The sequence below is a fragment of the Ostrea edulis genome, chromosome 7, assembly GCF_947568905.1.
Source record: "Ostrea edulis chromosome 7, xbOstEdul1.1, whole genome shotgun sequence".
Taxonomy (NCBI): Eukaryota; Metazoa; Mollusca; class Bivalvia; order Ostreida; family Ostreidae; genus Ostrea; species Ostrea edulis.
In genome coordinates this window covers 63,395,266-63,467,354 of record NC_079170.1, presented here as the reverse complement: position 1 = coordinate 63,467,354, position 72,089 = coordinate 63,395,266, and the positions used below count along the sequence as shown (strand labels likewise).

At 35.4% G+C, this 72,089-nt stretch overlaps 1 protein-coding gene and 1 pseudogene across 2 annotated transcripts; both read left to right on the top strand.

Annotated features, from left to right (window-relative positions):
• The first annotated feature begins 43,423 nt into the window (after positions 1–43,423).
• LOC125666545 (uncharacterized) lies at positions 43,424–45,632 on the top strand (annotated as a pseudogene).
• Positions 45,633–51,818: 6,186 nt separating this feature from the next.
• LOC130048374 (uncharacterized) lies at positions 51,819–71,372 on the top strand. Of its 2 annotated transcripts, XM_056145026.1 has the most exons (10): positions 51,827–52,249; positions 57,647–57,686; positions 58,244–58,450; positions 59,713–59,834; positions 59,947–60,082; positions 60,777–60,943; positions 62,855–62,926; positions 64,896–64,995; positions 68,947–69,093; positions 69,326–71,372. In XM_056145026.1, the coding sequence occupies exons 1-10, from the start codon at positions 52,154–52,156 to the stop codon at positions 69,697–69,699; spliced, it is 1,461 nt and encodes a 486-aa protein (XP_056001001.1). In that variant the 5' UTR covers positions 51,827–52,153; the 3' UTR covers positions 69,700–71,372. The 2 variants fall into 2 exon arrangements, with proteins under 2 accessions (XP_056001002.1, XP_056001001.1); XM_056145027.1 differs by lacking the exons at positions 68,947–69,093; positions 69,326–71,372 and adding an exon at positions 67,671–68,939 and having other exon boundaries at positions 51,819–52,249.
• Positions 71,373–72,089: the final 717 nt, after the last annotated feature.

The following is a 72,089-nucleotide window of genomic DNA, read 5'->3' as shown; positions in this document are numbered from 1 at the left end:
TAACGGACATGAAATGGAAAATATGATATAACGCCAAAAATTACTATTATTTTTTTTTTAAATTACACACAGATTGAATTCTTATTCATTTGATATAAGAAAAAAGTTTATTTATATAATTTGTGTGACCTCTACGTACACGTACGTCTATTAAACTTTGTTCACATAAACTTCCTTTAAAAGCTTTTACAGTTCTATATCAACTATAAAACGAAGTATAGAATTTGCATATTTGAATGTACGATAAATAACTTTACCTTAATCACGAAAAACTTGACGCTGATCGCGTTTTAACATTCCAAAAATTCTACCCTAATCTGTAGCAAATCTTCTAGGCGGGTTTTCTTGTTAAATACGCCCAATTGAAATAAAAGTTCCAGATAGCCATTTAGAACTAACACTACCTATTTAATTCGTACAAAATGAATTTAAAACTCAAGACAGAAAACATCAATATTTTAAAGAGAAAAGTGGAAGCGTATTTGCCTGTCGTCATTTTGGACTAGGGTAACGTACTTTACCCTAGTCCGTTTCTACACAGTGACAAGAGAGCATCACAAAAATCAGAAGACATGTTCTTATAGTTTGTACACATGAATACAATTAACAAAACCAACTTATTCCGAGTTTTCTAATCCAGGAAAAGGTGAAGATAACGAATAGTGATTATATGTGTTTTATTGGAAAGATAAGTGATGTGTTCCAGTCCTTATGCATAATGCAGTAAAATGATAAAGTTATCTTGCATGTAAAAGAGCTAAATTGCAAACTAGGGTTGCATTTATCATTGATGATACATGTAATTTGGAAACAAAACACCTAATACATGTTTATTTGGGCGTCATACGTAAGTCAAATTTGATGCTGACGTCTGAATATTGGTGAAAGATTCTCTTGTAACAAAGGATAATCATTCATTTGCTAAATGCCACGAAGATCTGTTTTGTATCTTACTTTCTAAAGAGATTCGCACTTCAGTTTTGTAGACTTATTTCTAATGTTTAGATTGAATTCAAATCCCATTCGAATATACAGAAGGTCAGATTGTTTATTATTGAACTACACTGCATTCAAAATAGCCTTTCAATATTCAATATTTCCATACACAGTACAGTTAAAGTGGTCAATGGAATTCCTCCGAAAAACATAATTTATTAGGAAGAGTGGAACATTTTGGAACTTTACCCATATTATATCAAAATATTGACTAAAAATACGTTTTCAACAGGACAATTCTATTCTATATTTAGACTGATTACACAATTCGGTGTCACGTGCTTTTAACAAATATACCTACAGTATTGAGGTCATCAATAAATATCGTTATTGCAAAGACATAATAAGGTTGAAATTCAACCTTTAATTCATGAATTTCTTCAACAAACTCTCTAGTGTTTGAAAAACGCCGCGGAGTTTACATATTTCCATTCATAATTGTTAGAATCATATTTCATTGCGTTTTGAATTTCTTACAGGTCAACTGCATTTTTTATTTGAAATATATTTCCTTCTAAGATATCATCAGGTAGGCAGTACTTTTTCAAATACATTAACATTTCTTTAATTCACGTTAAAAACCAATTATGATGCATTGAGGATAGTCTCTTGCAATAAATCGATTTTTAAGATCCATCAATCTCAACCCTTATAAATAAAGCATTGATACTTTCTTAAGGGATAAATATAAACTATTTAGTGATTTAATAAGGTAGGTATTGTTCTCAAATTAATAGTCTTTAAAATATCTGCAAACATTTTTTTTTCATTTAATCTAAAATATATTTTTCATTAAGAAAAAAAAAGTTGAGCTGCCACTTACTGCTAATGAAATGCGTCAGCCTGTGGTTGGGTCCGGTGCTGTCTGGCGTGTTTCGTGCCAATTGTTGAACTGTTCTTGGCGCACTGATTTTGGCTACAGGTGGATCCGTTTGCCTGATCGGGGTGTGGGGCTCACGGCGGGTGTGCCCGGTCGGCGGGGGATGCTTTCTTCTCCTAGGCGTCTGATCCCACCTCTGGTGTATCCAGGGTTCCGGGTTTGCCCAACTCTACATTTTGTATTGCTAACAGGAGTTATGAGATTGATCACTGTTCGTTATCTTCACCTTTCACTATAATCATGGCAACATGATGACAAGTGCATCGCGATCAATTTTCCTAAGGTGTCAGTATACATTAACGACACAAACGATTTTGTGTAGTGCTATACTTCAGTGCATTTTAGAAACTATAATCATTTTATTTTGTGATATTTTAAAGGGTTGTGATTTTCTTTTGTTCTTTTTTGTGTCATGTCATCATATGCATTCCTGTATATATTAGGACAATTCTCCTTAACTTTGCAACGTAACATTGTTTATTTTTCTCTTGGTGTCAATATAATATAAGTAAGAAAGATTTGCAATTACATTGGATAAAACTACAATGATGTTTCTGATAATATAGATGCATAAACAAACCATATTCATTGGAAAGGTTAATATTGTAAGACCATTCTTAACACACTCATTTTGACTGCGCACTATTCCGTTTACCTGATCAAAGTAAATATAAGATAACGAACAGTGGTCAATCTTAGAGATCCTATAAGGAATACAGAATTAAATGTTGGACAAACACGGGCCCCTGGATATATCAGAGGTGGGATCAGGTGCCTAGGGAGAATAAGCCTCCCCTGTAAACCTGTCATATCCGTCGTGGTCTCTATATCTTGAACAAATAAACGGAGTAATCCGCTGTCAAAATCAGTGTACAAAGAAATGCCTTACAGTTGGTGAAACACGCTAGACAGTATTATGACCCTATGACAGGTTGCATTGATCCAGTTGTAACGACCATATAATTTTCAAATGCTGACTTTAAACGAGGTTGTTGACACCCCTGTAACATCAGCTTGTTTGGCAATAGTCAGTCTCGATTCAAAACTGATCATATACAGAACAAGATCTTGCCTATCGAATCATTTGGGATACATAAAAACCATATGCAGGTGAAAATGGAATATTGCTACATAAATATGAGATGCTGACGATGGGGAAGCTAAACTTACCCCGTTTATCATAAAGATGAGTTGTTAGTTTGCCGTTAGCATCTATGTTTAACAAAATATCTAAGTAGGGAACAGGTATGGAAGACTATGTGGTGTCTTTTTTTTCAAGTTCACTGGGATACTAGTATATCGATTCGACATATGAATGAAAATGATTATTGTTAATAGATAAAACCTCGATGGTATATCTAAATGTCGAGTTGAAGGTCATAGCGAAAGAGCCTTCTTCTCATGTATAAGCATGAGAATACAAAAGGGATACCTTAAAAATGAGCACAATTCGTGATCAGGGGAAATCCAACAGACTGTTCGAAGACCTGATCACCAAAGACTACGATGGTATTATCAATGAGGAACTCTAACATAGAATTTGCACGCTTTCAAACATCATTATTGTGCCATTTCTTTTAAAAAGCTATTTATGTAATACCCGTTTAATGTTGATCACAGACACGTGTTGCTCTGACCCCAACAGTAAGACAGACAACATTACTTGTGTGAATTGTCATTTATTGTGATGACAATGTAAAAAGGGGAGATCACCCAGAATGATATACATTGGTACTACTTAAAATTGCGTAGTGATTTCCCCTGATTTAAAACAAATTAATGTAAAATAAAAATGACACTGTAAAAAGCGGAGATCACCCAGAAATATATCATACATTGTTGCTAATGAAAGTTGCCTAATGATCTCCCCTGATATAAAACAAAATACTGTAAAATTTAAAAACAGAGAACAAAGTGTAAAAACATATATACAATACAACCGAAAAGTTGGCGTTCAAAAACAAAATGCCTACAAAAAGCAAACAAACGTTTGCAAGCAAAAAAAAAACAACCAAAAAACCAGAACATCTTTTAAAAAGCTATTTCTGTCATTTGACGAACAAAGAGGAATTTGACGTGATGGACAAAATCCACTTCATCATAAAAATTGCATCAGCATTATAAAATGTACAATATTTCCTTTTATTTAAAAATTGGGGTATACTTTTAATGGGACCTTTTTATGACAAACACAAACCAATGCGTGACAAAACAAGTGATTCACGGAATTCAAGATGTCCAAATACTGGCAATAGTTGTTTACTCTGTACATTGATTCTTGTGCTTTTCTAAATTCTTGAAAAACGAATATAAGAATTAACGACTATTATGTCAAGCAAATGAACAAACCAACGTTCTACCAATGATATTGTGTTCAAGCATTGGATGCGTATTTATTTGTAAACAAGTTTGAAGGATCACATTTACTGTAATCATTGGCAACTACAAACTGTACAACTTTTTTTTGTTCAAAGTTAATATAGATTTCATAATGCATTCGCAAACAGTTGTACGTGAGCCCTGGTGTAATGGTGACGTAAACGTAACTACTTTATAATCTTTCCATCGCACAAATACCAAATTCATCACCTAGCTCATCTATAGTTTACCGATATATTTCTGTGCACCAAAACGAAAAAATTTCCTAGCCAGCATTGTGTTTTGTCAAGAGTTATATAGGTATAAAACCAATCAGTACACAATCTATATGATTGATCCAAAAAGAGGTTTACACGATGTACATGTAACAGTGACATTGAATCCAATACCATTTTACCACGATAGACAAAAACGCTGTAAATATAGCCAGACATATGACAGGCAACAATCCAAATCCTTATTCCAAAGCGAACAAGTTTTTCTTTTATGACCTGACAATTACCCGAGAACTTATGCTTGGAGGCGATCATTCTCTCATCTACTGTCATTTCTGTGTGAGGCTGGTGTGATTTGGTTTCTTCCAAACATGATCAATCAATGACTGTATGCGTGTTAACTTCTCAGCTGATGAAAATAAAACGTATAACTATGATATGTGTTTTACTATACAAGGAATGATATAAACGATGAATATCAAAGATTGTATTAATTAGTTGTTTCTTGTTTAACGTCTCTTTCGAGAATTTTTCACTCATATGGAGATGTTACCAAGACCGGCGAAGGGCTTCAAATTTAGGCCTATGTTCGGTGCTCACGGCCATAGAGCAGTGAAGGTTCTTTAGCGTGCCACACCTATATCCGTTTTTGAGGTCGTCTCCGAGGACCCATGATATAAACACCTGATGCCGAGCGTTTGGCGATGTAACTGCCATGACTTGTTTAAACAGCTTGGGTCTGTCGCGGCCGGGATTCTAACCCGGGCCTTCCCCATACGGGGTGAATACTCTACCTCTAGACCACCGCGACGTTCTATATTAAAGATAAAAATGCATGAAAGGTACATGTGTGTGAGATCCGATCCATTCGGATAGCGGATAGCGGGAAAGTTAAAGTCACAAAGTAAACACAATTTGAACAAATGGAAACTTCTTGCCACAAAAGTACACATATAAAATGATATTGTTACTCATTTAAAACAAGTATCCATTGTTAAAGTTTTTACTCAACAAACAGATAGGCTGACAGACCAAAACTATATGCCATAAAAAGTTTGTTTCCATACAGTTTTGGAATTAAAAATTAGAAATCATACGTATGCCGTTTAGTCTTGTGCATGAATTACACAGTAGATTATCAGGTACATTCCATTGATTAGCGTTGTAATGGGGGTTATAATGTGCATCACTGCTACATAGGATATGTAAAGGAAATTAATCCAATGCTCTAAAATTCACAAATAATCCTCACATGCAAATAAAATAACTGAACATTTAATACAATGTGCAATAAAAACAGTAATAGAAACTGTTCTTGTTATAAGCTGGTGGAGTTACACGTAAGAAGGACATAGCCGAAATACATTTCTATACATAATTCCTGATATTGGGTTGTTGCGCTAAAGGGAATACATGTACCAATATATGTATATCGACTGGAAATGTACGATAAACATATAATGTATATAACTTAATATCCAAAAAAAATAAACAAAATGTATTTCTTACGAATAACAGTTTTCTTAGCACCAAACTAAATGTATAGTCAGAGCTTTTGAATACTCAATTGGCTCTAAATATTTCCTATAGTTAAGGCTTTCTGAAAATTAGGCATTTATAAACTTTTGCTATTCTATCAGAGGTAATTGCAGATGTACAACCAGATTCATTTTCGTATAGGTAATCTTATTGTAATGCAAATCATTATCTGTTTAAAATCATTTGCAGTCGTCACTGTTGTTTACTTTTTTGTCGTTGTCGCCGTTGTTGCTACAACGTAACCATGTATACGATGTTTAACACTTTTGTTAGAATAGTAACAATGCTGAGAACTTTTATGATACCCCAATGCTTTATTTCAAGAGTACATGTAGTGAGGTACAGGTGCCATATTCTTTTTGTACGGTCTACGAGAGATAACTCTTTTTTCCCCGAAATTGTATATCCAAATGCATATGTTAATATTGTATGCAAAATTGCTTGACTTCATATATTCCACATTTTCTTGCAGTTGAGTCATATGATGAGATTTCCTGTCATAGCAGAAATGTTGATTACATCAAGTTAGTATGATGTTTTACTCTACACAACATTATATATATATGTATTTGCTAGAATCTTTAATATTAATTAGCAAATAAGAACTATGAAATTCTTCTTTATTATAGCTCAAGTCATTTTGGTAGTAGGCATTATTGATCCGGAAATTGTTATCAATGTTAGTTTAAGAATTAGTGTGCGCTTTTGGTTTCCGGTTAGACGTAATTTAAGCCCCTTTCACACATTCACGGATGAGACGCCGGATTATCAATCCGTGGTGGTCCGCGACAATCCGCCATCACCGTGTACAAACCGTGTATGCATTCGGCGGCGTCCAGGACAATCCGGCTTGGCCAAGCCAAACCGTGAAAAAAATTAAACATGTTTAATTTTTACCCCGGATCGTCCCGGAAGAAAATCCCACGTATAGATCCGTGTAGGTACCGTGTATCAACCGAAAGGTCCGTGTATTAACCCAGAAAGTCCGTGTATCAACCGAGAAGTCCGTGTAGCCACCGAAGTAACCGTGTAAAATCCGGGGTCAAAACTTTTCTGTTGAAGAACACGGATGTCTACGGTCTGTACACGGATTGTTCCCGGCAACTACACGATAAACGCAGGGAAGAAAGACCGTGATAATCCGTGAAACAATCGTGGATGGACCGGCAGAACCGTGATCTTCCGTACGCTCCGTGATCATGCCGGCACCGACCAGGATTTCCCCCCGGGATATACTGGTAGCTACCGTGCTTATCCGTAGAGAAACTGACGTTTTCCGTGTCTGCATCGTGATAAGACCGTGTTGACACCGGCATTACGATGTCACAGAACCCAAAAGCGCCGGATCACCCCGGATGGCTAGAATTTTGCATCCGGCGTCGACCGGCTCCTGATCCGTGAATGTGTGAAAGGGGCTTAAATATTCCAAAGTTATGTTTTCTTCAGAAATTTAATTTTCGATACTTTTTGATAATTAAATGATAATATCAATCACAATTATATTGCTGATTTAAATCCAGTTATGCTTTGGTATTCAAATGTATAGTTGATATTATTTCAAAATTACATTATCAAATAGTATGCCGTGTTGCTGCGTCAATGATGTATGACTAAATCATACACGTTGGACAAGGTATGGATGCCCCATGACGCAAATATCAGACCTGAGTGATTGCCATTGAAATTCATTCTGTTTGGAGTTACATACATGTATACATGTATGTATCTAAAATATGAAGATCTTAACACTATTGACCCCCCCCCCCCCCCTCCTCCCTTAATCTTAATATAAAGTGTAAAAAACATTGATTAAGCTCATATTGTTAATATATCTATTTGGTAACATTATTCCACTGAGGGAAATACAAATCATTACTAAATAAATGATGGTTTAGATAGATAAAATATTTCCATGATTAAAAGAAAAACCACATGGCTAGCTGATCAACCACAGAACCAGTGTAATGATTCCGGATATTTGTGGTACGACCATGCGGAGTTCTCAATTAGTCACTGTTTACATAACGTGATCTTATTTTGAGTATAAATACGGAGACTCTGCAGTCGTCTGGGTTATTCTGATAGAAGAAACAGTTAAATAGAGAAGACGAGAGTAAGTGCACTAATAAAGCATTCATGGTAAACAATTCCTCGCCTGTTATTACAGTTAGAGAGTGAATTTCGAGGGCCATCAGAAGTCTGGCCTGCCACAAAGAGGTTGACCTCCAGTAAAGAGGCTAGCCATAGTTTGTTTTTGGTGTCGTCTGCATTGGCTGAACAGACCGTCGTCCAGGCCGCTATACTCATTGTCCGTCTTGAATAAGGCATCCTACAGTGAGTATGGTGGTTGAAGGGCTACCACATATACTGTCCGTCCTGAATAAGGCGTCCTACAGCACTAACAAAACCCTATGCAACTTTTGCTCTTGCATAATGAGGTAAACATATTGCGTAAAATCCAAAGCCGGAACGGGATTTCACTAAATCCCGTATTATGATTGGATCGCTATATCTGTTCGCTTTTAACTAAATATAGAAAAGGGAAACACCTGGTGAACATGCGCAGTGGTTGGAAATTGAATTTCCTGTCACGTAGCTAGTTCGTGAAGAAGAAATGGTGAAAATTCGGTAAATAGAAGCCGAAATATTAGTTTTTGAAGTAGTGGTGTGTTTAGGACTTAAAATGACATGCTAACTTTGAAAATTCATTAATAAAAAGCTGATTTATGTACAAGAAAGAGGTATTTTGGTATGAATAAAATCAATATTCTACTTTCGTTTCATTGTTGACATGTCGGGAGTCTTTATTCAGAATTTAGGGTCATGTTTACTTAACCCAAGCGGTTGAGCAAGGTCTTGTCGGACATTTTGTCAGCCATTTGTAAATCACTCAGCTCGCGCTCGTATTGCTGCATGCTGTGTTCAGAATTGTGCAATGTGAATATTGTGTATTTCTTTGTTTAGCCTGCGCCTAGTTGGAATAAATATGGATGCACATTTTGGTAAATATGGTGCACATTTGCAGGGTTTGTGGATTAAAGTGTAATAAAAAATCATATCCGTTGAAACCATACGAGGATGAAGTCTTGGAACTTTTCAGGATTGATATTTCAAATGATTTGACAAAGTTCCAAAATAAACAAAAGTTTTATTTAATCTATTTTATTTACCAAAGCGCCAAAGCAATCAATCAACAGTAACATTGCATTAACTATTTCCAACCCGGCTCAGGCGGTCAGCTAGCAGCTGATTGCATACTGTGTTGTCGTTATTGTGTTTGTAAACAAATACGTCATTTGGGGCATGCGCGCGGGGGTAGAAATCAATACTTCCGGGAGTTGCATAGAATGTACAGAGCGGTTTTGTTAGTGTACAGTATATGGGGTAATCCGAGGGCGACTGGGCTCTACATTTTGTTACGTTAGCACTACCAGTTTATCGTTGCTTGCCTCTGATTGATATAGTGATTCTCTGTTTGATTATAATTAACCTAGATGAGGTTAGGACATATTTGTATATTTTGACAGTCCACTAAAGTCATACCAATTAATTTCAATTAGTTATTGTTGAATACCCCAAACCCTGGAATTGACCAGGTCCGATCCCAGAATTTAATGTAAATACGTTACATAAGTCTTCTGATATCGATGCCGAGTGAACTGACCTTTTCTATGAATTTTCACAGTTGTAAATTCAGACACTTTTTAATTTAAAATCATATCTCTGATGTAATACATGTATGTAAGCCTCCTTCTACTTTTGCGGACGCGCTCCTTTTCATTTTGTCCTCGTTATAAAGATCAATCTTTTCAATTTATAGATCAGAATGAACGCTGAACGAACGGTGAATACACGGTGACTTAAAATCTTCAACGATGATTAGAATACGATGCCTACAAACTAGTATGAAGGTCAAGTAACTCCGATAACCTTGGCTTTTGATAGTAATACTTCTATATCTACAAAATTGTAGTGATAGAGACATAAGATCTAAATCAACAATGATTGGATGATAAAGCGACTCCAGTGATGAAGCGTATACCAGCTTTTATTAGCGAAGTTAAACGTCAAGGTCATTTGATTTTCATACCCATTGATAGGTCTCATCACCCAATCACCATTGTTGCAAATCCATGTATCAATCTGCACAACTATGTACATTGAACTATCATATCTTTGAGTAATAAATACTTTCCTCAACAAGATATGGAGAACAGCTAAGGACATATCAGAACGCAGAAACTGTATTGAAAATTCAAAAGAAAGTCCAAACTGATTCCTTGTTGATGAATGTGACGGATGCGTGCAATCTACTAAATATGAATCTTATCACCGACGTTGTGAGGTGACGGCTGTGCACAATGAAGGACTCTCGACCTTTAATCTTCCTATTTTCCTCTCTTTTACACACTATTACCATAGTCAAATTCATCAGTTCTGAGCTTTCCCATTCTTATTTACATCCTTATTTCTTGTCCTGTTTCAACTATTCTTGTTCACGCGTTGAATAATCCTATCGGGTGCATACATGTAATCATATCCATGTAGTAAATCTATAGGACTTGTATACAAAATAATGGAATCGTCAATACAGCGCTCTTCATCGACCCCCGAGCCGAGTGATCTACCAATTCGAGTTGTCAAAGATGCCAAATTCGGCCGGTGTCGGCACATTTTTGCCTTGCTATGAAAATCGATCCTTTGACTTTGGTGTTCCGAATGACAGTGAACGGTGAATGCTTTGTGAACGGTGAGCGCAAAACTGTAAATGGAGAGCGCACGGTGAACGCACAGAGAGCGCACGGTGAACGCACGGAGAGCGAACGGTGAGCACACGGTGAGCGAACGGAAAAATGCTAAAGTAGAACGTTTCAGGGACTAGCCTTGGGGTGAAGGCCGTTACATTTCAATTTTGAAACCAAAGTCCAACTTTCGAACCATGTCAAACCTAACAATTCAATACTGGAGATTGGGAAATAAACACGGCGTTTTTTTTATGTTATATATTTCCCCACGAAATTAAACCCATAGTGAATTAAAGAAAGCAGAGGTAAGCAAGCTCACATACCCCACGCTCCAACATTGCTTGACAATGCCTCACATAAATAATGGTAATGCTATGCATTACTGCAAGAACAGGACAGACGGGCTCAAAATTATAAGTTCAATAGGGACATAAATCCCACATGAATTATTGAATCAGAATTTCCTGGGAATATGCACATCTACACAATGTGTCCTTATTAATTGCAAAGATTCATGACATTCTGTTGAGCGGTCTCAGATGAGTTGCACTGAAAAGAACAGGACAGACAGCCTCAAGATTATAAGTAACACAGTTTTATCAGTTACTTCTGTCCTCTATTCATTTATGAGTACTAATGATAATGATATAAATCAATAAAATATATACAAGTATAGAGATATATACAAACTATATATCGCAAGCGGGGTAAACAGATAATTGTAAGTTGCAGCGGCGGTAATGTCTTCTTGAAAGCAATCCAAATATAAATTAGATTTGATGAAACACTAATTTTCAAACACAATATATACCTGTTTTACTTTATCAACCAATATTTAATCACCCATTCTTTTTCCCGTTTTGTACTCAAATCTGTGCGACAGACGTCTTGGACCAAAAAAGAGTGTTTTGATTCCATTTTGTGTCAAGTGAATGAAATTATACTTTTATAAGAAGAATTAAGATATATTTCCCCTAAACAGTCTGTTGAGGTTGTCCAGTGGTAGTGTGCCAAGCTCGTAACAGGGAGGACGTGAGTTTGAGTCCCGTTCATGCTATGGCCGTTGCATACCTACACCATGTAAGAAGAAAACATACATGTAGGTAATGCTCCTTCACCAAACTTTGGCATTTATAAGTGAGAAACGCGGGTCGTATGAACACCATCTTAAAAACGAGGGTTCATCGTCGCAGCATTTGTTGATACGTTAAAGAACCCTCACTACTACGACCTTGAGTGCTAAGCATACGTCTAAATCTGTGGGAATTCACCAACAGTTTTTAATGTCGCAAAATGAGTGAAAAATCCCCCAAAAGACATGAAATACCCAATCTATTCCCTCCACCTATACTTCTTCAAGTTTTATATCAAGTCATAGGTCACTGAACAACATCACTTTTCTAGTTCTGACTTTCAGTATTTCTGTCTTATTGACTACGGATTACTCAAGACATAGGGCTCACGGCAGGTATGGCTGGTCGACAGGAAATGCTTACACCTCCTTGGCACCCGACCGATCTCTGGTGTGTCAGGGGGTTCGTGTTTGCCCAACTCTTAATTGTGCATCCCTTGTAAGAGTTATGATTGATTGATTGAATATTGTTTAACGTCCCTCTCGAGAATATTTCACTCTTATGGAGACACACTGCCGGTGAAGGGCTGCACAATTGTTGTCTATGCTCGGCGCTTACGACCTTTGAGCAGAGAGAGATCGTTATCGTGCCACACCTGCTGTGACACGGGACCTCGGTTTTGCTGTCTCATCTGAAGAACCGCCCCATTAAGTCGCCTTCTACGACAAGCAAGGGGTACTGAGGACCTATTCTAACCCGGTTCCCCATGGGACTGTAAGAGTTATGAGATTGATCACTGTTCGTTATCTTCAGCTATTTCCATCACCCTTCAAATATCGATATTTCTGAGACCATGACTTTTACGTCTTATTTTCTAACCATTGAATCTTGGATTGATGAAAGGCTGCCTGAAATAGATTGAAGTTGGTATTGTGACTACATTGGGAACGGGTGTGGTTGTCATTTTTTCTTAGATCTTTTATTAAACACAATTATCCTAGTTTCTGACAAACGCAGTTGCCGATATTTAACAAAGCTGAACTTACTTAGTATTTGATATCAATCTTTATGATCCCAATTTCCCTCAAATCCAACAGTGAAAATTATTCAAAGAGTGGGACTCTTGTTTATTACAATGCCGTTATCTTATGGATATGTATGAATCAAGGAACAAGGTTAGTCATTCGTGGCTACCTTTGCCTATATACATGTAGCACAAATGTAACTGAAAAGGCTTAAAAGCTGGAGATTTGTGCGGATTCCAGAACTAAATGCATTTAGGATTTCAAAATCTAAAGAAATAAGTATTGGTATACAAAGCTCCCTCTGTATATTGCCAACTTCTGTGCAAAGTGGGGTGACAATATGACGAATTCACCATTACAGACAATTCTCTGAGCAGTCAAAAGAAATTCAATTCTGTAAATTCATATGGGTTCCATTCTATATATAGACTTATATAACCTTTGGTTTAATTCCGCAATTATTTGTCGTAATTAACCTGATCACCTGAATTTTTTGTCCAGACTTTGTCTAAAGAACAGATTTCTCCCCACGTTAGGACCTCGTTATATAATGCCAACCCCATATAATGCGATATGCCACCGATTTTAGCAAACAAATGGTGAAATTGTATAGGGTTTATCCTCAATGATAATACCAGTTACCTAACACCCACCACTAATCATACCTTTATGTGAGAGCAGTGTTGTTAAGTGTGACACTTAACAACACTGCTCTCACATAAAGGTATGATTAGTGGTGGGTGTTAGGTAACTGGTATTATCATTGAGGATAAACCCTATACAATTTCACCATTTGTTTGCTAAAATCAGTGGCATATCGCATTATATGGGGTTGGCATTATATAACGAGGTCCTAACGTGGGGAGAAATCTGTTCTTTAGAATTTTCAGGCAATAAGCGGGGGTGGCATTATAAAGGGTGCAATATATCGAGGGAGAACCGTATTTTCATTTGACACGTAATATATCTACTCTGAAAATGAAAGACATGTTAAAGCTTATTTGACAGAAATTTGAAATTGTACAATACCTGCGCCTTTACTTGGTAATGAAATAATATTCGATATAAACATGATATTGCAAAAGTGACAGGTAAATCTGTTGGTATATATATAACTGCCCGTTACACCTTTACAGCTAGTCATTATTTGTGACACATCCATGCTATACCTATAATGGTGAATATAACTAACACATACGAGACATTTGTTGATCCATTTGGAGGAGAAAAATCATTTGTTTACCCACTTATAAGTTTCATCATGGGAAGTGCCATCATCCTCAATATCATTGGTATGTTCTTTATGTTCAAGGACAAGGAAAATAGAAGGCATACGCAATGTACCATTTTCACGACAATTTCAGTGAATGAAATTTTCCTTGACTGCATGTACATATTTCTGGTGTTTTGGAGAGGTAACACTGAATACATATGTTTTGTGGGAAGTTTGTTATTCTTGGTTGGTCGACACAACAATTTTACTCATCTTATCTACGTATGCGTTGAAAGATTTTGTGCACTCAAGCTATCTCGTAAAAAAATATTTTCAAAGATGACAATGATGAAATTTCGGATGATATTCCTTGGATCTTCGATCGCGTTTTCTTTTATTCTCTTCATGCCGCCATATGTTTTATATTGTAAGAGGCAAACCATGTCGTGTAGTGTAGAAACGATATTTTATCCGAATACACGTGCAGTTCTCAGTTACATGAGAACGATATTTTGTATTGAGATTTTAGTGATATGTTTTATTTACGTATGCATAGCAAAGGAAATGCGAGCTCTTATCAACACGACTGATAACTCACGTCATCAACAGGAAGAAACACATATTTGCACCCAACCTTTATCTAAAGAAACTTCTTGTCCAGTAAACACATTTACAACTGCTCAAGGGGTGTCGAGCAATGTTGTTGATTCTGAAGAAAAAGTTGAGGCTGGTAATCAAATCAAAGGGCATCGCCAACAACTATCACGAAGAATCTATCAATGGTGAAAAAAGAAAGAATACAAATATCACAAAGTGGAACGCGAATCAATGCTGGTTCAAAGTGGAAACTTAGAGCATTCAAAATGGTGAAATACGCCATACTGAGTACTATCATTCCCTCCACCCCCATGATTGTCACACAGATTGTCGGATACATTAAACCGGACTTACTAAACGAAACGGTAGATATGGTGATTTCCCTATGTAATGTTGTCCATGCAATTCTATTTCCCTTGATGTTTATTATGACCGTAAAAAACTAAGGTGTCGTGAAAAAGCTTTATTATCTAGTAGAAGAAATGTTGATGCGACAAAAATACTTCTATAAAGTTTTGAGAATAGAGAACATTGTGGAAGATAATGATATGGAGCACCTTCGTTGTCCAGACTCAAATGCAACAAACCAGTAGTGCAGAGACAGACTCCTGTGATTTAGTCAAATAAAGGACTGGGAAAATAACCTAGTTTGTGATGATTTTTGAATGGTATGGGATAATGAAAGAATGGAACACCATTCCAAATTATCTATTTATCTATCTATATATTTATATATCTCTATATCTATCTATCTATATACAGTCGTATCTATCTATTTATCTATCTATATATTTATATATCTCTATATCTATCAATCTATCTATATACAGTCGTATCTATCTATTTATCTATCTATATATCTATCTATATATTTATATATCTCTATATCTATCTATCTATATACAGTCGTATCTATCTATCTATCTATTTACCTATCTATCTATCAAAATGCAGTCACGGAATAGACGTAAACAGATGACCCAAAACGAAGTCTCATTAGACATATGCATGCAAGGAGGGAGGCAGAGTTTAATCAGAAAATATGGGCGAAGTTAAACTGTCAATCAAATGTTACGAATTTGATGGTTCAGTCGGCGATATAAAAATGTGTGAATCGCAATTAATCCGTTAGAGATAAAATTAAATTCAAACTTATATTTGATGACGTTTTCAATGTGTAATAAAGGTAGTTCATGATTTAGGAATGGTTTATCTAGCTTTTATCTCTATGAATTCATCATCAATATTGAACAAGAAAACAAAAAGTGTTCATGTAAGTCACTGGATCGTCGATGGGTATTGTTCATTATGTGGTTTCTGTTGTAAAAATTCATTATGAGAACAATGTTGTCTTTGGATCGTCGGCGGTATTGTTTTGAAGTATGCAAACATCCATGTTCATATGATCAAGTGCCTAGGAGGAGTAAGCATCCCTATTAACTGGTCACATCCACTGTGATTCCTCTATCTTGTTTAGGTAAACGGAGTGATCTGTAGTCAAAATCTATCTCATTAAAACATGTCTATATCATTGCACGATCTTTTTAAAGCATATTTGTACTGTGATATATTTAGATTCTTTACAAAAATTATTAATAGTAATGCTGGAAGATAAAATAATGAAAATCAATGCTTCTAACGTGGAATACAAATTACAGGAAATCACAGATTTGAAATTCAATATTATCATTAATACGTTTCACGGTGTGACCGTTGAGACGAGCGAAGATCCATGATAGCTTGCAACACAACTTTATGCATTTTTAAAATCCTCCTATTCATTTAACGCGGGAAATATGGTCGATGTAAACAGTGCGTTGTGACGTCATATTGGCTGCAATTTTTTTCTCTTTCTTTCAAACCAATCGACAACTAAACGTACGAAGGTATGAGAAAGATTGTCTGGAATTTAAAAACGTTTGTGGTACTCTCCAAACTGTTTATTTGTTTTATTTACGGGGTTGTCCATGAAGTACATCTTAGTGACGGCGACATATTGCAGAGGCATTACCGGTAATACTCATAATTTTTCAGCTGATGAAGAGCAAATCACGTTACTCAAATGTGTATTCATTGGAACGAGCTCGTCGCGTCGCTTCGCTCGCTATAGATGGAGGTTGTGAAATGCATATAAAAAGTAATGTAAAAGATGAAATGCTACAACGATTGATATAACCCCAAGAGGAAGAATGTGTTCCTGGATCATTGTTAGATAGAAACAGTATTCAGACATAATCTAAGATATGCGTCGAAAGATATAAAAAAAAAATTAGTTGTAAAATGTATTGGACCTTCATCTTTTCGGTGGAGGAACACTTTATTCCTTCTTTTAAAAAAATATAGTCCTACCTCAGTCTCACAATAAAATCACACGGAAATATTTTCAAATAAATGAGAAAAATATTTTCTTTTACAACCAATTTAGTCATTTATTCTACTGTAGGCCTACAAATGAATATTTTCATTATTATACAGTACTACAAATATACTTTTATACATAAATACATTTCACAGAGTCAAATTATTCAGCGCGCGGTTACATTAAGGCAGGTTATGAAAATTTTGCTGGAATAAAATCCGTGAAACGACTTGACGTCAAAAAAGAGATTCTATTTAGCATGACGGCCCAATTTTACCTCTGCTATCCACCGATATTAAACCGCAAAAGTATAACACTACGCCACATACTTTTATAGCGATAGGATTTTATCAGCACTTTTGAAACTTTGGGTATTTAAACTTTATCGTCGCCAGTTAGATCAATGTTCAAACACTTGGGTAGTGTTATATTTTTTTCCCCATTTATACTTCTAGCGTCCCTGTAATGACGTCATACCGAAACGTATATATATATATGTCATGTTATGCCACAAAAGCGTCCAAAATAGCCCTAAAACGTCAGTAGCTTCATCCCTTTGTGTAGGGCTGATTTTAAAGACTGTGCAATTTTCGTGCCTTAATGGAGTATGGCCTGCCTTAACATACCCACGTGTTTTCTACTCTATGAAAAAGTGAAGATAACGAATAATTATTTTATCGGGAAAAAATGTATAGTAAAATGTTGAGAAAAATATTTTGTCTTACGACCATGCAGTATTAAAATTAAGTTATTCATCATGCTGTAGGGCAACATATGAATAGTTTCATCATTATACAGTACTACAAAAGTACACCAAGAACGCCAAAATGCATGTGCTATGTTCTAGCCATTAAATGTAACGTAATAAAAGGTTAGATAGAGCTGTCTTGCACACAAAAGACTAGGGTTGCATTTATGATAGCCAATGATTTGGAAACAACATACGTTATACATGTACATGTGGGTGTCATGCATACGTCAAAATTGATGCTGACGTCTGAATATTGGTGAAAGATTCTCTTGTTACAAAGAATCATCTTTTTACAGTGGTCTCTATCATCTGACAATTTGTAATTTCTGCCTTACAGTTATCAAACATACAAATGAAACTATGCTTGTCCACACGCATGCCTTACATACGCTTAAATAGTACATGGTCATATAGTAAATCTACATGAATTGCATATAAAATAACGAAATCCTCTAGAAGCCAGTTTTGTGGAGTTATTGCTGTCGTCTATACATTCAGGACTACTAATGATCACGATATAAATCTAGTAATGACACGGGCAACGTTTCTCAGCAAAAATGCGGGGAAAATGTTTAATTTTAAGTTGCAGTGGCGGCATCATTTGAATCCCCCCTCCTTTTTATCCCACCAATTGTATATGAACTATCACAAATTTAGACCCATGCTTATTTCTCATAGCCATAGCAGTGAAGGTTCATTAACGTACCAACGCCCACGTCGCGACACGGGACCTCCGTTGTTAAAGCCATATCCCAAACACCAGCAACAATCACTTTGAAAGGCAACAAGTGTAACGAAGGAACAATAGATACTTATATATACGTCTCACATGTGAGTTTGATGTAACCATGACAGAAAGTCAACTTCAAGTCATTCTCGAAAGGGACGTTAAACAATATGCAATCAATCCAGTTTACGACATCACGGTTATGGAGCGAATGATCTACTACTAAGCTACCGCGACCGGTTGGTATACAATAATGGGGTATTACATACAATCTTAAAAGGCAATTGTAAAATACAAATTGCAACAAAAAAAAAACCAATTACACCTTTGATATTATCATTACAAATGAAAATGAGGGAATTACAAACACTACATTTGCAAATATGATACCATATTTCCTAACATTTTTTTTTTCTAAAATCAGTGCAGAATATAAAGTTTAAAAGATATGCATTAAATGTACATACCCGGTATATTTGGTATAGTTGTAAAATATGTTTGGGTTATGGAACAAAGGTTTCGTTCTCGTGAACAATTACATCACCAAACATGACAAGGGAGAAAAAGAAAATTGACGTATCAGGGAAATTAAATATCTTTTCAACGGAATCTTTTTCATAGTACTACAGGTATGCATAACTAGAGTCATAATAAACTTTCCTTTACCTCTCGCGCAAAAAGCCAATTGACAGATTGAACGGCGTTCTAATAAACGTATAGGAATGAACAGAGCTATCTGATCTAGTGTTTTAATATACTAAACAGCACAATCCTAGACGTGTGCATCACGAATGCCCAAAGACGTTTCCTTATACCACTTGCGCAAAAAAGCTGATCGAAAGAACTCTTGATATACGTATTGTATCTGAATAAACAAAGTCTTCATGTCAATAGTACAATGTTAAAAACAATTACAAGGGTACGGTTAAACCTGTGATACCTGAGAAACTGGAAACGTAATACCTGATAAATGTATATTGAGAATCATGAGTACATATAAATTAAAATTGACACTGGCGTCTAAATATGGGTGACACCTTCTCTAATGACATTGAATCGACAGGTTTTTGTATTAAATTTATCAGTAACTATACGAAAAATCTGTTTCGCGGATGTAAGACATTAAATTGAAATGTAGACCTGTTTGCAACAATATTCAAAAAGGTTTACAGATGAGTTTTGCAAATCTGCCAATGCTTTTTGGGAGTATATTTATAAGGTTTACAGTTGAAAGGGAATCATTTAGGAAATGAAGAAAAATAGGGTTCGTGGTGCTTATGATTTAGCCTCAGAGTGTTAATCAGAGTACTATGATATTCTTAGATATATTTCGTTTGTCTATAGGTGCCATTGCAATGCAAACAAGAAAAAGCAATCATTACATTGAATTAATGAACATTCATGTCTTCTGATCACAGTGTAGCTACTAAATATTTTAATGCTAGTAGATTGAAAATAATGACATTTTGCAAATCCTAATATTCATCATCGAGAAAATGATAGTCATTAGTCATTGTGTTGTATACTGTTTAACGTCCCACTCGAGAATCTTTCACTCATATGGAGACGTTGCCAGTGAAGGGATGCAAACTTTAGGCCTATGCTCGGCGCTTATGGCCGTTGAGCAGGGATATATTTTTATTTGTCCACACCTGCTGTAACACGGGGCCTAGGTTTCTGCAGTTTCATCCAAAGGACAGCTCCATTTCTCGGCCTCTTACGACAAGCAAGGTTTGAGGGACTATTCTAACCCTAATCCCCAAAGGACAAAATAACAGTTAAAAGAGCATTTTGATAGTATTGTCAGTGTTAAGCCTGTACATCAGAACTTTGTAATGCTTTGTCTCACACCTTATGAAGGATAATAAAAAGTAAGGATTATAGATCGAAGCTTTCATTTGTTTTGGGGTTTTTTTTATTATTATTATTATTCCTTTTTAACCAATTTCTAAATTTGAGTCGACATAAATTCATAAAGGTAAAAATCAATTAAGTAAACAGAAACGTTCAATTAAAAAAATTGAAGTTGAAAGATGTCTTCGTTTAGATACATGACGCAATGTTTTATCGTAGGTCATCTTCCCTACAATATGATTTTTGTTTTTAAATTTCCCCTATGAATGCAGTATGTTTTATATTTTTGTAAAGCATATATCTCCTGATTTCAAAACATATATAAAAATCATTTCCAGTGGCATTACAATGTTATAAAAAATAGCAGTTTCTTGCATGTATCCGTTTTCTTGTGCTTTATTCTAAATATTTAAATAGATCGGCGTTTTATCTATATTTATATGTGGAAATAGGGGGAAAATCACCCTGTAAAAGTAGAGTAAATTTCATTTTTGATGAGCTCTTGTCTGTTTTAAAATTCATGGTAGTTTTATTTTTAAGATAAATTGAAATTGAGACCAGGCCCCACGACCATAAACTGAGAATAGACTTAAGTTAAAATGTTGATTACTTTTATCTTATGATATGATTTATCTAGTATAGATGATTAAAAGACTGCAAGTATATTAAAAAAAAAACTCAAATGCAAACATATATTAAAAAACTTTATTTGTTTCTGAAAATTATTTCAATAGTTAGCTGCATTTGAAATTTAGATTTAAGAATATTCTCAGTTTATGATCTTAAGGCTTGCTCTGCGATTTGCTTTGAAATTAGTTGATAAAATATCATAGCTGAAACCGATCGATGTGCGTCGCACAGTAAAATAGTAAGAAATATGTGTATTTGTCAACTAATATGGTATAAATGCTTTCTGATATACAAAAACAAAAATCAGCCTGATAGTCTCTACATTTAAAAAAAAAACCCATGAAACTTTAAATGATAAAACATTTATACAAATCATTGTATGACTTGGCCTATGTGTAAATTCATAACACACATGTTGGGAATACTATAAGTACATCGTTAGAATAAATTCATAGCAAAAAAAAAATATTAAAAAGCCATAAAATGCTTCAAATTATGTAATTATTTGTTTTGCCAATATATATTTTTTATCGCGGGATTTTCTGAAAGTGTGAACAAAAACCGACAAGATATCGTCAGATAAAAATGAAGCCCTGGATCTCCTGCTACAGGATGCATATGATGATTAAATAACATGTAGTAGCTGTTTTAACAACTAGAGAAAAATATGGCCGAAAACCCATTTGTGGTTTTGTCATGTTATTAAAAAGTCACAATTTGATGCCATAATTTGCCGTTTCATGAAAGGAAATATCTATAATAGTACATGGTATCTAAACAAAAGTGTATAACACCCTATTGTTTATTAAGCGCTGCACGTGTCTGACATCGAATAGATTCACATGTAATCTACATTCACGTGTACTTTCACGGCCGCTGGTGCAGAGGCTTTTCTATATCTATTACAAACCTATCTTTCTATATAAAGATTACACAAATTGTTAGGAAAACATACCATTATCGTAACAATATGGTTTATTATCATAATTTGAGGTTTTCTCTCCATTGAAGCAAAATGAAAACGAAATGTTTGTTTGGGGGGGGGGGGGGGGTAACATCAATCAAAGTCGGGTATGACAGGTTAATGAAATATGCTTTACTTTTATCTAATTGCTTGTATTTAGTACGCATGTTGTAATACCCCTATCACACTAGGCCACGTTCGCACTACGACCATGTAAAAATTGATGATCGTAGTGCGATCGGGTACGTCGTAGTAAGGTCGTAGTAAGAACGTAGTAAGGTCTTTATGATCGTGATGGTCGTGGAGCAACTTTGAACATGCTCAAAACAAACGTAGTGCGGTCGTGGTCAAATTTGATCGTAGTGGAAGCGTAGTAAGGTCGTATTTAGATCCACATGGTCGCAGTAGCATCGTAATGGGATCGTGATGCAGAAGAAAACGACTGCACTGCGATTCCACTACGCTCTCTATACGACCATCCCGTTTTCACTACGTTCTCATTACGATCATCCCGTTTGCACTTCTGCTACGATCACAGCGTGTCCATACTATGTTGTTGAATACTGTAGTACGTTTCTACCAAGCTCACCCCGTCCATAATACGTCCTCACTACGATTTCACTGCGCGCAGGCCACGACCAAATCACGTTCTGTTCTCCCCCACACACTGGTATAAAAACTGAACAAAGTGTGAATATGACCATTGCTTCTTTGGAATCATGGAAAGGCCAGACCAAGAAATATTGATGGAGATGTTGATGCAAATTCAGTATATGGCCTTAACGACCAAGCTGCTATATTGTTACTTAGGCGAAGGAGGAGGAGAATCGTAAGACAGCGTAGATCTTGCTGGGTACGACCTTGGCTTTTTGTTGAAAGAAGACTTCAGTTTGGCCATTATGATCAACTGATGAATAAATTGAGGATGTAGGATCAAAAGTCCTTCTTCAACTTTTTGAGGATGCCTCCAGAGATGTTTGATGAATTATTGAATAGAGTTGGACCCCGAATTCAGAGGAAAAATACCGCATTCAGAAAAGCTCTATTACCCGATCTAAAACTGGCTATAACCATAAGACATTTGGCATCGGGTGATCGATATTCAACAGTAGTATTGCTGGTCGATGATTTAGTGAGCGTTTCACTGGCACCTCTCCCTTTCCCTTCACGTCCTCTTTCAGTTTTTGGCGGCATGCTTTTACAATAGAAATATTGGTGCAAATGGATGACAAGAAGGTTCTGAGCTGTATTTATACTGAATCTGGATCTGATTCAGCTGCTGCAAAGCGTGGCGACAGCGGCGCGGAAACGTGGTAGAACCGTAGTAAGATCGTGGTAGAATCGTAGTAAGATCGTGGTACAATCGTGGCAGAAGCGTAGGAAACTCGTGTTGCAGTCTTGATGAACGTAGTGAGAACGTGGTGAAATCGTAGCAAGGCCGTAGTTTAATCGTAGTAGAGTCGTGATAAGAGCGTAGTGAGGACGCAGTAACATCGTGAAGACAGACAAAATTACAAATTCATGCCGTTCGCACTACGATCTCACCACGATCTAAAAAAAAATGATAGAACGTAGTGAGATCGCGATGGTCGTGATGTAGTGTGACAGGGCCATAAGTAAATCGTGACGGTCGCTATGAATTACGTGTGATCCACTTATGCTGGTGTGCTATGTGCTGTCAAGCATATGCCCCCACTTGCCTAGATTTTCTCCAATTTCGACTAAATTCACATCCCATCCGAGAACCATCCGTGCAAGGGCAATTGAACACTGAGCGCATAGAAGATTGATTATTGCCTTGCCTTTCTGGTCCGATGAAGCCAAAAGAAAAAGGCATTCATACAACATGCTGAAATCAATCTTCCCATGAAATCTGCACACGCACATTAAGTCCCGTTTACAGTCCTTTCCATGCAAAAAAGAATTTAAGAAACTCAAGACCAATATCTTTTTATTTTGAAATCAATCGATTCATGCTGGACTCTTATAACACGAAGTGGGGTAACACAAATGTCAAATGGTTTAATTAGCGTCAGGCTTGTCCTTGGAATTTGTGAGTGGTTTTTTAATACGTTAATGTGGAATTAAATATGCATTGATTTTATCACTGCACTAATCCTGTCCATCATCCTGTTCGGTTGTTATTTTAAGAAAATTATACCGGTCTGTCCACTCTGTCGATTACAGTGGAGCCTCGTTAATCCGGACACTTTGGTTCCCGGCAAAATCGTCTGGATAAATGAAGCGTCCGGATAATTGAATCACATATTTTTTATACCCCCGCAACAAGTTGTGGGGGGGGGGGGTATACTGGAATCGGGTTGTCCTTCTGTCCGTCCGTCCGTCCGTCCGTCCGTCTGTAGACGCAATGGTTTCCGGGCTCTAAAGCATTATCCTTTCCACCTACCATCAACATATCATATATATGGACTACCCATGGGATGAAGATGTTCCCTATCGATTTCGGGGTCAAAGGTCAAGCGCACTGGACATTGAAGTAGCAATATGGTTTCCGGGCACTAAAGCGTTATCCTTTCCACTTACAGTCACCATATCATACATATGGACTACCCATGGGATGAAGATGTTCCCTATCGATTTTGGGGTCAAAAGGTCAAGCGCACTGGACATCGAAGTAGCAATATGGTTTCCATTTAAATTCTTAACGGCTTTTTTCATCGCATGGAACACCCTTTGGGAGATTGGGGTAAGCGGGGGGTATTCTTAGTGAGCATTGCTCACAGTACCTCTTGTTTTATCTTTACATAAGTAACCAATATGCTTAGTTTATTGACACGTAGTGAATTAAACACTTTTTATCGTTGGATTTAACCATTTGCATTAGTAAATAAATCATGATAATGTTAATAATAATGATTGGCCTTATATAGCTGCTCAAAGCGCTTTACAATACATTATTACCCCAGCAGACCTTATATCAATCTAGAACTTTCTCAGCTTCTTGGGAAGCATACAGTGCAAGCTGCCGTTAAAGCGCTAGAGCACTAACATTCTAACAATATATTTCACTGCCTATAGCCAGGTACCCCTTTTACACTTGGGTGGAGTGAGGAAATTCATGTAAAATAACATTTACATGCATTTCAAAGCTCTAAAAATTGAAATATACGTGTGCAGTGTATTTGCCTATGCTTACATCGTACATGCACAGTGTATATTAGCACTACAGATAAATATACAAAACTGTGCACCGTATGCACTAAAACAAATAATGGAGCATTATATGTAACTATAAATAAATAAATCATTAGTAACTAACATAATCATTTACACTTCAAACATTTCATCACACTTTTTACTTCTTAAAGAGGCGGTCATTTCCATATGGCACGGGTTCGGCGGTCTGTCTAAACAATATGCATCGTCCAAAGTTGATTTAAGAATATCGTGTTTGTCATGTCGGTTGACAACATTCTTTAACCAAAATTCCATCTGCCAGAGTTTATAATTCTTATTCTATAATTATCCAAGACAATATCGGGAGAACAAAATCATTTAAGCTCAAATATTAAGACCTTCTACTGCTTTGATCTAGCCACGCTCACTTATTATTTTCATGATGTGATAATAACGGAACAAACTCGGGTGAAACCAACATTACGTGTACATACAAAATTTAATTGTCATTTTCCTTAAAATGGTAATTTTCTCACTTCTACCGAGAGTTTAAAAAATTGAAAGCAATAAAATTCTACATTAACATCGTAACAAGAATCAATCGTACACAGGTACATTCTACATGCGTGACATTCTAAACATTTAAAACTTACTATATGTACATGTGCATGAACATGCATGTATATTTCACGCCAGTCAGCAGTATAAAATCCAGAATCTATCTAGAAGTATAATGTACACTTTTTAGATTTTGATAAGCCGATATCAATTTACGAATCGGTACAACTAATATGTGTAGCAGTTCAACACAAAAAATATCATTACGGCATGATATGAATAGTTTTTTTTTAAATGAGTTAAACTCAAAATGTGACAAAAGGACAGACGGAGGGATAGAGGAACGGAAGGATGAAGGGATGGAAGGACGGAAGACGGATATGACAAACAACGGGTCATGAAAATCATCCTGACGTAAACTGTAGATTTCATTTTGTTGGATCTTATTTTATGTCACTCCAGATTCAAATAAATTATCTTCAAATTGTATATTATGATGCTGTAAAAGGTTTAATTTGGAGATAAATATTCCAAGATTGTAGTACAACGATCCGTCAATTGCCCTTGTCATTTTCCGCCAATAATCACCAAAGAAACAGAAAATTGTTCACAAATTTCATACAGCATGCTGAAATCGATTTCTCCGAAGACCAACAAAACATGTCTTCGTTTGCGACTAGGGTGTTAATTGAAATCTTTTGAAATGTGTTATATATCCCAGATAGGATAAGACAACTCACTTCTCATCATGATATTGAAGTAGCTAAACCAGACATTTAACATCTTTATCTCAAAACATTCAGTCGCAAATAACATCAATGTATCAAAATGATACATTAGATTAGGATTAGGTTTTTTTTTAGCTAGGGCAAACATGTGGGAGAATGTACTAGCTCCCCAAAATACACAAAACTTATAAACAAATTTTTGATGCACTTTTAAAAAGTCAGTGTAATTTCCGACAATTTTCACCTGGACAGCCTATTGTTTCTTAATGTGGCACAACAACAGGAAAATAGACTAAGTCGCTACTGCGATCATCTTCATTTGCTGATTGTTCAGAAACAATCTACTTACATCAGAGATTTCAAACCCCCAAAAATCGAATCCTTCACTTTACCAAAAACAACAACCTTTATCAGTTACGATATTACCAGCATATACACCAACATAAAATTTGCAGAATGACTGCGTATGCTGTACTGGACACTTCCCGACCAGATATATCTGATCTTGTTTGATTTCCTTTGGAGATATATCCTTGAGAATAATTATTTTGAATGAAATTGGAAATATTACAAACAAGTAATAGATGCTGTCATGGGAACTCGACCATCACCGGAAATTAACGACATACCTATGAATGATATCAGTGAAGAGATTATCTTTATTTCCAGTATGCTGACCAAACACTTTATCACGGTAGATTTGGGATGACAAGTTCATTTTAGCAAATCCTCAGCTGAAATCAGAGATTTTTTTCACATTGGCAATTCTTGCCACAAGATGCTGAAATTCGCCTCTGAAATATCTGACACCTCAATTACCTTCCTAGGCACTACCGTTTACAAAGGAATCAAGTTCTCTGGATTGCAAATTAGATATATATGTTCCAATATCAAACCTACCAACAACTTCCAGTACGTACACAGACAGAGTGCACATATTCCTTCAGTTTAATCAAAGGAGAATGCACTAGAGATTTGAGAAACACAAGTGACAAATCTGCATTCCATCTATCTTAGAAGAGTTGCAAAATCATTTAAGGGAGAAAAGTTAAGAAGAATCTGAAACTGAACCTATTATATATGCAACTGTGTCAACGGATAGATCCACACTTGTTGGAAATACGGAAAAAACTAAAGCAATCTCCAATGCATGTATCACCAAGTATAATCAGTGTTTGACAAATTTAAAACAAGACGCCCATGGGCCACATCGCTCACCTGAGTCACCTTGGTCCATATCAGAAGACTTTCCATATATATTTGCATGTAAAACCGTAGTCCCTATTATGGCCCCAAACCTACCCCTGGACGCCATGGTTTTTGCAAACTTGAATTTACACTATGTCAGAAAGCTTTCATGTAAATGTGAACTTCTTTGGCCCAATGGTTCTTGAGAAGAAGATTTTTAAAGATTTTCCATATATATTTGTATGTAAACTTTGATCCCCTATTATGGCCCCATCCTACCCCAGGGGGGCCATGATTTTAACAAACCTGAATCTGCACTATATCAGAAACCTTTCATATAAATCTCAGCTTTTCTGGCTCAGTGATTCTTGGGAAGAAGATTTTTAAAGATTTTTCCTATATATTTGTATGTAAAACTTTGTCCCCCAATTGTGGCCCCATCCGACTTCTGGGGGCCATGATCTTAACAATTTAGAATCTGCACTATATCAGGAAGCTTTCATATAAATTTCAGCTTTTCTGGCTCAGTGGTTCTTGAGAAGAAGATTTTTAAAGATTTTTCCTACATATTTGCATGTAAAATTTGGATCACCCCTTGTGGCCCCATCCGATCCCGGGATCCATGATTTTAACAAACTTGAATCTGCACTATATAAAAAAAACCCAAAAAACAAACAACAACTTTGACCCCCTATTGTGGTCACATCCGGCCCCCGGGAGCCATGATTTTAACAATTTAGAATCTGCACTACCTAATAAAGCTTATCTATAAATTTCATCTTTTCTGGCCCAGTGGTTCTTAAGAAGAAGATTTTTTAATGACCTTACCTTATTTTTACCTTTTCTTGATTATATCCCCTTGGAAGGTGGCCTGGCCCTTTATCTTAACAATTGAGAATTCCGTTTACCTAAGGATGTTTTGTGCCAACTTTGGTTGAAATTGGCCCAGTGGTTTTTGAGAAGAAGTCAAAAATGTTTAAAGTTTACAGACGGACGGACGCCGGAATACGGGTCATCAGAATAGCTTACTTGAGCTTTTAGCTCAGGTGAGCTAAAAAACGATTAAATAAGTTTTAGCATTACATGCAAGAAGATTAAATATATAACAAATTATTCACGAGAGCTCCTATTATAACATACTATAAACACATGAGCATCGGTGATCTTATGAGCTCAACGCTGAAACATGTATACACTGTTGGTCAATTTACCTGTTTAATATCAAAAGGGGACCTCTTAATAGACAGACCTGTGTGAATAATTAAAATTGATATATACACTAATATGTACATCCAAACACCGACAAAACATCTACAAGTAATTAATTGACATATTACTTCATTCAGAGTGTAAGTTTTTTTTTATAAATTTTGTGAAATTTCTGGATAATAGGGTACTAAGTTATTACAACACTGGGTTTTAAAGTTGTTCATTTTCCATCCATATATGGTGGGCTAAAGTGCTCACTTTGCATTGATTTTTTTTGCTTCATATAATAACTTTTAAAGTGATGACTTAACAACGATGCTGAGTGGATGAAAAAAACTTGAGATTTCTTGATACAAAAACATTGGTCCAAGAGTTGATCTGCACTAAGCACTCGTGACTACATTTCTCTGGGATGCGTTTTCGCCGTTCTAACCTTATCGATATTTATAGAACATATCAACTATCTTCGTCCATGGATAAGTTCCTTTGCACCACAGTTTCAGATGCCTAGTCGCATTCCACACTTCCCACGATACAACCAATGTTCAACGTCTCCTCCAACACATTGCAGCATACATCGAGTCACCGTTTGTCGTCTTCCTTCATATCTAATTCATCTTTTAACTATTGTACCCTTTATTTGGCGTCCAATACATTTTATTCTGCTTAGTAACTCCAGCTGACCTGAAGACACAGCTATTTTGAATTTAATGTCGTTTTAATTGTTACGTACGAGTACGTGTATTCCAACGCGCAATTTTAAAAACGTTAATAAAAGCTTTTTAATGAGAAAATATTTGTTTTACTATTGAACAACGTAATTAAATGATGATAAATGAATCTTATACAGCTTTTCTTGATGGCGGTATCATAGGGAAGATTGGATGGAAAACGTTTTCAACAAAAAATATTGATGTTTCAGCACATGAAACCCAAAATCAACAATCAAAGCAAGACATTATTCACTGTAACATGTATTGTGTGTTATGTATTGATACAATACTTTAGAGATACTACAGTAAAATATCTCTATCTCGAAGTCCGAGGGACCTCGAAAAAACTTCGAGATATCCGGGGGTTCGAGATATCCAAAATCAATCTTGGATATTTTTTTGAAGGAGGATATTGTATGCATATTATGGGATTTGCATTATAAACAACAACCCTGTTGCGGTTTCTTATAGTTTAATGCAAGTTGGTGAATTAATAGTGTGGAATTTCAAAGACAAACATTTCGTTTTTAAATATATTAGCATCCAATTGAATTCACAATGTGTTTCAAAATTAAGATGAGCGTGCCTGCATGCTTACTTTAAGTTTGCTGATGCCCAGGCTCGACTGGTATGTAGTTATTGCGTTGTAATGAAAGAATCTATCACGTAAGAAACAAAAAAGATGGATTTAAAAAAAAAACTTTTAAATGTTTATTAAATAAATTTTCGTGTTATCTCTGTACTAGTTTTAATGATGAAGTGGGTATTATTAAATGCATTATCGTTAATAAGAGCATTACCTTCAAGCGTACTTCGACCATTTTGTGCGTTTATCTAACCCGCATGTTAATGATATAGCGTGTGTCATTCAAAACACCATCCCTGTAATCGGGTGTGTTAGTTCATAATTGGCGGTGAACTTTAGCCGTAATGTTGGAAGGCTTCACTAATCACCCAAGCTGTTGAACCATTTGTGGCGACCTGGGTCTACTCGGAAAAAGCGAGCGTGGATTAGCGGTCATTAATTATAATTAATGTAGCCGCGGGTGTGAATGTGTGACTTAACGACGCCAGGTATGGTAAGCAGAGCGGAAAATTGACTGCACTTCGAGATAAACCAGGTGAATTTGGGGTATGGGACCTTGAAAATACTTCGACATAAGCGGAGTATTCGAGATTACCGTGTTCGAAATATCAGAAGTTTTTTTTTAATCATTTATATAGGGAAAACGGCTGGGACCGGCGGCCGACTTCGACTCAAGCGGGGTATTCGAGATAAACCATATTCGAGATACAGATATTTTACAGATTTTATGCGTAACTTTGTTGTTTGTTTACATACTGCACATGTAGCTGACGTCCAGTTTTGCCTGCACACACTCAAGATACACGTACATATGTGTGATGACTGATGCTCAAGGGGTACCAGTTGTTTTTCATTAATACAAACAAGATTTTCGTGAGTACATACAGTTATCTAGTTAGTAAAATCTTGTACAGATGCACGTGTGGAATTACTTCCAATGTTCTAGATTTACAGTCACATTTAACTTCATGAAAGGTGAAGACAACAAACAATGATCAATTTCATAACTCCTATAAGCAGTGCAAAAGCGAGAGTTGGACAAACACGGACCCTAGATATACTAGAGGTAGGACCAGGTGCTAAGGAGGAGTAAGCATCCCCTGTCAAACGGTCACGTCCACAGTGAGCCCTATATCTTGAACAGGTATCCGTAGTCAAAATCGGTGTGCCAAAAAGGCCTGACAATTGGTATGAAACAAGTCAGACAGCAATTGACCGCTAGGTTGTATTTGCAACTCGATTGTTATAACGATCATAGAATTTGCGAAATGCAGACTTTGAATTCATCAAGTAACATATGAGAAAAATAAACTTTTAGCAAAGTTTTTTTCTACAATCAATCTATCACATTGTACATGGAAAAATTGCTGACTCTGAATACGTGCTGAATGTCTAGATATCCAATGTTTGTTTCAGACCATGTTGTCATATTGGTGCATGGTATGAAGTATGGATATTTCTATGGTATGCACATATGCTCTTGAACATATACAAACATTTACACCTGCAGTATTGTGTTTTAATGTTTTTGATAGAGGATTTTTTTCATCTAGTACCCCTAAACTGACAGCCATATTGACTCTCGTGGATAACACTTGCCTCCATCAGCTGCTTACGTCACTGTACGTTGTGGCCAAACCAGCGTATCACGTGATTTAACTCAGTGACGTGTCTCCATCATCTGCGTACGTCAATTTACGTAGTGGTCAAACCAGCGCATCACGTGGTTTAACGTGGATTGTCATCTACATATGTGCTTATGTACTTTAGTGCATTCTAAAATTGTCAAGTTTCCCCAATGCTACATGTATATGATATAAAGTCAAAGACTGCCGAAACAGCATTTAGTCTTGTTATTTTCTATGAATTGTTTTCAATATTAAAAAAACCAAGAAATGATTGTATTGAAACTTTGTTGAATTTCGCCTTGGATTACTGTATAGTGATTACTTAACTTTCAATTTTGTTATGGTCAAGTGATCAAGTGAGTTTAAGGGGGCCATATAAAGTTAAGATATTGATATTCATTTGGTTAACTAGAAAATTTACACAATGTAACCACTTGTCTTATTTTCAATGATGAATTCTGAATATCTCTTTAAAAATGAAAACAATACACATCTATATTAGCATTAGATGGTGGTTCCATCGTTGCATTAATCATGTTAGATCTTTCGGCGGCCTTTGATGTCATTGATCATCCTATTCTGATAAGACGTCTTGAGTTTGCTTTTGGTATTTCTGGCTCGGTCCTAATTGGATTAAGTCATATCTCTCAGAGAGGACCCAAAAAGTAGCCATGGGATCTCCGATGAGTTCCGTCTCATTTGCGGCGTACCACAAGGATCTGTCCTAGGACCTCGGCTCTATGCCATTTTCTCCAAACCTATTGGTGGAATATGTCGTAAAAACAATGTTCTATATCACTGTTATGCAGCCTATCTAGTCTTCAAACGTAAACATGACTGGCAAAATACCTCTAGCCGCCTTGAGGCTTGTATGGACGAAATGAAGATGTGGATGTCCGTTAACATGCTAAAATTAAATCAGGACAAAACGGAGTTCATTGTTTTTTTCACTGAAAACCATAGTCACTGACTCACCATCGTACCATCTGAACTTTGCCGACACTATTATCAGTGAGACACCGTTTGTGAAGAACCTGGGTGTATGGTTTGATAAGATAATGTGCATGCAAAAGCAAATCTCATCTGTGTCTCGTGCTTGCTATCATCAACTACGTAACATCGGCTCATAACAGAAGATGCGTGCAAGACCCTAGTATGTGCCCTCGTGACATCTCGGCTCGACTTCGCCAATGCTCTTCTTTTCGGTATTAACACAACCGACTTGGAAAAACTGCAGCGGATACAGAATATGGCAGCACGAATCATCACTCGTACCAAGAGAAGTGATCACATAACTCCAGTGCTGATTTCTTTACATTGGTTTCCTATTGACAGGCGCAGCCAATACAAAATTATCCTCTACGCATACAAGGTGATTCAGAAGATGGCACCAAAATACTTGGAGGAGGTGATCACTGTTTACCAAGCGAATCGTTCCCTAAGATCTGAAAATTCACTGACATTAGTTAGACCTAGATGTCGAACCTTCACATATGGAAACAGGCGTTTGGATGTGGCAGCAGCTACACTCTGGAACTCTCTGCCTGATACCCTCCCCCGTTGTCAGAATTTGAACACTTTTAAAAAACATTTAAAAACACATTTTTTAGACTTGCATATTATTAGTATTATAGGTGATTAAATCATTATGGTCTCTTTACCATCATTTTAACATGACTTTTTCAAGTATATAATTGTATATTTATTTCAACTATTGTATTTTATAGCATTTGATTGTACGGCGTGGAACTTTTTTTCATGCATATCATGTTTTAGATTTTAGTAATTTTACTTCACATTATTGATGTTTTTCTAGCATTGTTTTATCTGTCTTAGTGTTGTTATAATTTCCCTTTACTACATTTATAACATGCTGTATCATTTTTATTGTGTGAAGCACTTTAGATTGGTTATTTATAGTCATATAGGGCGCTATATAAATAAATATTATTATTATTATTATATCCCTTCCCCACATGATGGAGGATCGTGTGTCGCTTCTGGTTTTCCTGTAGCTAGTAAGAAGGCAATGTTCTTCACATATTTGTTGAGAGCTATGTTTACTTTCAAACATATCACCAAAAGCCATATCTAATAGAAATCCAACTCACTTAAGTATGCGCACGGATTCGTTTACATACACTGTGTAGTTCAATTTTTCCTTTTAGAAAAATAATTTACTACATTTATATGCGATTGCCTTAGCTGTGTTTAATTGCTAGACCGGATGCAGCCTGGATCCAGACCCACCCACCCCAGTTCCATAATTGAAAAATGCAGAGAAATATATCGTCGATCACTTCGTGATATTTTCATCTTTTTAACTATTAAAACATATTACCTCCGCCTCCTTAAACTGTGTTTAATTGAAAGAGCAGCATGGTTTCAGCTAGACACCCACCCCTCAACATTGTTAATTACAAATTACATTGTATATAGTGATGATTTAATTCAGTTCGGTCTGTTACTGTAAAATACTAACTTGCGATAGTACATATGTACATGTATGTATTTACGATGTGTATGTGTTCGAGGAAATGCGAAAAATTCAACACCACGCCTGGCTCAGCGAAAAATGTATATTTCTTTGTATTAGGTTAAATTTTCAAATATAATATTGAACATTAACATGAATTTTCATGGAAACCTATTTCATTTCTATTTGATTAAAAATACTTCTTGAAAAAATATATAACCATGCAATAGTTGATTTTATTAGTGACCTGGTCACAACGTTACATTTAAATATGTCATGTGATTTATGGGTCACATGACCCACATTCATGCATGCTTTGGTAGAGGTAGAGGAGCACATTGCGTGATTGATTGATTGTATACTGTTTAACGTCCCTCTCGAGAATATTTCACTCATATGGAGATGTCAACATTGCCGGCGAAGGGCTGCAAAAGTTTGACCTATGCTCGGCGCTTATGACCATTGAGTAGGGAGGGATCTTTACCATGCCACACCTGCTGTGACACGGCACCTCGGTCTCTGCGGTATCATCCGAAGGGCCGCCCCATTTAGTCGCCTCTTACGACAAGCAAGGGCTATTTAGGAACTATTCTAACCCGGATCCCCACGGGAATACAATGAGAGCAATAATGGGGTGAAAAATGGCAATGAGTAAAAGTAAACGGAAGTATTTGGTCATGTTTTTTTTTTTTGTGCTTTAATTTATTGAATTTTTTTATTGATAATCTCGGTGTTACACATTCAGTACATCACAAAATAGATATTCTAGAGTGTTAAGAAATCCCATTTAGTTTTATTGCTATCTTCAATTAGATTTTTAAAAAATCATCCTGACGTAAACTGCAGACCTGATTTTCATAAGTCTAATAACTATGTCATTCTTAATTCCCCAAGGTTCTCTGCACATTGCATATCATTGTGTAAAATGTTGTTTGGCGTGTTTCATACCGATTGTTAGACCATTCATGGCACACTGATTTTGACTACGGATAATTCCATTTACATGACCAAGATATAGGGCTCATGGCGGGTTTGGTCGGTCGACAGGGTATGCTTTTTCCTCCTAGGCACTTGATCAACTGGTATATCCAGGGGTCTGTGTTTGCCCAAATCTCTCTCTCTCTCTCTCTCTCTCTCTCTCTCTCTCTCTCATTTATTATATGAGTTCTGAGATTGATCACTGTTCGTTATTTTCACCTTTCATGATGCTGCAAAAGGTTTAAATTGGAGTTCGAGGTTCCGAGCTTCTAGTTATTTAATAAATGATCTGTTAATTGCACTTTTCGTTTTCCGCCAATAATCACAAAACAAACAGAAAGTTTTTCACACATTTTATACAGCATGTTCAAATCGATTTTTCCAAAGACCAACGAAATATGTTAATTAAAGTCTTATGAAATGGAATATCATTAAATAGATTAGGCATATACTTCCAAACAAATTGACAAGATTATAAATTCCAGGTGCGAAGCTATCTAAGTAATAAGAAAGTAAAACAATGAAACATGCACAAGTTCTTTATTTCAATTAAGTGTCTAATTACTATGAGTTGATGTTGTAAATTATCCGATAGTGACACATGCATCATCCGTTGAATATGATCTGTACAATTTGATCCTAGGACTTCAGGAGGAAATTGTAAAAGTAAGTATATATAGGAACGATAGCAAAATCAAAAAAATGAAGAACTTTATGGAATTGGTCAGTGCGTAAGTAACCAATATTCGTGTGGAAAACACGTCACTCTCTATTACATTCATAACTGTCTTTACGAGCTGATCTTGTGGCACGGAATAATCGATATAAAGATGAAAAGGTCAAGAATATATGCATAGACTTGTACATGTTTATATCGTATTCGTAGTTAGCCATCATTGGAGACACATTCATATCAGAATTCTAAGGATGAATATAACGGAAGGATACCAAGGATTTGTCGATGTTTTTGAAGAAGAAAAATCATTTGTTTACCCAATACTCGGTTTCATCCTGGGGGTTGCAGTCATTCTCAACATTGTCGGTGTAATATTCATGCTAAAGGACAAGGAGTACAGAAGACATAGCCAATGCGCTGCCTTCATGATTATTTCGGTGACTGAAATTCTCATTGATGGTCTTTTTCTATACTTGGTGTTTTGGAGAGGTGATGAGGGCAACGGGTGCATTGTGGTCACTCTGTTATTTTTGATCGGTCGACACAACATTTATGCCCATCTTATGTACGTATGCGTTGAGAGATTCTGTGCACTCGAGCTCTCTCGTAAGAATTTTTTTTTAAAGATGACAAACATGAAATTTCGAATGATATTTCTTGGATGCTCGACCACGCTTTCCTTGATTTTGTTCATGCCGCCATACATTGTCTATGGTAATTGGAAAACCATGTCATGTAGCATAAAAGCTATGTATTATAACAATACACGTATGGTTCTCAACTACACACGAACAATATTTTGTATTGAGATATTAGTTATGTGTTTTATTTACGTATATATAACACTGAAAATACGAACTCTCATCAATAAAGTTGATAATTCACCATCTAACCAACAGAGAGTGATACAGATTTACGTCCAACCTTTACATAACGAAAGGTCTTGTCCCGAAGAATGCAGTTCAAAGCATGTTCAAGGAGTGTCGAGCAATGTTGTTGATTCTGGAGAAAATGTTGAGGCTGCTTCATCAAATCAAAGGACACCACCAACAACTGTCACGAAGAATGTATCAATGGCGAAAGAAGAAAGAGTACAAATACCACAAAGTGGAACACGAATCAAAGCTGGCTCAAAGTGGAAACTTCGAGCATTCAAAATGGTGAGATACACAATACTAAGTACTATCATTCCCTCCATCCCCATGATTGTCACACAGATTGTCGGATACATTAAACCGGACTTATTAAGCGAAACAGTAGATATGGTGATTTGTTTATGTAATATTGCCCATGCAATTGTATTTCCCATGATGTTTATTGTTACTGTAAAACAACGAAATTGAGCGACTGAGACAGAATGTGATGATTAAATAAAAGAGTTACCGGTAGAAAAACCGGAGTTGTGAGAGTAGACGAAAAAAGCAGAATAAAGACCCTTGAGCCACATCGCTCACCTGAGTCACCTTGTTTCCGCTGTTATTCTGCTGTAGTGATTTTTATGATACTGTTTTCAATGTTTCATCTCTTGAAAAAAAATTGACCCCAATATTTTAGCCACAATCTAGCCTCAAATGCTCATGATAAAATAGAACTTCAATTCACATAACATTGGGATGTCTCAATACCAACATCACTAACATGGTCTTGCTGTCAATACCACAAGGTTAAATATCAACGAATGACATGTAAAGCCCTTTTCACACATTCAAGGATTAGGAGTCAGTTGACGTTGGATGCAAATTCTAGTCATACGGGATGATCCAGCATCTTTTGGGCTTTGTGGCCTCGAAATGCCGATGTCAACATGGTCTTATCACGATGCAGACACGAAAAATGCCAGTTTCCCTACGGATAAGCACAGTAGTTACCCGTGAGTTCCCGGAAAAAAATCCCGGTCGGTGAGCTGATGTGACCACGGAGCGTACGGAAGATCACGGTTTCTGCACGGTTGTTTCACGGAGATACGCGGATATTCCACGGATTATTATGGTCTTTCTCCCCTGCATTTATCGTGATTGTCCGTGTAGTGTCTGTAAATATCCGTCTTCTTCAGCAGAAAAGTTTCGTACACGGAGAACCCCAGACTTTACACGGATACTTTGGTGCCTACACCAAACTCTCGGTTGATACACCGACCTCTCGGTTGATACACGGACCTCTAGGTGGATACACGGACTTCTCGGTTGATACACGGACCTCTCAGTTGATACATGAATGTACACAGAAACTACACCGATCAATACGGAGGATCAAAACGGAGGATTTTCTTCCGGGATGATCAGGGGGGAAATTAAACATGTCAAATATTTTTTCCGGATTGGTTTGACCAAGCCGGATGGTCCCGGACGACGTCGGGTGTATATACGGTTTTTATACAGTGATGACAGGTTGTCACGAACCATCACGAATTGATGATCTGGCGTCTCATCCGTGAATGTATAAAGGGGCATTAGAATTTTAAAAACATTACCCAACATTGCGAACTTTTAAATCCATTTATCTTAGACATAGAATTGTTTTCAGTTTTATATATGTACATGTAGATAGCGTATGTTTGTATCATAGATTCATATACTAAACTATATTGTATCTGCATAATACTGAACACTGTCTAGTATGTGTTTTCAGGAATACAATGTGAATTATATCTGAAACTAATATATATAAAAAGCTCTACCTTAAATAGATCAGGAGATATTGGAAATATTAGGTTTGTGAAATACGCCATACTGAGTACTATCATTCCCTCCACCCCCATGATTGTCACACAGATTGTCGGATACATTAGACCGGACTAACTAAACGAAACGGTAGATATGGTGATTTCCTTATGTAATGCTATCCATGCATTTGTATTTCCCTTGATGTTTATTGTGAGTGTAAACCAAAGGAATTGACCGACTGAGACGGAATGAGTTGATTTAGTTAGATGAAGAGAGAAAAACGCGGAGTTGGAAGAATAGACGAAGCAGAAGATTGGGGGATGGAACATAATTTCAATGTGTATGTCTATCTATATCTATCTATCAGAGAGTGTTGTCATTCGACAGGGGATCCTTACTTTTCCTAGTCACATGATCTCACTTCTGGTGTGTCCAGTAGACCGTGTTTGCCCAACACTTATTTTTTTATTCCTTATAGGAGTTAAGTGATTGATCACTGTTCCTTGTCTTCACCTTTTTGTGCAATGTATCTCAAATTAAAGTATTGATGCATCAATAGAATTTAGTTTTATCTCTCCTAGCTACTTTATATCATTCGCCAAGAAGCCATACATGGCCAGGGAGGCGGGTCAAAGACTGGAGCAGAATAACGTTGCGACCAATAATGTAGAATTAATGTATTCATGTTTTGAGACAGAATCTCATCATTCAAAAGTCTCGTTTAAAGTCAACATTTCGCAAATTCTATGGTCGCTGCAACGATCTAGTTTGCCAAAACAACCTATCATTGGGTCAAATGCTGTCTCGTGTGTTTTATACCGATTGTTAGGCCGTTCATGGTACAATGATTTTGACAACGGATAATTCCGTTTATCTTATCAAGATATAGGGCTCATATCGAGTGTGACCGGTCGACAGGGAATGATCACTCCTTCGTGGACACCTGATCCCACCTCTGGTGTGTCCAGGGGACCGTGTTTGCCCAGCTCTCTATTTTATATTACTTATAGGAGTTATGAGATTGATAACTGTTCGTTATCTTCACCTTTCTTTCTTGCTGAAATGTTGTTTAAATGCCCAACGGCTTTTTGGCTTTGCATTTCTTGAAGGTTCCACACTGATAGTGTTGAGCCCAATGCGTTTCATCAGAGGGAAGACATTGAGCAAAGAAAAATTCATCAACAACGAACTCCCTTTCTTTTCCGTTAAAAATGTCAGCTGCTTATAACGAAGGTGTGCAATGTCATAGGGCTGGCATGGTCAATGACAAAGGTAAAATGCACATTGAAAATACTATTTACATTCACTGTATCTTTTCTATTATAATTCTTTTGAGATTGACATTATTTTCATCTGCGCCAATGGATATATGTTTGTTGCAAACTAGTTCTGTCCGGTTTTTAGTACCACATGTCTGCATAATCATTACCAAATATGGAGCGTCGTCAACGTCAAAGGATGCATTGGTTGTTCTGTGTAACGTAAGGAATGGGTCAATCATATATTCTAGTACGGAAATCTAGTTTATATTCGAAAACAATACATAAAAATATAATTCTAAACAATAAAATGTCTTTCTGTGTTGTTTCATCGGGTGATGAAGGATGCAGGCATTGCAGGAAAACCTTACATAACCCGCTGACGTGGGTTGCCGCGGGTTATGATATTTGTCTTCAGTGCTTACTACCTTCACCATCCTGTGAAACAGCAGAGAAATGTATTGTTTAAATGTCAGCAGTGCGTGCGTCATCGTCCATTTATGATTAATGAAATGCTAGACAGGATGGTCAGTGACGTGGTTTTTAAAAAGTGACTTCCATCTCAACATGAAATGTCTTGATTATCTCCATCTCCATATAACTAAAACTTAATTTCAATACGACCAGTCGCATAAAACTGTGTAGAGGTTTAGTGTTAGTTATACTTATAATAGCTTTGACTAGGTCTATATTTATCATTTTATGAAGACTTGTAATTATATCATTTATATACATCTCATTCAGCAAAGGATACCCCCTCCCGAGACCAACGACCGGTCGCGGTAGCTCAGCAGTAGAGCGTTCCCTTCGTAACCGTAGCTGTAGATGAAGTGTCACAAATTTAGACCTATGCTTAACGCTCATTGCCGTAGCAGTGGGGGTTCTCTGACGTGCCAACGCCTGCTGCCACACGGAACCTTCGTTTTTAAGGTCATATCCACGACACCCGTGCTTCTCACTTCTATATGCCGATCGTTTGGCGAAGGAGCAATCACTACCTATTTCAACGTCTTAGGTTTGGCGCGGCCATGGCACGAGCGGGGCTCGAACTCACGACCTCTCGGTTACGGAGCTAATTCTCTACCACTGAGTTACCGCAACCGTTATCCCTGTGCGTAGGTTAGTAAATTAAAGCCTGTAAAAACGTCCTACCTATGTCTATTCTATGCTTATTCGAGTATCCTATGTCTTTGAATGGGTGTAAAATGCTTGTTTTAGGAAAGGTTGCACTATCTTATTGCAGCAACATTATATATGTGATCTTTCAGTGAAATGTATAAAAATGATACATGTAGATAAGGCATACTTTTCCTGTAAATGAACATAGTGTGGAACCTTAAAGTTGAGAAATGAATTGCAAACTTCACAACATTGAATGATGCGCCAACTTAGGTCTAATCCGGAGACAAGAGAGGAAAATTCTGTACCAGGGTGTTTTCCGCCCTGAGGAAACTCAATATATACTGAAACGCGTTTTCCTCTTAGGAGGAACGACTAGCTCGGGACCATTTTCCGGGGGGGGGGGGGTCCTATACGGGAGAAAAAGTCTATTCTGCAACAACGGGCCCACGCGGTTCCGAAACTACATCATAAGACTCCCGCGACCAATGTACATGTATGTTTGTATGTTTACATGTGATTGCACCCATGACAAATGGTCCTTATGCCATATTCAATAGAACAGAGAAATAACGTCACAAAGATTTGACGTTACGTAGCGCCACACCGTAAAGATTCGTGCACTAGGCCTAATAATATTCAGATGATCCACGTGTTAAATACACTTTAAACCAAACGACTTAGACAATTTGAAAACAAAATGTTTGAATGAAACATTTATATATCCACTGATTTTCATGATAAACATATTCTTTTTCTTTCTTTTTTTTTTAAGTCGGAATGTTTCTTTTTCTACATACATGCAGCGGACCAAACTAAACTTTTAGCAGATAGGTATAACAACTCCACGAAGATTCATCAAAGATTATGTCATTTCTTAGAACAGCTAATCATGGATGAGTTTGAGGTAAAAACAATTCATAATTATCAATACAGAAGTTGAACCCACTTTCTAAATATTCAAGATCCTCTTCATTATTTGTAATGTTTACAGTTGTCAACGGGATCGACGCAATGTCAAACAGACGATTGTTGTACATCCCTATGTATAAGGCTATACATTATTGACATTCATTATATAGTCGATATCAACTTTACAAAGTAGTAAAAAGTCATGAAAAAATTGGATAAATTTGGGTTTAGTAGACTTTGTATGAAAAAGAAATCCAAGAGAGATACTATTTAACAATAACTTAATTGTTGGGGTACCCCAAAGGAAAATTTGATGTGTGAATTTATCTAAATTACGATTTCATGCATAGTCGATAGCTATAAATATACTATTAATGATAAACCGGTGAAACTTTAAAAAAATTAAAATACATGTATCTTCATGGAAAAAAAATTATTTATTAAAACTTTATCCTCCTCATTAAAAAAAACATATAGGCTAAATGATGTAAAACAATATTTTGAATTTTGACATCCGTAAATTAACAAATATATAGATATCTAAAATAAGATAGGAATTTTTCATCTTTAGAACTTGATTAACTTATAGATGTTTTTAGAATGAACCTGGTTTTATTAATACTCTATTTATACGAAAAGAATATTGTCAGTCTGAAGTGTATAGAAGGAAAATTCTCCCGAGAAATAACTCGGTTAGTATACATGTACATGTAAGTGGTCAATCTACACAGGGGCGGATACAGGAATTGCGGTTACGGGGGGCGCCACTCTATGAGGCTGAGGGTCTGGATTTTACAGATGTTATAGAGCTTGAAATATGTCTCCTATTTAGTCATTTGTACTATTTTCTATCATTTTTATAAGGTGAAATTAATAAAATGACACAATTATTGAGGGGTTTTGGAAAGTTAAGTTATCCCAACAAAGTAATTCAAGAAATCAAAAGATTTTGTCATTTATTTCTCCGGGAGTGAAAGAAATTATCGCTTCTGATCGCGTTTAATACATTTTTCTAAACAAGATACCACGATTTACCTTAAATTAAAAAATTTTAGGGTGAGGGGGGGGGGGGGGGCGCCGACTGCGACCTCTTTAAATCCGCCACTGCTACATGTATATATATGTGACTTTCCATTTATGAAGCCCGACTCTGATATGCCTTTACTGTTGTCCAATCCTATTTCATTTCTACGGTGTATTGAAAAAAAATATTATATGCTAAATTAATTGAATAGACATTGTTAAATTGAGGGAGGGGGGGTGTTAAAGTTTTTATTACTAGTAATATCCTTGTGATTTTTAAATAATTTCTCTCTTCTCATGTTTCATTAAAATACGAGACATATAAATAAATACTTTAAACTATCAATTTCATTTAGGAACTTGATGACCTGTTTCGGGAACATTTTGGGCTCCATCAGGATGAACATGTAGTGAGGATGAAGGTTCAGCAGATGAATTTGATCAGCAGGAGCTAATAATGTCTAGAGTTTCACAGTGCTCAGAGATTGAGAATAGTGTTGTACATGACAGTAATGACGAAAATACTGAAGTGGAAGATGAATTTATGTGCAATTGTTCTAGTAACTGCTTGGATAAATTTTGGAAATCAGAAATTACAGAACATATTTACAGATTGAGGGAAATGACAAAAAAGGAAAACGAAATGTATATTATGGGTCCGATTAAAAGAGCTGGGAACAAGAAAGTAACATCCAAACGAAAGGAACGCAAACGTGCGAGATATGAATATAGTGTTGAAAGTCAGGCAATCTGGAGAAAAGCATCATTTCTGATCGTATATGATACAACAGAATAAGTTTTCAAAAATATTGCAAAACATCTTGATGATCATGGAGCTGTTCCACGAGAGCACGGAAATAAAGGGAAAAAACCGTTTCATGCTCTACAATTCGAGGAAATACAACGTGCCATAATGTTTATAACTAATTATGCTGCTGAAGTGGGGATGCCACAACCAGAAGCTCCCAGAGGAAGTGACGACATTCCTCCTATTTATCTACCCTCTTCTGACACCATAAAAAGCCATTCACCAGCGATACAGCATTTCGTGTCAAGAGACAGGAGTTCGTGCTCTGCGAATATCATCTTTCGAGGATGCATGGTTGAAATGTGTTCCACACATAAATGGACAGCAAACCCAGGGATGACATTTGCCAGAGATGTGAGTGTTTGCGCAAACAAATTATCGATGCCGTGACTGAAGAAGAGAAGCTAACAGCTGTTGAAAATTTTCAAAAACATATAGCAGACGCAAAGAAGGAAAGATTGGATTATAGGAGCTGCATAGACCTGCAACAAATGAGATGGCGAGGTGGGAGGGAGGAGAACTAAATAATGTACACTACACATTCGAATTCGCTCAGCACTTCCAACTACCCCACCACTCTCGCCAGATGGGTCCTACTTACTTTGCACAGTCCCGCCGGGTCCAAGTATTTGGTGTGAGAGTCGACAGTGTGTCAAAACAGTTAAACTACATCACAGATGAAGATCAAACAATAGGTACATTCTATATTCATTAATACATGTATGAAATGGTGTGATGTACATTGTTACAAATATAATGATTTTTCAATATCCATTTTTATTTTAAAGGAGCGGATGGAACACTGACATATGGGCCAAATGCAGTGATCAGCATGCTAGACCACGCCCTTACTGAGCATGGATCTGGGGAGATGACCTGTGTTCACTTCACACAGACAACTGTTCTGGTGAGATGTTTGTAAATTACGAAAGATCAATATACTTGGGAGTTTTGTTCAAGATTTAGATTCTAGTAATGATAGTAAGAACAGTAAAAAATATACTTATTCCAACAGGACAAAACAAAAACCAGTATGTACTAGGTTATTTATGTTGGCGAGTTATGACTGGTCGTCACAGTGACATCAATTACATTATGCAGATTCCAGGATACACCCGTAAGCAAATGGGAGTTTTTAAGAATAATATGTGAAAAGAATCAATCACGAAGATGTATGTTAATATCAAAAGATTGTCGTTTTTATATTACAGGTGTCTTGTAGACAGTGGTGTTGCCCACATTCGTAAGCTCTTCCGAAGGTCAGACGTTGATTCCCTAGGCCAGTTCCAGACGCTAGTCAATAAATCTTCAGTTTCCAATGAAACAGTGCTTTATGGAGATGCATGGAATTGGAGAGACTGGAAAACCTTTCTCTCCACTTATTACCGAGCGGTTAAAGGCATAAGGAAATACCACCATTTCCGTTTTACATCAGAAAAACCATGGAATGTTTATGTCAAGGAGCGTGTCGACTTTTACGAGAAAATGGTTTTCTTGAAAAAGAATTGATCACCTTCATTTGATGCCGCAGCTCTACCAGAAATTCTTCTTCCTGTCGGACTGACGAGGGAAAGGCAGCAGTGTTTGTACAGAAATTCTTCTTCCTGTCGGACTGACGGGGGAAAGGCAGCAGTGTTTGTAGAGAAATTCTTCTTCCTGTCGGACTGACGGGGGAAAGGCAGCAGTATTTGTACAGAAATTCTCCTTCCTGTCGGACTGACGAGGGAAAGGCAGCAGTATTTGTACAGAAATTCTTCTTCCTGTCGGACTGACGGGGGAAAGGCAGCAGTGTTTGTAGAGAAATTCTTCTTCCTGTCGGACTGACGGGGGAAAGGCAGCAGTATTTGTACAGAAATTCTCCTTCCTGTCGGACTGACGAGGGAAAGGCAGCAATATTTGTACAGAAATTCTCCTTCCTGTCGGACTGACGAGGGAAAGGCAGCAGTATTTGTACAGAAATGTACGCCCTTATGTACGATCTGCACACCAAGATAGTCTGTGCCCTACACTTTCGGAAGAGTAGTCACTTGAAACATGCTCTGTATCAATCGGCAGTCATATCATATTTTTATTTGAAATTTTGATTAATCAAGTGTTTGTGTGTATGTGTGTGTGCATGCGTGCGTGCGTGTCCTAGTAACTTGTACAGTGTATTCTATTTCGGATTTTTTTATGAATTAAATGCAATTTTCATGTTTTCATCACATTGGCTAAAAATGTGAAAATATATGTTACTTTAATTTAAGCCATGAATATCAATTTAAATTGATTTATTTGTATTGAATTTTTTTTTAAGTGCCTTAAATTTGAGTGTCTTTTTCTCTCATTGTGTGTGCGTGTAGTACAACTAAGTACGTTAAAACAGAAAAGTGTATCTTTTCTACACAGCGGTCGCAGGGTCCGATCCAACCAAGACAATGTTGGTCTGAGTTCTTACAAGTACGTATAAATCTTACCAGGACTCCAATAATATACATGTATAATATAAAATGTAGTTTATATTTTTTCACGTCCCTGGAGTGATCGTAAAGGATTATCTCATGGGGGTAAATTAAAGCGGCGGGAACTTATCTTTTTATATGAGTGAGGTTAGTATAAATAAAATTACTTGATTGTCATCTAGTTCAAAGGTCGACATACACCACGTGACTAAACAAACTCAATTATTCTTCATACTATCTTACACACTCGTAGTCGATTATCTATTCGCACCAATAGTATTTGAAAATAGCGCTCGCTGCAGTACACTTATTAAATAACAGCTGTGACATTCTCCCCTGCTAAAGTAAATGGCTCCTGTCATTTGAAATAATATCTTAAAGACGTACACTATTTACAAAACCAAAACTGACATAAATTTTGTGTCATTCTTCCCTGAAATCGCAGATCACTAAACAAAAATACTTAAGGAGTGATTTGCTTTAACACAGCTATCTACCTAACACCAGTTGGGACTTGATCTGTTTGTAATCAAATTGAATGTTGTGTGCACAACATTGAATTCCGTCATAGTAGAATCATTTTGTCTGACAAAAATATGGTATACATACTTATTTTATGATAAGGCCAATTCAACTTAATTGATAGATTATCATCCCCGCCCGCCCCTCAAAAATTGACCCGCCCCGAATTTTTTTATTTTGCGAAACTTGCGATTTCCGGAATATTTTGAAGTCCGACTCTGGTATTTACACTTCTTGTTTACATTTCCGGTATAGGAACGTGAAATGCCACCTGAAGAAAATATATCTATGTGGTTTTCTTAATTTCTTGTGTTCTTACAGACGTAAATCTTGAAGAAATTAGGTATATTTCTGTTATATCCTTGAATTAAAGCTTAACCTGGATTTAGTGTATGAAAATAGCATAGATTGATATCCATCGGATCTGTTGACAAAAAAAAACTTGTTTGTCTTTAATATTTTTCTCAGAAAATAAAAATTAAAAAATAAAAGCCTCCCACCCGCCCCATACTTTTTCTACTAATTAAGTTGAATTGGCCTAACTTCATTTTTGTAATGACAAAAATAAATTTTGCTGTACAAAATAATCTCTCAGTGGACAAAAATCATTTTTGTCTTGAAAAAAATAAATCAATTTTGTCTTCAAAAATTTCAATTTTGTCATGACATTATCATGATAAAATTCATTTTTGTCAATTAGGTATGCAAATATCAACTTATTTACATACAATATTGACTTTTGTTATTTAATTTGCGAATTTCATTACACAAGTAATTTCTGTAAGACAAAATTGAATTCGTACGCAAAATGTTAATTTCGAGACGCCAAATGAGACTCTTGTGATTTTGTATACTCACATTAGTTTGTTATATTATACATTTTTGTGTGGACGAAATAGAGTTTTGTAAGACATAATGAAAATTGAATACAAAATTCAATTTCGTGTCGCAACAGTCAATTTTGTTTAAGTTGATTTTGTATACAAATTAGTTAACAGAATCCAAATATGGATAGGCAAATGAAAACTCCTCACGATTTTGTAAGAAGGCCTTTCATTGCAGTACATGCAAAGAAAGAACCGAGTACTAGATGCGACGATGGCCTCAATACGTGGTATGCCTGACGAAGACATAAATATAGATAGTTACAAGATTTGCTGAATGAAGATATACCAATCATGCAGGTTGCACAAGACTTCAATATACTAAAACTCTCCTCAGGTGCTTCATTTTAAGACCACCAGCGGCCCCTACTCCCGAATAACCTACATGAATTGATTTAATTATCTGTTTTGTTGAAAATCTCTCCAAAGCATGTCAACAATATCTTGCATACCCAAATATCTCCGACAAAATAAGCCCTTTAAAAAAAAAAAAAAAAAAAAATACCTCACTGGATATTATAACATTTCTGTTATCCAACTTTAGAGAGATTTTCAGCAAAAAATAATTAAATCAACTCAAATAGATTATTCGGGGGGAGGGAGAGAGGTGTCGAGCACATTTTTGTGGTGAATCAGAAATAACAGTATTGCTGTCATCAAAGAAAAATGATACAAATTGTCATTGATTTTGTTTCAAGCACGAATGTAAACCGGCTACAGCACGCAATGTACATGTACAATGAAAAATATTTGTGTTTTCAATTTTATTTGTACTTAATTTCAAACACTGTCTTCCCAATGACATATTATATTGCCGAATGCACAGTCTACAAAGGCTGAAGGAGAAGGGAGGTGGGCTGGTTTTACTACCTGCGTGCTGTATCCCTTATCTTTTCCTTTGAATGATTTTTATATGAAAAAATGTAGTTTTCCGGCGAGACGACCCTTCGCTTTTTCTAACAGGAGCAATATTAGTAAGAATTTTATTAAATACAATAAAGTTCATGGAGATCAATACCTACTCCGGACCCCGCTTGGAATATGATGATACCAAATATTGACGTCACTGTACCGAATTAACATATAATCTGCTTTTACAGCATATATGAAGGTAAACTTTAAACTTTCTTTTTAATGATGGAAATGCCAATGACTGACGTTTCTAAGCTCAGCTCACATCGATCAACTTCCTGTGAAGAGGCGCATGCTCCGGTCTGGAATCTCATTTTTCGAGGTGACGTAAGTCAGCCTCGTATGTCAGACCCCAGCTTCAATGGCGCCCTGTTTTAATCACTACCATTTGCGAAATCACTTTGATTTTTAATATAAGAAATTTGTTGTCACATATGCTAATGCAACGTAAAAACTGTCACAATTCACTTTGAGATTGATATAGGATCCATATGTTTACCCTCTACGATAAGCGAGTTAAATAAGAATTTATGAAATCGCAATTTTTATCCCTTCGATATGAAACAAAGTCCACACATCAAAAGGAATCGCGAATTAGTGTTTAGGTTTGTAAACAAGATCAAAATTATTTGTCGTTTGCCAACATTTTATTCCACGATCTTAGAAAAACAGAATTGGACTGTAGGAAACGATTTGCATTGCTTCTGTATTCATTCGCATTTTCACATATAGACGGGGAAAACATGGTCTATTTTTCTCTAGGAATTCTGGGTAAACAGCTGTCTCCTCTTATGTCTGAAAATTATGTTAATTAGCCGATTTATCGCCTATCAAAAAATAGTTCACATTGATACTATGTTCCATTTTTATTAAACTGTTATATATAAATTCTGTTTTTTGTCAGATTGAAGAAGTCTTCCTTGTATGTGATCTGTTGTATTTATCAAGCAGAAATTGTGTGTAATTAGAATTTTAATATTAAACTCTGCACTATTTCTCTGTATCCATACGCGCCACGCTATCCTGTTTATCAACAAGGAGAAAACGTCTTGCCTGAGAGAACTGATATATTCTTGCCAACACATTAACTCAAGGTAATTATCTGAAACCCAATGTGTTAATTTCGTACAATTTTACCAAAATATTTCTTTTGGACGCATTTTTTGAGATTTTAATACTAAATCTGGGTGTAAACATGTAATCTTCGATCGAAAGGGCCGAGCGCCATTTCCCGCGCTCTTTCATGGTCAAGTCAGATAACTGTAAACATTGATTAAGAAATATAAATGAACATGTTTTTGTGAATATATTTGTTATTCAAGAAAAGAACTCCATTGGAAGTAATATATTGGAAATCAAGTTTACATTTCTTTGTCACGAAATATGATTTATCTCAAGAGTTGAATGAATTATCTCAAGAGTTGACACTTGTTTTCAAGAGTTGATATTTCAAGAGTGGAAATTTTCTTGGACTGGTTTAACTTTGACTCAAGAATTGAATAAGTTATTTCAAGCGTTGACAGTTGTTGTCGTCATCAGATATGAAGGGTAGCATATGAACTCTTTTAAGCGGAAATACCCAAGAATTAGTGAAAATTTTGTCACATTTTTTTAACAAATCTCAACAATAACAACCACAGAGTAAAAAACACTAACTTATGTGAAACCTTCGTTTCATAGTGTTGATTCAAGTATGTTCAAGTAATAACCCCCAGGGGTAGGGTATGCCAACAATTGGGGATCAATACTTTACAATGAAATATATAGGATTTTTAAAAAAAATCTTCTTAAGAACAACAAAGGCATCATTAAAAATATTGATATGGAAGCATCCTTAGTTAGTCTAGATTCAAGTTTGTCTTAGTTACGACTCCAAGGGGTTGGATGGGACCACATTTTTAAAAATCTTCCTACTAAGCACATCCTTGGTAGGTCAGATGTGCATTGTGGCCTATGGGCCTCTTCCTCACATATAGCTTAATTATGTTTGCTACTCAGTTTTAGAATGTTTCAACAGTTAACACATTTCATTACCTCAAATTGAAGGTATAACATATGCTTCTGGATTACAAATAATACCATCCAACATATTATATCCTTCATTTAATTCGATCTTGCATTAGAATCCATGCCATTCATTGCCAAACGTCACCTCGTTTCAGTACCTTCAGTACTTTGATTAGCGAAAGGGAAGGCAGGTTATGATATCAAGTACTTGCTGATTACTGAACCAAGAATCGGGATTGAAGAATTTAAAACTCTATGAAAAGTATTCTTTCAAGGGCACATAAACTATTGTAAGCGTAATATTTACGTGTATATTCAACAAATATTCGTTTATTAGCATAACTTCCAAATCCGATTAAACCTTACAAAATGAATTCTGTTATGACAAAAATGACTTTTGTCTACACAAATGATTTTTGTCCACTGAAAGATAATGTCATTACGTAACATTGAAATTATCATTTATAAAAACAATGTAAAACAAATATGAATTTGTTATGACAGAATTCAATTTCGTCTAACAAGTTTCAATTTTGTCTAACAGAACTTACTTAAATTTTGTCAGATCATTTCTCACTTTTGTTTACAAATTAGCTTTCATTTCTATTGAAATTAAACTAGTCTGCATACAAAATAAACTTATGACACAAAATTTAATTTTGTCTATAAAAATGAAATTTTGTCATGAAAAAATGACTTTTGTCCACTGAAAGATAATTTTGTATAACAAAATTTATCTTTGTGATTTGTTCTAAATTTGGTTAACCAGAATTAATTTTGTTTTCACACAAAATTGGATTTCGAGTGCGACCAATATACGACAATATATGACACCTAACCTTGATAAGTTAACAGGGTATTGGGTTATATTCCACGTTATGGAAAATGATATGTGCGCGTGCTAGTCTCTACGAATTCTGTTTCATAAATAACTGCACCACGTGTATATTGAACCCGATTTATTTGTTTATCCCAACAGATTTAAAACTAGCACGTCGTTAAATTGGCACATTCCATCATCATATGTTGATTAACGTTGTTACCACGTTTATTCTAAGCACATGTTAATTCTCGATTTCTGTTTATATCTTTTTAAATCTGATAATAGGAACGTAAACAGGGGGAGGGGCAGAGGAGGCGTCCCATACTATTTTAATAATGACTGCCCCCCCCCCTCTTTTTATGGCAGTAGTAAATAAAAGGGGAAATTAAATTTGAACCAGAGGCATATATACCATTACATGTATTTGAATCCCATGTGTACTGTACGACAAAAACCCATCACCATTCCGATTTAAGGTTTGGGTGTTTTTCATTTCCATACAAAGAATTTACAGATACGTGACGTGTATCTTTTTAAACCAACTTCCTTTTCTACTACCAAACCCGGCCCCACCCTGTTTGAAAAAAGAGATGCCAAGTTTTATATCCATCTAATTAAAATTAGATCCCTTGATCCGCTCACGTATATCGTTACACAATGTAGCGATATACGTGAGTGGATCAAAGAATTTAATTCTAATTAGATTGTTTTTATATGTGAAGAACTGGTTTATTTGCAACAAACCAGAATGCTATAACTTTCCGACAATGTCACACTAATAGGGTCCATTCGCACAACGGAGCTGACAGTGAACACGGAAGAGATACACCTCAATACGCAGGGTTTAAATATCAACTGGCTGTACACATGTCTAACCTTCCATTCGATCGAACAGTCCGAACACACGGAGTATGACTATAAAAGTGTCCCTCGGATGATGCGGTGACTCGGAGTAATGCTTCTATGTTCTATCACAGTCCTACTGTTGGTCATCGTGGCTTATCGAGATGTCCGTTCCTCGCTTTGTGATTCTACAAACTGTTCTGCAGCGGTAAGAATATATTTTACACTAGCGACCGTATGTAGACAATTGAGGTTGTTATATTTGAGGATCAAAATATCTTTTTATCTAAGTTAGGCGCAAAGCAGAGAGAATCGGGGAATTGGGGAGAAAGAGGAGAGAGAGAGAGAGAGAGAGAGAGAGAGAGAGAGAGTATAATTCAAAACTGTTAATTTTTAGAAATGGACATTGAATTAATGTGAAAATAAAAATGCCCGTTTCATTACTGCATACAAACTGTATACAAACTGCGTGAATAAGATATATGAGGATGCATGTAAAAGGTTGCTCTGACCGATATACTAAACATATCCAATTTTCATAACCAATTTACAAAGGAAATGAAGCGTAAAAAGGCAGTCTGCGTGACTTCATCATCCTAAAACCAGTCGTAACAATACCGACTCTCCACAATGAAACACGATATCACGCTAACCAAACCTCCACCTCTTTATATTCGGTTATATATTACTAACAGTTGCCATGGAATGCGCTTTATCTTTTTATAGATGCGTTCAAAATACGAGGTTTAAGAGGTATTGTATTGTGTAGAGATCGCGGAGGACTTTTTATTGTTATTAGATAGGACTAGATTTCATCACAAAGGAGAGTTTACTTTAAGTCTTAATGTGTAGTAGGCTTAGGGTTGGATTATTGGAAAGGGCCTACTATAAATATTTTTCAGCTGTTCAGTGTATTGTTTATTATCAAGAAACCGTGCAATTCATAAGTTTAACGTTTTTACATAGAATAAATAAACATAAATATAACCAAAAGTTATACACAAAGTTATACAATGCAGGATAGGTAAATGGCCACAATTCCTTCGATGTATAGATAGCTGATGTTTGTGATATAGTAAATATAGTTTGTAACATAATGAATATAAAATAAAATATAGTTTTTAAAAATAGGATAACCTCAGCATTTGTATAATATTTTTTCCTAATTTACATAATCCTGTGACATATTCTGTTGATACTAAGTGAACTAGTTTGTACGTAAATGGGTTTTTTTTTTAAGTATGTACACAACTTTTATTCACATAATGACAGTCAGAGTTTTAACACCATGCCCTTACAAACCCACCTGACTAGGGGGTTCAGGATATTGTATCTACCCTTTACACCTCCACTCTAATATGCGTTCATTCAAAGATGGGAGAAGAGGAAGAGGGTTAGAAAGGAAAGAAGTTGCTCTGGCTTATCATATGTACAAGATAATGTTAATCTGATAGGTTGTCAAAACTAAAAGGTATGAAATGTACTGTTATGACATTGATGATAAATACTAATGTATTCAATTACACATATATTCTAGATTATCTAAAACTATAAATCTTTTAATTTATGAAACGCATTCCATTTTTTCTCGAACACATCAACATAATCATTTTACCTGCTAACTGCCTTTGTACTTGATACACATTTGTTCAAATGGTAACAAAGAGGGTTTTTTGTAATAATAATTCTTAATACACATTTTTTTCTGAAATTATCATAAAATGGACAAACTTACAAATAGTGAAATTCGTCTTCTATTTCTGCATTTGAAAAAAGTTTACAAATTCATTTCTTGAAACCTTATATCTGCTTTGTTCAGCCTGCAGTCTTAGCTGCAAAAATGTAGCCCTCTCCGATTTGTGGGGGTGGGGGTGGGGGGGGGCTACAACTCTTTAGGATCTTCGTAATGATGCAAATGCGGGAGTGATTCACTCCCGCAACATTTTCGATCATTCTATACATTTGCTGACTTTCTTTACGTCAACAAAATGATATTCTATGTTTTCTTAGTCCATATATAAATTTACAATCTGCAACATACGATTTGTGAAGCTCTATTCTACCGTTTTCAACAATTTTTATAATTTCCAATTTCTCGATTCATATTTGTGCGCCATGTTTGATGTACTGAAGTTGTCAAGTTATTTGCATATGCCATAAGCCTATAAGGTAGTATTTACATCAATGAACAAGCTATTTCGTCGGTATTTAAAAGGTTTAGATTTCATATCAAGTTAAAAAAAAACGAACAGCAGAGTGTAAATTCTTTCTGCAACCATATGATTTTCCTTTCTTTGTCGGAATGGCTCGAGTAACTACATTTTCGCGCAGATTGTCAATGTTTAAGATTTTCAGTAGATTCACCTATGAGATCTCGCGATAACAAGCATGGCGGAGCAGACGAAGAAATTTGCATGCTGTACATGGTGTTTAATGAAAAACATCTTTACTAGACAAGCCCAAGCACAAAGTTGGTACTCCTTTTGGTGTGAGCAACATTTCGGACTAGGGAGCTTATTATCGGTAATTCATGATTTGCACCATCACGGATATCCAATGAAATTGTAGCCCTATCCCGAAAACGTCAGAATAAAAAAACCAACTCGGATGGGGCTACATTATTACAGCTACCCGCAGTCTATGTGATGGCATGCTATATTAACTGATTTCTTGCAGATATGTGTTTGGAATTGCTTTTGTAATATACAACTGTAACTTAAATCCATCATTTACATATTACAACATTTTGATGAATTTTCAAAAATGCATCCATTTCTTGCAGAAACACGTCATTCAGCCTTTGTTTTATTTGTGATTAAAAATGATATTCGTTTAATGGGAATCCCATATATTTCCAAATCCTAAGATGAACATATCAAACCCTTTACATCTGACAACCATCAGGTGAAAGGTTTTGAATTACGCATTTCTAACATTTCATGGTATATACTATTCAAAATGCAGCTATCTGATTTTTGTTTTCAACTTCAACCTCGGTATTTGATCATTCTATATTTCCTATTTAAGATAAGAGGAGTTCGTCGATCATAATTCCGAGTACACCATCATGGACCTCACAGCCATAATTTACTATACTGCTAAAGTATGTGTCGAACTATGACAACTTTGTACGAACATTTAAGTGCAACATTTTACTTTTACTTTAACAAACAACTTAGGCTTTTGTTTACATTGTGATGCTAACACACTTTGTGTTTTATTTTTTGCTATTGGAATTCAGAACAACACCAAGGTAGTTAAAATTGTCTACAATATCAAGAATTTCCCTTTCATAGTTCAAGCAAAAATTCTGTTTTAATCTACCACTATTTCTAAATACGTCAATGTTAGTTTTATCTACGTTCACTATTCCACTTAGTTGTATATTGATACAAACAATTAAGTATATAAAAAAACAAAGCTATTTCTCAAATTTCTACAGGTATATACATGCTTTCAATAAATTCCATTTCAAAATAATTTACAATGTATATAGAAGGAAAATAAGAATGGAGAGAGTGATTCCCCCTGCATCAAACCCTCTTGGCATCTCAAAAACACTGATAAATGGTTCTGTTGTCTTACACATGCTTTTATTTTGGGATACATTGACTTTATAACATTTAACTTTTGACAATCAATTCCATACTTTGATAATTTAAAAAATTACATATTTCTATCAATTTTATCAAAAGCCTTTAAATAATCAACAAAGCAACAAAACAGGTTTCTTTACGTTTTGCAAGTGTTCGTCTTACTAACCAATGTAAAACAAAAATAGCATCACTTGTACTATATCCAGCTTTGAAACCAAATTGGGCATCAGAAATCAAATATCATACTTTTTCTTACCAAATACTTACTCCGTCAACTTAACAGTGTAATACCTCTTTAATTATAAAACGGATGTTATAATCCATTCTGGCCAACTATTAGGAAAGATCCCTGATGAAAAGCTACATTAAATAATTTGAAATTTGACAAGATATTTAGTTAAGCATTCCTTAAATACGATGAAATATTCGTTGAACAGGTTGTGATTTCCAGGTGATTTCTTTCTATTCAAATGTTTGATTACACGAGTTATCTCTATTTCTTTGATAGGCCTATTCAATACACATAATTAAATATCTCTATCTGGTCCATTTGAAATTATAAATTTATAGAAGAAACTTGTAGATTCTTCTAATCATTGTGTAATTTACCTGTTAATTATTACCTTGCATGACATATTATAATATTGTAGGAGAGGGACTTGTAAATTGTTAGAACTTGTTCCCAATCCGTTTGATTTGATCAATGAAATAGGTTCAAAACAAAGCGGCTATATATAATACTTATCGTATTTATCATCGGTTTTGCCATGAGAGAATGTTAGCATTTTTGATTTATTGCGAAAATATCATTGAAACCATTTATAACCCCAACACACGTCAAGGAAATTGTACATAATGTAACGAATCGTAACTTTCATAAAATTGTATCAAGAAAACAGAAGACACTTCATTTATCAGTCTAAATTCTGTTACTACGGATAGAAAGGTGTGCGGCGAGTTTAGTTCCGATAGATTGAATCTTAATGAGAAGTTAGAATTCTTTTATGATACTTGGTTAATTAAGTTAGCTTACGTGAAACGCTGCTTCTAATCACATTTTTGACAATTAGCAAAATTTTACTCAAAAAATTACTCTGGTAAAGTAAGTGATTTTTGGCGATATTTCCCACGAACAAAGTGCGTCAAGTATTAAGATGTTTGCTTTGTATTTATGAAATGAGTTCAAAGATTCCTGTAACTATGATCCACTGGCATATTGCAGACATTTGGAAACTGGTCTAGAGCGCCGTAGAAAAAGGTTTACACGAAATAACCGAAGATTTTCATTCCCACAGTTTATAATAGAAATCTACACCGTCAACACGTGCTACACGTTTTTGAAAATGTAACAAAATTCACAGCTGTATGTTCTTCCATAATCAATAAATCATAGTGATGGTATGACCTGATTAAAATTGAGATACAACACGAAACGTTCGGTGATGATCCACAAGTCAGAAAACAGGTACACATTCAAGTACATGTACCAAGGCTTTATAACCAGGTTTTATTGGCAATATAAGTTTTCTTAAAATCGACATCACGTTAATTCTGAGGGTCATACCTAATTCAATTTCATTGTTTTATTTAAGGAATAAATGTCCAAGTTGTTCTAATTCAATATAACTTTCGTATATTTAACAAAATTTCTCTTTTAAGTATTAGTTGTATTGATGAAGCCGCGTGCGTGTCATAGTGCTTATATAGAGAAATATAACGCAATGAAACAGCAAAAAAATTATATGGAGGTATACTTTAAAGGCTGGTCTATATTTTGATATATGAAAAATACACTGATTCACGGTAAGTTATATCAGTTATGTAGATGCTTTCGCGCAAGCAGACGGCCATGTCCCTCTTATAATTTCTTAGAGCATGTAGTTTTATAACAATTTGGCCGAAATATAGTAATCTGTGTTTTAAAATCTTTTTCTGTGCACAACGAGGCCGTGATTTCTCTTTAGAATACCTCTATTGATGTTTTCTCATCATTCGTTATTGTTATTCAGAAACTGAAAAACTTTAGCTGTGAGGAAGGATATGAGAAAGGTAAGTGTTTTACGTACATGTATATAGAAATACCCGGCATGAAATTTAAAAGGCAACACGAGATAAGGAAATACGTTTGTTTACTTCTTTTTTTTCTTGAAATATTACCAACATAAGTGTAAAGTTAACGAGGGCATATCTTTCATTGTTCATACTTATTAGACAATCGTTAGGATTAGACTGAGGTGATTGTATTTTTAACATTAGAGCAAACTTGATTTAATATGTGCAAAACATAGGCACTCGACGTTTTAAATATCTATAATGAAGAAAGTGTCTTCCTTTAAACAAAATATTCACCAGGTATACCACGTTGCCATCTTAGTTTGCTTTTTTATCAGCTGCATCGCTTGCAATTTTCGGCGAAAAGTTGGATATAATATAATGATTATATCCCTACCGTTTAGAACTGTAACCTTGTGAATTCCGTTATCATTTCAACTCGTATCTTACTTCAATCACATAATCGGACATTTTTAGTTAATAATATTCTGTTATAGTTTTTCTTTATCCAGACATTCTGACTTATATTGTATATCAGTTTTCTCTTTCCTTAGAAGTTGAACTATTTAAGAATCGGCATGGCGGTCGTGAACAATATGACTACCCAGAAGACAGCTTCCCCTCAAAGCCGTATGTGCGCGTGTCATACATCCGCCTAAACGAATATTGGAACTCTTCTAAGATACTCGAATATAACAAGGAGTATAACACAAACGTTACACATGGATTGGAGATAGGTTTTACTGAGGACGGAAATAGAGGTAAGCATAAAACGGACCCTTGTCTCAGTCTTTATTTTGGCTACAATTGTAAAAATAAAGATACCAACACAGATAAAATTGGGAACTCATCGTGTTCTTTGATGTGCACTGGAATGGAAACTGTTTTATTAATTGTTGCAGTATAGCAGAGTTATAACCATGCTTTTTTGAGTATTATAGTACACATTGTATACCTATTTGTCAGAGTGATTGGATGTATTGGACTAAATAATTATCATTGTCAAACTTAATGACTAATATTTGATGTCTTTTTCGAATACTCGGACTTTAAAGGGATTGATTCGCGATTTTTCCCCAAATTTTGTTTCTCAATTTCAATTATCACAATCTACTGTCTAATGTGTTTAATTAGGTTTCACACAAAATTAAGGTTATACTTTATCCCATAAGCTCATTTTAAACAGTTTATTATTTGTTTTGTTAACAAAGATTGCGATATGTTATTATTTACAAAGTTTTCAAAAGAAATGGATATCGATCTAAGTTTGTTATATCTATCACATTTCAAGTATCATATAGGACAAATGTATCATCTAAAAGCTAAATTTGTAACTCCGTAAAATTGAGATGCTTTTTATCACAAAATACATTAGTATATAAGTTTGTAAACATAAAAAGACTAAAGTATTTCTTTACATAACACAGAGTTAGGCTAAAATATCGCTTTTATTCTTGCATTCAGAATGTCAAAAGTTTAGCTGTCAACATTAAATGAGTTATATTTTTCGCGAACAGACTTTGTACTCGATAACTGTGACGTCATCATTACCGTACAATTTGTTATACATGTACCGTATACAGGAAAAGTTTGCCCCGAGATATTTTCAGTCAGATGCATATGAAAATGATTTCATTAAATTGGTCCAAAATAATTTTCTGTTACTTTAAAGCAAGAAATGATATCAAATTCGCCCCTTTTGATTTCGTCCATTTTTGGTAAAGGCCAAATGGACGAAAATATCATGAGAACAAATTTATCCAATATACAATGTTCAGTATTTTCATCAAATATGTACAGCTTTGTTTTCTTTCGAAGGAGGAAATGTAGGTACATGTATATAATGTACGTGTTTCATGACCAAGCGTTCGAGTGTACGATTCAACCACTGTGTTTGTCAAGAAAGAAGCATCATTTCGCTGTTATCATTATTGTGACGAGGATCCAATCCTGTCTACACAAATGCTCACTGAATAAATGCATTATGTATGGGTTTTTTTAATTCGATGTGTATTGCTTGCAGGTAACACATCCCTTTTCATGAAATTCAGCAGTACAAACAAATTTAACAATGCCAAGGATCATTTCTATGAAGCACATCCGGAGAAACGTGTTTTATATTTTTCAAGTTCCAAGACAGTCATTGTAAGTATTTCGATAATCGAGAAAAAATACCATATATATGTGACATGATTCTGAATGGAATGCCAACCTACCTATGCAAGACCGGTCATACTTTTCATATATACCTATCCAGACTCATCTCTGTCTCCAAGGCTTACAGACAAGACCTGTCTCATACACAGTCCTCCTGACCGTGTTCCCGGAATGGGAATCTGCAATTGGTCTTTGGCGCCCTTCATCGACCAATCATTACATGTCCTTTTCAAAGGGTGAGCACCCAGTATAAACCTTTTTTTAATGATCAGGAATTCTGATGCTCCCTGATTGGTACATATGATCTTATTTACTTTGTATCTCGGAGTAAGTTCACTTCTATATTAACCTTTGGAGGTTTATTCCCGACTTCCTTCTTTACCAACCATATATCTGCTGACGTTTTATCGACCAATCAAATATTGTGATTTAAAGCATGTATTGGTACGTCAAAATACGGTTAATGTCTTTACCAAACATTACTAGTTGCGGTTAAATAACTGTTACCTACAACATAAAAAACAGAATACATTTATAACTGTTACAGTTTTAGGATTTGACTGTTGACAAATTCGTATAGAATTTAAATGCATTATCATAATACATGTTTTTATTTGTTGAAGAAATAAAAATGATAGCCAATATATTGTGAAAAGTATTCTAAAATTCCTGATCATTTAATTACGCAGTTATTGACTTTTGATTAGGTCAAATCGTGACTGTGCAGACTTGGTGTGGTATTTTGGTGACTTCGGTCTATGACCTCGTTAATCCAATACCTACCCAGGTCCGTATAGTCAACCTCATCAAAATTCAGTAATTGTACAGCATTTTAATTTCTTTAGCTTGTAACAGAAAATTGACACTTTTACTTTTAGAAAGATCATTGAATTTTCTCCAACTGATTTTTTGTTTGTTGTTCATTTCAAGACAACTTAGCAGTGGCTGTCTCAAACTATCCATTGAAAACCGATATCCGTGTTGTTTACGACACTCCGTCTGATCAAGACATGTGCACCTGTGTTAGAATGCTTCATATATGCAAGGACTCTGGAGGCTGTGTGAAAAATTCTACTGAACAGTGCCAAGACGTAAATGTGAGCAGGTCTCTCTAAAGATAGGTTACAAAAAAAGCGTATCTTTGAATAAGAATATGATTCTTCAATGTTGTCTTTGCATCTTTACAAATTGTACTGAAAGGCAGGTCCTCATAAACACTCTGTAGTCATAAACAATGCAAGTATTTTTGGCGTGAAAGGTTGTGGTATTTTCAACAATGAAATTGTATTCTTAATCTATTTTTTTCCCCAAAAATATGTAAGTTATCGACTGAAGAGTTGTTGTTAGTTCGTTAGTAAATGTTGAAGCAAACTACATCATACATGTTATAGGGTGACTTGAATGAATACGAGAACGATCTAAGTTTGTGTTACCTAGACGATTTCCGTAGATGTGAAAGGCGCTATTGGATACATTATAATAGGGTTATTAGTACCAAGGACAAACCGTTTGCTTTTTTATCCACCCGTCGTCAGCGTTATAAAGTTGTCCGTGTGTATGTCTGAAGTCATGTTTTCCGGACTTTATTTCTGTAAGATATGCATGTACAGCGTTGATATTTGGTCACAATTTCTCTCCCGTTGCGAATACAGATATTGTCCTGAAATTTAGTGACCTTCGTCTCGGAGGAATGCAAGTTCAATTTGCAATTCCGTTAGATTGATCGTGAAGATTTACTTTCTTATATCCCTCAATTCCATTGAGAGGAAAATATTTACTTCACTGAATTCCTCATTTTCATTGAAAGGAAACACTTACTTCACTGAATCCCTCAATTCTATTGAGAGGAAAACATTAAGGACTTACACTAGTTACTTGCACATGTAGGTACAGTTGCACTAATCTTAGATCTGATCTGATCAGTAGAGTACGTGCGCTTATTTTTATTGATGTGTATTTTGACTTAAATTATATGTCAGTACATGTATTCCAACATCATCAACTTCTTTTCAACTACTACTGGGACACTGCTTGCGATAGTTTTGTAATGAAGACACAGTAGACGAAATAAACGATCACAAGAAAACCTGGCCTCAAGACCATAAACGTAGAATAGCCTTAAGTCTAAATTTCAAATCCAGCTAACTTTTGAATTAATTTTCATAAACAAAAAAAAATTCAATATATGTTTGCATTTGATTTTTTTTATAACCCTTCAGTTTTTTTAAACATTTGTGCTACGTGTCTTAAGATACCGGTATAAGGCATCAAAAGTGTGACTTACATGTCTATTATCAGTTTATGGTCTTGGGGCCTAGGGTCCATTCTTTTGTGATAACGTAAACAGATCCACTCATCCGTGAAGGATCATAGATCTTTGACTTTCTCCTTTAAGGTTTGAAGGTCTTATTCAGAAAAAAAAAATAACCTGAAGCGCGTTTTCAAAAGCCTATGAGAAATAGCACAATTAAATCCGTCAAAATTATGTCGAAATCACTAAAATTCAGCTAAAGTGAAACGCAATGTTTGTGTTAAAATTGTAGTCAAACGTGGACATGATTCCTGGGTTCTATTTGACTAGACTCTTCAATAATGGATATATCGCCTTCTGTGGATCGTTTATCAATTTCATGTACAGCCAGCATAGAATGATATCACAAACGTCTGTATGTGTCTATCAGAAAGAAGCGTATTTTGATAAACACATCAGAACACCGTTTCTTTAGTAGAAATACATTTTGCATAGACTTTAATGTTTGTTTAGAAAAATGGTTCACACAATGAAAAATATACAATTCATGTATGCGAAAATACAAAACCAATACATAACTTTTATTTTTCATGTATACATGTATGACATTTTTTTTTTTTTACATGTGTGACATTGATTTTAAAGCTATACAGAAACTACAGCTGATTTGTTTTTGCCTAGCGTTTATTCTTTACACGATACAACATCTAAATCTGAAATTTGTGTTTGTTGAAAATGGACGAATCTATTATTTCAGAACTTCAAAAACAACTATGTATCAGCGAGTTATGTGTGGTCCAGCCGCAGCCCCGGTAGATACTATGTCAAGGTAATATTGCTGCCATCGCTAAACATTACTGTCGTTTTCCTCATCCCATTCGTTGTGCCATCCTTCATGTACGCCCAACCTCTACTGCAAATACCTTTGCAATGTTAAAAGATACCGGAAATTTGAAGAACATCTGCATTGTACATTTGACCCCTTTTACACTGGCTTGTCCGATAAGAAACATATTAGTGTTTCCACTGGCGGACTTGATGAAGACGTATAAGAGGGGGAGGGGAAAAGAGGTGAACAACGCTTTTCAAAGTGTAATGTAATGTAATATTTATTTCATTTTAATACTATATATATATATATATATATATATATATATATATATATATATATATATATAGACACAGAAAGCTTTACCAGAAAACATTGAATACAGGTTTTTTTTTAAAAAACTGTATTTTCATAATTGCAGCATTTTTTTTTTTTTTTTTTTTTTTTATTATCTAAAACACGTCAATTCTGTGACAGAATTTAATGAAGTAAATATTCCGTTGTAGTCAAAAGCAATTTACACAAAAATAATTCTTGGAATTGAAAAAAAAAAAGTTTTATATACATTGCGCATAATACAACCTAAATATTATTAGTTTACAGAGCCATGGGTTTTAGAAAGTCTTTTCTTGAAAGAACGTTAACCCTTGAAAGAAAGTATTAGTTTAATAAAAATGATATAAAATAAAACCTGTCCTCTCAACAATTTTTGCAGGAAGTCTCTTTATAGAATTTCATGTAATTTTCTATTAGAAAACTAAAACAAATATTATTTGAGTACGATTTGAAAATCATAAAAGAATAAATGTACAAAACAAAAGAAATTATTTGATATAAAATAAATCTCTTTATAGAACTTCAAATACCCTTTTTTCTGTTGGGAAATATTATTTGAGTACGATTTGAAAATCAGAAAAGAATAAACGTACAAAATAAAATTTCATGATGTGGTACTTCAGATGATGTACTATAGATGTTGTAATACTATAGATGTTGTAGTACTATAGATGTTGTAGTACTATAGATGTTGTAGTACTATAGATGTTGTAGTACTATAGATGATGTAGTACTATACATGTTGTACTATAGATGATGTAGTACTATAGATGTTGTAGTACTATAGATGTTGTAGTACTATAGATGTTGTAGTACTATATATATTGTAGTACTATAGATGTTGTAGTACTATAGATGTTGTAGTACTATATATATTGTAGTACTATAGATGTTGTAGTACTATAGATGTTGTAGTACTATAGATGATGTAGTACTATAGATGATGTAGTACTATAGATGATGTAGTACTATACATGTTGTACTATAGATGTTGTAGTACTATAGATGTTGTAGTACTATATATATTGTAGTACTATAGATGTTGTAGTACTATATATATTGTAGTACTATAGATGTTGTAGTACTATAGATGTTGTAGTACTATAGATGATGTAGTACTATAGATGATGTAGTACTATAGATGATGTAGTACTATACATGTTGTACTATAGATGTTGTAGTACTATAGATGTTGTAGTACTATAGATGTTGTAGTACTATAGATATTGTAGTACTATAGATGATGTAGTACTATAGATGTTGTACTATAGATGATGTAGTACTATAGATGATGTAGTACTATAGATGATGTAGTACTATACATGTTGTAGTACTATATATGTTTTACACTTTTGTGTTCTGATACTATTAAAAGCTATACCCCAGATTTCATTATTGAAGTGTAGTAAGACATGGATTTCTATCGCCCTGGACCCAGTAGGGGCATGAATGTCGCTGCAGAACCCTCGAATTTGTTTTCCCGCACACCCATTGTTCCGCCATGGTACATTGTCCATGTATCATGATTTCAGAACAATTGGGGAAATCACATAGAAAATTACACATAGAAAGTTTACAGATAAGATCTTCACAAACAAACACTGTCTTAAATACTTTTTGCTTTATCCAACAGATTGAATTCCATTGTGTTAGCATGAGGAACGGAGAGGAAAGAGAAAGGGATTTTTATCTTAAATCCTCAGTCATAGAAATCCCCAGATCGTTCAGAAAAGGTATATAATTACATAACTTACTAATCCAAGTTATCCTGCCTCGGAGGACACATGAGGCAGTGTGATTTAATTGTATTCTGGGTTATTTTTTTTATTTCAAATTACACATAACAATAATCATAGTTCGGTATTTGGTGCTAGTGGTAGAAATAATATGAATTTGATATATTCAACGTACAACGAAAGGATAATGCACAATTTGAAGGATTTAAATCAACAGAAATGTTCGATTGTTAAATGATTATGAAAATGAAGTAGATGACATTCACATGACTGGTAGAAGCTGACATGTTTTGCACTTGATTTTTTTAAAAGAGTTATCTGCCCTTTGTAAAAATAAGAAAATTCCCCTTTTTCCGAAAAATGTCTGCGGTAAATGATTAATTTTATTTCATATTTTCATAAAGAGAACTTTTATGTAACTCTTTACCAAGATATGTATGAAAATATAATTATTTTAAAAAGTTTATTAAAACATGCTCTTCCTATACACTTCAATGTTAAATTATAGGTGAAATAAATCAAGCAATAAACAAAATTTTGACAGCCTGAAAGATTTCAACTTCTCCATTGTCAACTTTTTATATTGATATGTATGTAGCATTATTTCATTTTCAACTTCTTATGGTGTTGATGTTTCTGAACTAATTCGACACACTAGAGCTTGTACCCAGATGATCAATTTTAAAATCGAAACAGACTACTGACAAATAAATCAGTGTGAAAAGAATGACCTAACAATTAGTAAGAAACACACGAGACAGCATTCCAATGATAGGTTGTATTAGTAAACTAGATCATCATAATGGCCATATACGTTGTACGTGTGCACAATACACGGAGGAATCTTGATAAATGATAGATATAGTAGGTGAAAGGGTGAAGATAACTAATCTTGTAACTCCTATAAAGAATACAAAATTGAGAATGGGACAAACACGGACTCCTCGACACACCAGAGGTGGGATGAGGTGCTTAAGATGAGTAAACATCTCCTGTTAACTGTTCACACCAACCGTGAACCCTGTTTCTTGATGAGGTTAACCGGAATAAGCCGTCGTCCAGTGTGTGAATAATGGCCTGACAATTAGTATGAAACACGTCAGACATTATCATTATTTAATTTTACATGTTTTACTCGCCTTTTCATTGGTTGATCTATCATATGAATATCGTATACCCCGAAAAATAAAATAATAAATGGCCGGAACTACTTTCTATTGGAATGTTGGGGATTCCACTGAGTGGTCTAGTTATAGATCTATTTATAGATTGGGAATCCTGAAAAGAACAACTTAACAACTCTCTCGATCCAAATAAATTCATTCAACAAAAACATTAACATATCAAAAATAAATGATAAATAAACAATTAATTATACAAAATAAAATAAATATGACTATTTGAAGGAAAAACATAACACACGCGCGTACACGTCGGCTTATGCAATTTCTGAAAATGGATTCCAAGGGAGGAAATTTCGGTATTGGTACTTTCGATGATATTTTTCAAACCCTTAACGATGATGGTTTTGAACTCCGACATATTGTGTTCGTGAGTGGGCACCGGAACGAGGCGTCCGTACGCAGTTATAACAAGGATTGCAGTAGTAATTCACTAGCAAAATTTGCAAGACCCTCTGCAACACTCACTCGTCCCCCTGGAAACCGTAGAAACCCTCAAGAGAACCCTACTTGCCTGGTCTCTGATCGCATGACACATCATGCACATGTCCCTCGCTTACCGTTCGTACCGACATCGAACATTGAGGTGAATGCCAGTTCCACTCAATAAAGTTCCAGCAATTTTCTATCCACAGTATTCATCTCTAACTCGTCCTTTCAAAGTTGCACTTTTCAGTTCACAGGGAACCCGTTTGAGAGTCAAAAGTAAACAGTTCGTGGAAGCCGCCATTTACGATTTTCAGTTGATGTCTTCATAAATTACTACGCCAATTTCGAAGAGTCATATAATGTAGTTAAAAAAATCTTTAATTGAACTCAAATCATATCATGTTTTATCATTCAAAGTCAATGCTTTACATATTTAAATGATAAGGAATGAATATATTATCTTTTCGGTGGATGGAGGGATTCCATGTAAAAAAAAAAAAAAAAAGACGGAAAACTTTGCATCATGTGCTACGCTCAATGATGTAGTTTTCCGTCTTTTTTATTCGTGGATCCCTCCATCCACCGAAAAGATAATATATTCATTCCTTAACGACCTAATGGCCCTCTCAGGTTGTACTTGTAATTTGGATCATTATCACGACCATAGAACATTAAAACAGATTTGTGAGTAATCTGCCTCGATTTAAAAAATGACTATACGCAGAACACGTTCTTGCGATTCGAAGCAGTTGAAAGGCATAAACACTATAAGCAGGTGATGATGGAATATTGCTACATAAATATGGGACGTTGACGACGGAGAAGCTGAAGTCATCCCTTTTGTCACAAGATGGAGTTGTTAGTTATGTTTATTCTAACGGCCAGGGATTCCGATAGAAATAAAAATAGAATATAAATATATAAAGCCTGACTTTCATTTTTGAAAATAATGCGCCCCGTGAAGTATGGCGGCGAGAACATAGCAGTTCATATCCTCATATATTTTCAAAATTGATTTTTTTTTCTAAATTACTGTGGTGATAAATATGGCATTTTATTCAGTTTAGCAATATTCATACAAGGTATAATAGCTATGTTATTTGGTTTGCTATAGCAATAACTATGTCACATCACAATAGCAATGACTATGTCATATCATTATAACAATAACTATGTCACATCACTATAGCAATAACTATGTCACTTCACTATAGCAATAACTATGCCACATCACTATAGCAATAACTAGGTCACATCACTATAGCAATAACTAGGTCACATCACTATAGCAATAACTAGGTCACATCACTATAGCAATAACTATGTCACTTCACTATAGCAATAACTATGATGTCACATCACTATAGTAATAACTATGTCACATCACAATAGCAATAACTATGTCACATCATTATAACAATAACTATGTCACTTCACTATAGCAATAACTATGATGTCACATCACTATAGCAATAACTATGTCACTTCGCTATAGCAATAACTATGTCACATCACTATAGCAATAACTAGGTCACATCACTATAGCAATAACTAGGTCACATCACTATAGCAATAACTATGTCACATCACTATAGCAATAACTATGTCACTTCACTATAGCAATAACTATGATGTCACATCACTATAGCAATAACTATGTCACTTCACTATAGCAATAACTATGATGTCATTTCACTATAGCAATAACTATGTTACATCACCATAGCAATAACTATGTCACATCACTATAGCGATAACTATGATGTCACATCACTATAGCAATAACTATGTCACATCACTATAGCGATAACTATGATGTCACATCACTATAACAATAACTATGATGTCACATCACTATAGCGATAACTATGATGTCACATCACTATAGCAATAACTATGTCACATCACTATAGCAATAACTATGATGTCACATCACTATAGCGATAACTATGATGTCACATCTATTTACTATTCATTTTGGTTTACTATAGTAACAACTGTGACACACTAATTTTACTATGATGCAGAAGCTTTTAAAACTCTCTTTAATAGAATTAATGAGAATCATTATTTTTCATTTTCGACATTTCTTCAACTTACCATCGAGATTAACGTGAATTGTTGAACTACTATGCGTAAAACAAAACAAAAAAACAGCAAAAAATCGCATGAAAATTTTTGCGATTTTGATTTTTGGGTGTTCATTTACACAACTGAATTTGCATCCATAAAGAAAGAGTTTTTAGGTACTTTATAGAAAGAGTTATTAGGTACTTTTTAGTGAACAAACTGCAGAAACATTAATCATATCTTACTATGATTTCTTCGTCCTTAAAAGCGAGCGTCAAACATGCAATTGATGGGAAGGTATTGGTGAACACGGACCGAGAACATAAAGAGACAACAACGACCCCGTTTGTAGTCATTGGTAGCCTCATCGCCATCGTGCTACTGATTGTCATGTATATTGCAGTCGGGAAAAAGGGTAAGCATTTACTATATCAACAATCAACATCATAAAAAGTAGAGATTTTACACGCTACAATGGGCTGAACCATGTCCTTTTGTACAATCTGATTTGATATGCATCGAACAGTACCAGCAAAATTCTGATATCAAATTTTAAATATCATTACATCATGTATATCACACCCCTTTTCCGGAATTGCTGACTGTTAGTCGTTTCATTTCAAACCGATAATTCGTTTCTCTTTAAGTGCCATCAGTTTTCTGTTTCCTAAACCGAAAGAAACAACGCCAATCAGATTCTGAATGCATACAGTCATTCCCAATGGTTAGCGAAAGACCACTTCCTGGAGTGTCATTTGAACCAACTATCCCTCGCATTGATGAAGAAGCCGTGTCACTGGCTTCTTTCGGGTCTGGTAACACGTATCAGGACAATCGGGACCCCTCGCGCTTTACGTCATACGTAGGAACGGAGGAAAGGGTGAGGTGTTCCGATTGGTATCAGGAGCGATGGTATGCCGATCCCGATCAAATTCAGGAAACGATAGAGGACGATGACACAAGTTTACGGATGCAAATGATGATAATAAATATGAATGGTTGCCCTGTCCATGGACAATAAGTTATGTGGAGTCGAAGTTGTGTGATTAATTCAATCCATGATATATTGATTTTATGCTGGTGTATCTTTGAGAGAGAGAGATGAACATTGAAATTGTCATTTACAGTTACTGTAAATATCTTGTGTATACGAGAGAGAGAGGGGGGGGGGCATTGAAATTGTAATTTACAGTTACTGTAAATATCTTGTGTATATATGAATGGAGAAATTTAATATATGATACTACATGTATATATTTACTTGATAATGCTAAATTTGTATAATTTTTGTTTTCATTCTATTCAATCAAATTGTCTCATGGGTATATGAATAGAGAAATTTCTTAAATAATTACACATTACTTGTTTATGCTATTTTTGCGTTATTTTCCATCAAACTGTAATTAGATATTGTTATACATATCTACATGTAATTCATTCAAAACAATCTAGAGTACATGTACAACAAAATATTGCCATATTCAAGGATTTGATAATCAGCGCTCGAGAAAATTATCTTAGATGTTCTTAAAATGATGATTTGGGTTTCAAAGATGATGGCCTACTTTCTTTCTTGTTCGTTTACTTTCACTTTAGCAGCGCCATACTACTTTTTTTTTTATTAAACCATCATAGTCCAGCTGTATAACAATATTCTCACTAGAATATCGATATGCATTTTATCCTTGTCATCTGTAAAGAATTGTTAATGCCAAAATTTGAACTTTGCTTTTATGTATCTTCCATTGTGAAATAAAATTAATAAGCTTGGGATATCATTTAAGTTTGAGCTGCTGGTAGAAATGAAAGATTTGTCTATGAACAAACTGGTTCCCAAAAATGGGGTTCCCTTTAAATGTACAGTACTAATCGCACTATACTACTTACGAACATCCTTTTCTTCTATTAAAGAAGGAACTAAAGAAAGCTCACCCAAGAAGATATTCTTCTTTTCAATTCAACACACCACATATGTTTTAAAGTATCGGCATTACAGTTGAGTTGTAATACATGTCGTTATAGATCTTCATAAACATTCGAGTCTATATCACCTATTTTCGTTCAAAAGTCTACGCTTTTTGCATTGCATGACAGCGCTGGGCTCCTTCAATGGACTTATCAACTGTGCAATTCTCAACATTTCATTTTTTCGTCATGCTATTGGGTACTGACAATAATAAATGTTTGTTTACCGTTTTTCTGCTTGCACTTGTTATCGCATGTTCTATATCTTTCAGTTTTGTTTTGTTTCATACAGAAAATTATGTTTGCATATAAGTTACATTTTATGAAAACATCTGCGGCTTTAAATACAACGGAATTCACCTGTGTACTATTGGTAGGTATTTCCCTAACATGACGCCGCGCTGCAATTCGATAAGTTAGTTATAGATTTGCTAGCAAATCAATACAGTGTGTAATTTCTGTCTTGATTTTGGGTTTTTTCTTACTTTTATTGGATGCAGATATACATGTACAATGTACATTTGAATTTGTCGATAACAAGCAAGTTCTTGTAAATGCAACTATTGTACATCAAATGTTCTGCATCATATAACGATGATTTTTCCCATACTTGTAATGTTGTCCTTGTTATATGCTTGTTGAGAGAGGGTATACACTGCAATTAGTTATATAGCTTATGCCAGACCTCATCCATTCTTTCAAAATTCAATAAAATGTGTTCAATCTAAATCATTTCGATTTTTTACATTTCATTTTCTCGGTAGAGATTGGTTTATGTGCACAATGCAATGACGTAGGGAGATTTCATGTCAAGTGGAATTGTACACATATAATATTCGTACTACCTAAAATCACTTTTATGTCAGTTAGAAAATAAGGAATGTGTGGTGGATGACGTGATAATGCGTTCATTTCCACTCTCTAGTAGACAGTGAAGTGTGTGAAACGACTGCATCCTATGTAGGGTAGTAGATCTGACCGTGCTTCGGTGCGTTCCGTGATACTAATCAGGGCGATGAAGTCTTTATAGGGTCACGCTGCTCAACAGACCAGGGCTTTCAAAACTGTAGTGTAAGTTGTCATTAAGGAAAAACTTTTCTATGTATCATCTATCAAGTTCTACCAACAGTATACGGTAGTGCTTTTTCTTGTGCATTGATGTAGAGAATAATTGTTTGGTCAACTGCGTGGCGCGTCAAATAACTGCTATTATAAGGAAACAAATGCATAAATAAACAGCGTAGCTTATTGAAGCTTCCTGCGCTCCTGAAGGCATATGGAGAGACGAAAAATAAAAACTCGCTATATCTTATTATCAAAACAATTATCGTCACGCTAAGTTTAGTTTCTAACATCTAGTTAGTTCGGATCAGTGCTGCACATGTACACAAGTGCATTTGATACAGGTTTAAAAGAGGCATGGTTATTTTATCTAAATGATCCACT

Excerpts from the sequence above, each read along its gene's own strand:
- LOC130048374 (XM_056145026.1), top strand. The coding sequence starts at position 52,154 with ATGCTTCTATGTTCTATCACAGTCCTACTGTTGGTCATCGTGGCTTAT. Across the intron at positions 60,083-60,776 it reads TTACATGTCCTTTTCAAAGG|ACAACTTAGCAGTGGCTGTC; the intron begins GTGAGCACCCAG and ends GTTCATTTCAAG. Across the intron at positions 69,094-69,325 it reads TATTGCAGTCGGGAAAAAGG|TGCCATCAGTTTTCTGTTTC; the intron begins GTAAGCATTTAC and ends TTTCTCTTTAAG.